The sequence below is a fragment of the Pinus tabuliformis genome, chromosome 2_1 (assembly GCF_031772625.1).
Source record: "Pinus tabuliformis cultivar Carrire ecotype Pingquan chromosome 2_1, CPIR1, whole genome shotgun sequence".
Classification (NCBI taxonomy): domain Eukaryota; kingdom Viridiplantae; phylum Streptophyta; class Pinopsida; order Pinales; family Pinaceae; genus Pinus; species Pinus tabuliformis.
Window position 1 is genome coordinate 805,762,527 of NC_142299.1, and position 72,089 is coordinate 805,834,615.

General features: G+C 35.4%; 1 long non-coding RNA gene and 4 pseudogenes across 2 annotated transcripts; 2 read left to right on the forward strand and 3 right to left on the reverse strand.

The window, feature by feature from the left end:
* Window positions 1-2,435: 2,435 nt before the first annotated feature.
* On the reverse strand, window positions 2,436-17,217 carry LOC149203041 (putative protein phosphatase 2C 53 pseudogene; annotated as a pseudogene).
* LOC149203042 (uncharacterized) lies at window positions 17,018-17,707 on the reverse strand. Its single transcript, XR_016253596.1, has 2 exons — window positions 17,526-17,707; window positions 17,018-17,395 (listed from the first exon to the last, which is right to left on the reverse strand). It is a non-coding gene; the product is annotated as an uncharacterized LOC149203042 (long non-coding RNA).
* Window positions 17,708-29,143: 11,436 nt separating this feature from the next.
* On the forward strand, window positions 29,144-39,030 carry LOC149203043 (UDP-glucuronic acid decarboxylase 2 pseudogene; annotated as a pseudogene).
* A 2,500-nt stretch (window positions 39,031-41,530) lies between these two features.
* Window positions 41,531-44,390, reverse strand: LOC149203044 (mechanosensitive ion channel protein 5-like; annotated as a pseudogene). The gene is made up of 3 exons (XR_016253597.1): window positions 42,444-44,390; window positions 42,203-42,326; window positions 41,531-41,962 (listed from the first exon to the last, which is right to left on the reverse strand). The product of XR_016253597.1 is annotated as a mechanosensitive ion channel protein 5-like (transcript).
* Window positions 44,391-49,685: 5,295 nt separating this feature from the next.
* On the forward strand, window positions 49,686-51,284 carry LOC149203045 (putative protein phosphatase 2C 53 pseudogene; annotated as a pseudogene).
* The last annotated feature ends 20,805 nt before the right edge of the window (window positions 51,285-72,089 follow it).

The window sequence follows — 72,089 nt, forward strand, 5'->3', positions numbered from 1 at the left end:
AAGATGAAGGCAAACATCATGGACGTCGGGGTGCTTCCACTACCTGGATAACTACTACATTCTCTAGAAATATACATTCTCAGAAGTTATTTATGTTGACAAAGACTTCTTTTTTTTAAATCTTTCTCCCATATTACTAAAAATTTGGACTAATAATATATTAGATCATTTTATTATGTATACATTGTATTATATGTACAGACCACTTGAGACATATTTATGATAATAATGGCATTCTCCATGTTTTGTCGAGAAAAAATGGACTCGAATCTGAAACGTAGTATATCTGCTAGAAATATATTGGTATTTGTATATGATATTCTACATATATTTTGGAATATGAATATACCATACTTGGGAAAAAAAAATATTGTGTGTAACATGTGCCAAAGTCTATAATCTTGTGAACGCCGATGGCATGTAGCTTGGTCATATAACTAAATATGAGGTTAAACACAGCGGCTACACGAAAATGATAATTGGATTTGAATGAAAGAAGAATTGTGAAAAAGAATCATTGGACCAGCTAAGATGTACAACCGATGGCATGTAGCTTGGTCATATAACTACAACATGAGGTAAAACGCAGCGGCTACACAAATATGATAATTGGAATCGAATGAAGGAAGAATTGTGAAAAAGAATCATTGGACCAGCTAAGATGTACAAAAATGAATGTAAGTGTTTATATATAAAAAAATGGAGAATTTATGCTTCCCACTCCTTGATTAAAATATAGGTAGGAGTCATTTTAAAATCCAACTCTCAAGTAACTTGCGTCAGATGGTTGTTATACTTAAAATATAAACTTCACAAAACTTTATTGATTATTTGATTGATTACATCTTCATTTATATAGGAAACTCATAACCGTTTCTGGTAACCAATTCCTAACTACTCACAACTACATCTTCATAACTAATTCAGTTTCTACATTATTCTCACATCCTCCCTTAATGGAGAAATGGATTTTCTACAATACCTAACTGATTTCTAAAAACTTCAAATTTGATTTTACCAAGGGGCTTAGTAAATATATCAGCGACATTATCCTTGGTGTTACAAAATATCAACCCAATTTCTTTGGACTCAATTTTCTCACGTACAAAGTGGTACTGTAACTCAACATGTTTTGTTCTAGCATGGTAAACTGGATTATGTGCTAATTTGATAGCACTCTGATTATCACAATTAATACATGTTGCACCACTTTGCGCTTCTTCAAGATCAGCAAGAACTCTCCGCAACCAAATAGCTTCACAGGTGGCATTGGTTACAGCTTTGTACTCTGATTCTGTTGATGATAAAGAAACAGTTGACTGTTTCTTACTGCTCCAAGATACGACCCCTGATCCAATATGGAATGCATAGCCAGAGGTAGATCGTCTGTCATCTGGATTTCCTGCCCAATCTGAATCAGAAAAACCTGTCAGTACAACATCAGATACATCAGTATACATAATACCAAGATTCATTGTTCCCTTTAAGTATCGGAGAACTTTCTTTGCAGCAATCCAGTGATTTCCTGAAGGCTTAGCCATGAATTGACTAAGGATACTGACTGAGTATGCAATGTCTGGCCTGGTAGTGGTGAGATAGTTCAAACTTCCCACTAACTGACGATACAGATGGTATAAAACCACGGACGGCTACAAAACTTGCACACGACGGTTTTGGCACCAGCAGCTTCACGGTTTTGGCATCAGCAGCTTCACGGTTTTCGGATGGCACCAGAATCTACACACGAACAGGCTTCACGGCTCTGCAAACAGTTTTGGACAAGGTCTCCTTCGCTTCTCCCCGCACCAGTCCGTCCACACGCAGCAACGCAGGGGGCTCTCACACGCCAATCACACAGCAACACGGTTCCACAACCAGTCCGTCCACACGCAGCAACGCAGGGGGCTCTCACACGCCAATACACAGCAAGCAACAGCCTGCAACAGCCTCACGGTCCTCACGCTGCACACCTCACACACAGCAAGCAACAGCCTGCAACAGCCTCACGGTCCTCACGCTGCACACCTCACACACAGCAAGCAACAGCCTGCAACAGCCTCACGGTCCTCACGCTGCACACCGCACACACAGCAAGCAACAGCCTGCAACAGCCTCACGGTCCTCACGCTGCACACCTCACACACAGCAAGCAACAGCCTCACGGCTCTCACGCTGCACCACGAACTGGCCTCGCAAAAAAAATGCACGCAGAAGGCTCAACAACTTGGACTCACGCCTTCGCTTCAGGCCAGACTCATTGCCCTTTGGCTCCGATACCAACTTAAAATATAAACTTCACAAAACTTTATTGATTATTTGATTGATTACATCTTCATTTATATAGGAAACTCATAACCGTTTCTGGTAACTAATTCCTAACTACTCACAACTACATCTTCATAACTAATTCAGTTTCTACATTATTCTCACAGTTATCAAGGTTTCTTTTGATTGCAATCATCCGTCACCTCATCCACACTAATTTTTGTCTTACAAAAATGTCTGAGTTGTACTATCACCACACTAATATCATCTCTTGATTTTCTGTTTACTGCTTCTTCTACAAGCTTTTTACAAGCAGCTATAGGGCCGCCTCCTAATGGTGTCAAATTAGGCTGTTTCCCAAGGCAAAAAGACCTGGCAATATCCACTGCTTCTTGGTTACTGACCATATTCCACAACCCATCTGATGCCAAAATTAAAAACTCGCAATCAGAAGTTATATCAATCTTTCTAGCCTCTGGTTCAGCTGTTATCCATTGTTTCATGTGTGAGTCGCCTATGGCCCTAGATACAGCTAGAGACCCCTCAACTCGCCAAACCCCATGGCGGAGGTCCACAATTCCACCCAAAATCTCTATCCGTTGTCGCTCGTCCTCCCTTCCAGCTTGATGATCACATGTAAGGGCTTCAGAAGATCCGTTTCTGCTAATAACTTCTCGACAATCCCCTGCATTGGAAACCACTAAGTTACCATCTATAATCAGAGCAGTTGCACAAGCAGTACCGCCGCTGACATTCTGCTTCAAAAACTCTGCATCTGTTTTCTGGTACCCAGCTCTAACAGCTTCGTCGAGAAGGTTCTCTGTTTCATCTTTCATGGCCAGCATAGCATCCACAATATTGTGCCCAATATTTTCGGCAGCGAAATCTGAAGCTTTCCGACCGCTATGACCATCGAAGACGCCGAAGAAGGCCTGTTTGGGATGGCAACCCTTATCCCGATTGCAGGTTCTTGGCATTCGGTTAGGTGGCCCACCTCTCGCCCTCCGTTTACATAGACAGACGTTGGAAATTGTTTGTGGTCGGAAACTTTCACCGCCGGAAACCCTGCCCGTAACTTTCACGTGGTACGAGAACGAGAAGGTAGCAGGCACGACGCTATCCACTGTAGAGTCATTAAGACTCTGTCAGTCGGATAGTTGATTGAAATCAAGGACATCCATGACAAATGGTCATCCAGAAACATAAGATATGGTCATCTACCAACGTTTCATTTTCAAATTCAAAAGTTTTATGTGGACCACAATGTAGTTGCCTCCTACCCCTTTTAAAAAAAATGAAATGCTCTGAATCTAGCATAAGCATGAGCCAACCTTTGCACCTCCACGAAGCGACTCGGTGTAGGGAAAGTGTAGAGTTTCATTTTTCCAATTTAATTACTATCCATTGACTTACATATATTGGAATGATTGATTTATTCGAGGGTAATTAAAATTTTATTGCGAAGAGTAGGCGATTATCTTAGTATAAAATTGTATCTAAATGTTGAGAATGGAGCGTAATTCTTGAACACGTTAGTAACTAAGCTATTTCAAGGGTTTTGGAATAGGATCTCATCAAGAAAGGTTATTGTTCATTATCTTGGTTCTTATGGTTCTACCTTTTCTCATATTACTTTAACAATTTTACCAATCTCGATAAACATTGCCTATAGAGTAATTATATAGATTTTAATTTGTGGGTTGAATCTCTAAACTTCTTGATTGTATCATATAGCTATTTCAAGGGTTTTGGAATAGGATCTCATCAAGAAAGGTTATTGTTCATTATCTTGGTTCTTATGGTTCCACATTTTCTCATATTACTTTAACAATTTTACCAATCTCGATAAACATTGCCCATAGAGTAATTGTATAGATTTTAATTTGTGGGTTGAATCTCTAAACTTCTTGATTGTATCATATAGTCTCAGTTATCAACCAAATTTAGCAGGAAAGAAATGGCCAACGAATGTGGTAACACCAAAATTTTTACCATTTCACTAAACCAAATTTTCCATGGAAGAAATGGCCAACAAATGTGGAAACATCAATTTTCTTGACCATTTCACTAAACCAAATATTCCATAGAAGCAACTGCCAACAAATGTGGAAACATCAATTTTCTTGACCATTTCAAGAAGGTGCATTTAAATGTCCCAAAGTTGAGATAATGTTGGTGTGATTTGAGATAAGGTTGGTGTGGTTATGTTGTGTTGTAGTAGGTACTCTTTTGAATAGTCACATTTAGTCTATCTACATATTTTCAATGTATTCAATAACATTTTCTTTTGAAGTAGCTAGTGGATTTCAAAAGATCTCTTGGAAAAGCAATTTTAATTATAATAGAAAACATGAGTACCAATGAAAATTATTAAAAAAACTTATCTTCAAATAAATAATAAAAATAATAGTCTTTTATAAATGTCTCTTTTAAAATTATTTGAGTAATGAAGGGATATTATTAGATACCTTTAAAGTTTTTTTAAAGGTTAAACCAATATTTTTTATACTTTGAAGTTTTTTATGATTTATGGCCAGAGTTTGATAACCATTATTTATTGCTAATCATTATCATGGTCATTTGAGCTTCTATATTGTGCATGCAATGCAATATTTAATATGTATTCTAAGTCTTTTATGTGAAGTTTTTAAATTAACCTTTTATCCTATGTGTATGGGGCCAGTATAATTGTGAATTTTTTCATATAAATTTTGTTACTTTCTAATGTTTTTTATTAACTTTGAATTATATTAATGTTTTGAAAATGATGCTAAAAAATTTTGGGTGTTTTTATTTCACTTTTTTTAGAAATTTTAAAAATATATATAGTTTTTATTTTTATTTTTTTATGGAAAAATGTTAATTGTCACCCACGATGGGTTGTCTCTTTAGAAGTTTAATTCGCCCAAAGTAACTTTCATCCTCATTCTTCCCATGAGGTTTGAACCTAAACTAGCCAAGACTACATCACATACTAACCAATGAAACTACACCTCAAAAGTATATCATATATCACTATTAATTGTATTAGAATATTCCATAAACTAATGAAATATGTTTTGTTCAATGCATAATACATAAATATTTCATATTTTGTATATTTATTATATTATAAATATTCTATTTTTAAGGCATTTTTTTTATTAATTTCAAAATTATTTAAACATTTAATATTATATTTCAATTTAAATGAAAATTATTTTTGAAATATTATTTAAATTTTAAAAATTTATATAAATTTTAATATATTTAAAATTTTAATTTGCATTTTTATTAATAATGTTGAGAATTTTGGTTGATTTATAATGCTATATAAATATTATGGTTTATCTTTTAGATATTTTTATTCTAAAATCCAGGGAAGATAACAATATATATATATATAAACTAAAAGTTTAATATAATAATTATATTATTAGGTTAAAAATATTTTTTTAATTTAAATTAGCTTTATTGTTTCTAATAAATTGAATGTGCATTTGCCATTTTAAAATTTATACTTATAATAATTTTAATTTTAGAACATTAAAATTTTAATGTTGATTCAATATAAATAAATATTAACTATTATTATATCATTATATAGGGTATTTTTTATGTAACTATTATTTATATTAAATATGATTTTGTATTCTATAAATTATTGATGTTTAAAATTTATTATTATGGTATTTATTCATTTTGAAAATTTATTATTATTTTAATTTACATTATTATTAAAATATTTGTTTACAGTTAAAAAATTGAATAAATAGTGGATATGTGTGTTTATTTTGGAATTGAGTTTCTTGCATTTGAATTTAATTATCAATAATTATTAAGTGGATGGTAGAATATTTAACCTTTGCTAAATATTTTAGAATATTTATAGTAGTATACACAAATTAAAGATTGAGATTCATCTTGAAAGTAGTTGTGTCATTTTCCTATTTTAACTAAATTGATTATTGTTTTTTTAAATGGAATATGAATAGGTTTTTTGGGTATGGAGCATTGATAAGCCATGATATTGGCCCATGGTATTGTAAAAAGGCCTATTTACAGAGTAGGAATACCCATGTATTTTAAATGTATATATGTTTAGCTTATATATTACTTGTTGAATTGAGGCTTTTGTGATCCATAGCAAGTTTATGAGAAAAAGTTTTTGGCGTAAATCACATGATAATACATTTGTCGACGCGTTTCGAACCAACAAGTGTGGTTCATCGTCAGGACAAGTTGAAGAATCAGATCCTGGCTGCAAATTAAATAGGGAGAGCACATCGTCCAATGGCTAGGTTTGACTAAAAAACGGCTATATTGGGTTAGACTGGACAAACGGCTATAATTGACCAAGAAACGACTAGATTTGACCAATTAAATTGTTTAACTATAATAATATTATTATTATGTTAAAACAAATATTATTTTAATATTTATCAAGAGAATTTAAGTAAAAAGGATTCTGGGTTAACACTATTTCATTTAGGGAATATTTACCCTAATTTATATAATAACTATTAGTGAATGAAAGGTTTTAATCTAAACTAATAATGATAGATTAATAGTATTAATCTTCTTCTTAATGGCTTGTATAACTGATTAATATAAATTCAACAGTAAAATAATTAATTATTGTTTAAGCTAGATTGTTCAAATTAGACGTGTATAATTAGTAATAGTATGGATATAAATATTAGTTATTATTATATTATTGTAGTTATAATAAAGTATTATTCTTATCATTAATGGTTAGTTTATCTAATGGGAATAGATCTAGGGATGATATTACTAGTAAGGATTAATATAATAGTGTTATAATAATAGTATTATTATTAAAGGTTTGTGTAACTAATTAATAAAAAGATGTCTGATGGGAACATCAACTTGCGATTAAGAGTCTTTGACCAAGGACTCTGCATCCTTTGTTGAAGAACTCAAGGACATAAAGCTTGACACTGAGGACATTCTTGTTAGTTTTGATGTAGTCTCCCTTTACACTTGTATCCCTATTAATGAGGCCTTGGAAGTGATCAACCGCCTAACGGATCCCGATACCGCTCAGTTAGTTGAGATCTGTCTCACTTCTACTTTTTTCAATTTTGAGGGTGAGTTCTTCAAACAGACCTGTGGTGTTGCCATGGGCTCGCCCCTATCCCCTGTTGTTGCTAATCTTTTTATGGAGGATTTTGAATCCAAGGCTTTGGCCTCAGCCCGTCTCCTACCAAAGCTCTGGAAAAGATATGTAGATGACACTAATGTCATTTGGTCCCATGGCCAAGAGGAGTTAGATCTCTTCTTCGATCATCTCAATCATCAATCATCCTCCATTAAGTTCACAATGGAGCAGGAAGTCGATGGTTGCCTCCCTTTCCTTGATATTCTTATTTCAAAGAATATTGACGGTTCCCTCTCCCACCAAGTGTTTCGGAAGAAAACACATACGGAGCAGTATCTTCATGCTAGTTCCCATCATTTCCTAGCTCAAAAGTTGGGCGTTCTCAACACCCTCACTACTCGTGCCCTAAGGATCTCTGATGAAAAGAGCTTTGATAAAGAAAAATCCCATCTCCTTAATGTCTTTGTTGAGAACGGTTATAGTAGACACCTTGGTCAGAAGGCTTTCCTTAAAGCTTCCAGAAATTCGGTTGTTAAAAAAGAGCCTAAAGAACGAGTCCCAGGGGTCCATCTACCTTTTGTCCAAGGGACCACTGATAAGATTGCTCGGGTTCTTAAGAAGCATAATGTTCCCACGACCTTTAGACCCCTCAACACCATTCGTAAATCCCTCCGGTCAGTAAAGGATCCTATCGACCCTAAGGACATGAAGGGTGTTTATATTATTCCTTGTTCCTATGGGACCCCCTATATTGGTGAGACGGGACACTCTATTAATCAAAGGATTAATGAGCACGCTGCTGACCTAAAGCACAGGAGAACAAAGTCTTCCGCACTAGCGGAGCATGCAGAGAAGACCAAGCATCATGTGTGTATTGAGGAGGCCAAGGTTATTGCAAGGGTGGCGCAATTCCATCACCAAAAATTTAGGGAGGCAATTGAGATTGAAAGAAGACCAAGCAATCTCAACAGAGATGACAGCTGGAAGATTAGTAGTTGCTGGATCCTGGCTCTCTCTTCCTAGTCATTACTTTCCCTTCCTCCCCTTCCTCTATTAATATCTTTTTCTTGATTGTTTAACCGTATTTCCTTACTCCTCTTTGTAATTCTCCCTTGGTTTAAGAGACTGTCTAATATTTTAATCGCAAGTTGATGTTCCCATCAGACATCTTTTTATTAATTAGTTACACAAACCTTTAATAATAATACTATTATTATAACACTATTATATTAATCCTTACTAGTAATATCATCCCTAGATCTATTCCCATTAGATAAACTAACCATTAATGATAAGAATAATACTTTATTATAACTACAATAATATAATAATAACTAATATTTATATCCATACTATTACTAATTATACACGTCTAATTTGAACAATCTAGCTTAAACAATAATTAATTCCTTTACTGTTGAATTTATATTAATCAGTTATACAAGCCATTAAGAAGAAGATTAATACTATTAATCTATCATTATTAGTTTAGATTAAAACCTTTCATTCACTAATAGTTATTATATAAATTAGGGTAAATATTCCCTAAATGAAATAGTGTTAACCCAGAATCCTTTTTACTTAAAATAACTCTTGATAAATATTAAAATAATATTTGTTTTAACATAATAATAATATTATTATAGTTAAACAATTTAATTGGTCAAATCTAGTCATTTCTTGGTCAATTATAGTTGTTTCTCCAGTCTAACCCAATATAGATGTTTTTTAGTCAAACCTAGTCGTTGGACAATCTGCTCTCCCTATTTAATTTGCAGCCAGGATCTGATTCTTCAACTTGTCCTGACAATGAACCACACTTGTTGGTTCGAAACGTGTCGACAAATGTATTATCATGTGATTTACGCCAAAAAACTTTTTCTCATAAACTTATATATTACTTTTTTTTACTATTTATGAGGGAGACAATATAAATGAAATAGTTGGTCAAGTAAGCATCAATTCATAATAAGCATCAAAACTAACTAAACTATAACTTTATTTTAACTTAAATCCTTATAAGTATATATCCATAATAAGTATCAAAATAATTACTACATCATATATCTTGAGTTGCTAAAATTTAAAAAATTATAAAAACTAACTCAATTATAACTTTATTTTAAATAATTATTATTAATAATTATTCAATAGATGTGTTTATTCTGGAATAGGGCTTCCATAATTTTAATGTCATTATTAATAGTTATGCCAATATGCATAGCTATTTTGGAATATATATTCCAAATTTTTTATTTAATTATCAACAATTATTAACGAGGGGAGAGAGAGGAAGCAAGAGAGAGACGAGGGGAGAGAGAGAAGGAGAGAGGGAGAGACATATTTATGGAGTTGGAGGGGGAGAGAGTGGGAGGAAAGAACAAAGACATAGAGAAATAGAGGTCGAGAGAGAGTGAGGGAGAGAGGAGAGGAGGGAAGAGAGAGAAGAGGAGAGGAGAGAGATAGGGAGAGAAGGAGAAGAGAGAGATAGGGAGACACATAGATGGAGGGGGGAGAGTTAGGGGCAGAGATAGTGACAAATTTAGAAGCAAGAGAGAGGGAGAGAGTGATGGGGGGGGAAGACAGATGGAGGTGGGAGAGAAAGGGAGAGAGATAGGACTCAATAGAGAGAAGGAGAGGGGGAGAGGGAGAGAGGGAGAGAGAGGGAGTTGGAGGGGGAGAGAGGGAGGAAAGAAGAAAGGCATAGAGGGAGAAAGGTGGAGAGAGAGAGAGGGAGTGACAAGGGAGAGATGGAGAGAGAGTGAGGGAGAGAGGAGAGTGGGAGGGAAGAGAGGGAGGAGAGAGAGGGGGAGAGAAGGGGAAGAGAGAGAGGGAAAGGAAGAGGGAGTGAGAGAGAGATAGATAGATATGGAGAGAGAGTGTTTATATTTTAGGGGTGAGATAGAGAGAGAGAATACGAAAGAGACACATAGATACAAATTTAGATATTATATAACTAGCCTAGATCCATCTTAACCTTGGATCTATAAAGGGCCAAGAGGGATCAAATATCTCGAGGTGAGAACCTTTCCTCAAGTTTTGCACTCAAAAAAAAGGTTTGCACCTCGAGAGATTTGATCCCTCTCGATGCTTGATAGATCGGGATTAAGATGGATTTAGGATGGTTTATCTAAAAAAATGTTCGTAATTTTATTAATAAAAACAAACTTACTATATAAAAAAATTGAATTTAGAAAATATTTATGTCTAACATCTAACATCTAACTCCTACATATCTAGTGATTAAATAAAATATTGAAACAAAATTACTTATAACTAATATATTTTTATATGAGATTTATTTTATTTCTATTTTTATTTAATTTGTAATGTCTTTATATGATATTTGTTAAAGATATAATTTAGTGCAATGGTTTAAAAACAACATTTTAAAGTTAGAGAATTGCACATTCCACAATTTTGAAGAATGATTAAAATGAATTCAAATATTCTATAACAAGTTCAAAAAAGTAAAACATGTAACAAATTAATATATAAGAAGTTAATATTTTCATATGAAATTTTTGGGAAATACTTTTACATTTATCTTTATTGTGATTTATATTTTTGTATAAATAATAATTTTACTATTGTGGACTAAGTTATGATGAGGATAATTTGGTTATTGATAAATGTGTATAACCATTCAAAAAACAAAAGTAAATTGAAATTATATAACTTCATGAATATGAGTAACTTTACGTGAATATAAAGGTTTATTATTACATTTTAGATATAATGAGGTTTATATAGTCAATTAAGGGAGGATAAAGGAATTTGGAACCTTATTTAGTGTTACAAGGGCAAGGGAATATAGATACGACCAATAAATAGTTGTAATGTGTGGGAAAATAAATTTTAATAATTATTTTATGTATTGATTGTCTTTTATACTCCTCGTAATAAAATATTTTTATACTATTAATGAAAGTAACAACCTAGCGATCATGGCATAGTTTGAAAATGCAATTCCAGTTGATATGAATGATGGGTTCAAATACAAAATGAATTCAAGATAATTGTTGAGCCTGACTCCTAATTAATGGTTATTGGATTGTCTTGCTTTGAGGATGTTGCATTTTGAAGATGGGAATAATGGAAATAAAAGCCTAACCATGGACATTAAGAAAATAACATCAAATATAAAGTAACATACAATCACATAATATGTTAAACTAGTCATCGTAACATGTGGTAGTAAAGAAGACACTAGTGGTTCATGCAAGATGTGGAGATGATCAGTAAATTGTCATGGTTATTCCATTGGAACAATTCATCATAATAGATCTGATAAAATATTGAAATTTTTAATGTGAATGTTAATTCGTTTTAGATCTCATATTATTTATTGTTTGTTTGTATGTGTAAATATAAATTAGTTGAAATGCAAGCAATATAAATTGAAAATACATATAGACACTAACCAAAATAGGCACAATTTTTTCCTTGGGAAACCCTTATGGGAGAAACCTAGCTAGAAGGTGAGGTTTCTTTGATCTCTATTCTCTAGTATGGAAAAATGTGTAGATACAAAGAAAGAGGTACTCTCTATAGAGTTTCCTAAGACCTATGCCTTGTAAAGTTGCTACAAAATCTTAATCCCCTTTCTTTTCTCTCTGACATCCCACTCCTAATTGCTTTGCTCAAATATGGAAGAAAATATAATAGCATGAAATGGAACCCCTACTCCTCCTAGTGGCCTAGTATTTAACATAAACTAATATCTAACTATATGAAAGGTTTGACTCCCTCAACCCTCAATTAGAGTTACAATTTTGGACCTTCTAAAGTCTTTTTGAAATTCCATACATGGCTAGCCCAATATGCATGAGTAACAGGGATTAATGTGACATCGACTTGTACCGTGGCAGTCAGTATGGTAGATCAACTTGTAAGAGGCATAAATTTTGCATACAAACTTCTAGTACCGGATGGTCTCGCACAAGCGATAATTTTTTTACCCCAAAAAAATTTGTTTAATGCCTCAAAATGGCTCTAGAAGATTTCATACCCGAATTTTCCAAATTGGGACCCATTGATAAAAAAGACCCTACAAGCTCATTCATGTAATTCTTCCACTCTCAAAGCATTGAGATAGATAACGAACAATATAATAATTCATTATGAATCAAGAGAAATTATAGATGAGAAATAGTATCACAATTCCCTAAATTACATATGAATGAAGTCAAAATTGGAAGAAACTTACCCCTCAAAGAATACAAAACCTATGAGAAGATAGAAAAATAAGTATAAAGAAATGGGGGTTTTAAGAAATGAACGATGACAACCTATTGCAGCGCTCAAAACCATGATCAATCTAGAATGATGATATGAACATAAAAGAGTAATAAATGGATACATAAAGTTAAATATGTGAAAGTTTCTCAAACAAGTGTAAGAAATCAACCAGAACATGATGGAGGCTTTTGTAATTAGGGAATAGACATGATGAAATAACTTAGCACTCTACTTGTATATTCTAAATAAGCATGTGGCAAGTGGTTGTGGAATCAAATATGTGTGGCAATGACTTCATATGTGGAAAAAGAAATAAACTATGTAGACTAATGAGAAAACACCTAGCATAATTGAAAAAACTAGTGAGAATCAACTAAGGGAACTTGCACAAGAATGATGACCCCAGAAGTGCAAATGGGGCTATCATGAGGAAAACATGCCCACAAGAACATGTGCATGTCCTTAGGAATGCACACGTGGTCCTAGTTGTCTAGGTTCTGTAAGGCCCAAACTAGGCTACCTTCTTAGCATGGCTCAAAAGTGTATGTGCGTTATTAGGAAATATCATTAGGCAATTTGAAAACCTTAACTTTATGCATTATGAAAACCCTATCAATGTGGAATGTGGAAACTCCAATGTAGTGAGTTCAAATTTGAGCGCATAATTAGGCAATGTAAGTAAACAAACCATATTTACCTTTCTTAACAGATTAGCGATGTTTGTCAATGTATATTGAAGTGAAATTTGAAGACCTTAATTTTGTGCAATTTGAAAACCCTACTTTTATGGAATTTGAAAACCCTAGTATTGTAGAATTTGATGGAATGGAATTGTATGGATGTAATTGTCATTTATACCATTATGACTAATTTATTCCCAACACTCTCTCTCTCTCTCTCTCTCTCTCTCTCTCTCTCTCTCTCTCTCTCTATTTCATTTCCCTCTCTCTCTCATTTTCCAACAAGAACTTCATCGACTCCCATTGAATAAATTTTATGAGCTTTCTTATCATTGGAATCTCTAACCAATAGAAAATACGACCCATGATAAATATGACCATAGTAACTATGACATACAAGAACTATGAACTTGAGAACTTTAACCCTTACGAACTATGGCGCATAATAACTATGACCTCAAGAAATTTGACCCTCATGAACTATGACCTTAGGAATCATTCCTTTGTTGTTCATAGTTCCCTTGTAAATTAGGAACTTTTAATTCATTTTACAAGAATCATGACCACAAGAATTATGATGTGGGAGCTTTGACTATGAATTTAAACTAGGACCTTTTTTTTCAATCATAGTTCTAGGGAATAATTCCTTTGTTAGTTAGGAACATTGACTCACAATAACTATAATCAATGTTTATTAGTCATAGTTATAGGAAATTTCTTGATTAGAGAACTATTATGACCAACGACCTATAATCATCGTATTCATTCATTGATCAGATTTCTTGTCATCTAGAGTAACTGTGGTAATAGTTCTCATTGGTTATAGTTACTATGGGTTACAGTTCCTATTGGATAGAGTTATTGAGGTCATAGTTTTTCTTGAATTGATTCCAAAATCTATCTTTTCAATGTATCCATTATTTAACGATGAGCAGTGGGAGAACGATGAGAATTATCCACCAGGATGAAGAGTCCTTAAAATTATGTTATCCAGATGTATGCATGTATGATATTGATAATCTTGGCACTTTTCCAGTATCCTCTTCCTCCCATATTTTGGTCATCCATTTTCTGTCAACCCCTTATTCTGAAGTAATATTCGTTAGGATCACCGCTACAGTTTCCAAATGGTTGAGTAAGTGATATGGTGAGTTGACAAGGTAGTTTAATTATTAAATGTGATGGGGCAGTTTTTTTGAGTTTTAAATTTAAATTCAAAATCTTAAAGTTGCAGTATACCACCTCTCATTTGTCTCAGAGACTATTTTAAAAACTCTTTGTTTAGTTCGAATCGATGCAAGGATATGGAAGAAAGTAGAGCCAAGACATAAGAAAGAGGCTCCATAATGGACATTTCATTGTAGTATATGTTTTGTCTTTTTCACTGTTGGAAGCAGTCTTAAAATAATATCTTGAACATTCTATGGTCTCTGCATTTTCTATTCATGATCTTCTCTAACAACAATTTTACATGGGGTATTTCAAACAATGAGTCTTTCATTGGCAGTTTGGACTAATCTTTGAGTACTCTCCAGTTATCAATCTCAGATATCAAGCGACCTCAAGTTTGGATAACTAATTATGGCATCTAATTACCTATTTTCTCATTCTTTTCCAAGTTCCAGCAAATAAGTGTATTCAAATGTTCTACATTACAATTAGTAGGTCGATTGTTGAGTTACTACTTCCAGAAAGCATCCATTTGAAGTAAATTTAGCCAACTTGCAGAACTATAATGACGACATTTTCTAACAAAGAAAGACAAATGTTTGCAGAACTATAATGACGACATTTTCTAACAAAGAAAGCCAAATGTTTGCAGCACAATTGCACATGAAGCAAGTGAAATCTTTGTGTACACAACTAGAATCTTCATTGTCGCCACGCCACTATTTATACATATAAATGCTTCATGAATTCCTTTAAGACACCATCCTTTGATAAGGGAAAGGATGTGCATACCTAAGAGACCCTCAATGAGAAACCAACATGGCAATCAAAAGTAGACGAAATCTACATCCTATCATATGGGTCATTAGTATAATATAATCTATGGAATCCATCTCCATGATCAAGCCCCACACATAGAGACATACAAAATAGTAGGTAAAAACCAAAAAGAAAATCTTATATCCTTAATAAATACTTAATTGATAAGTTATCTTTATTTTGTAAGACATTTATTAAATTATTTAAATTTATATGTTTTTTTTCTTTCTTAATTATTTTACTTCTAACCCTATGTTTTCAACAAGGTGTGTTGGTATCTAAGGTTTTTTACTAATTTGAATTACTATAAAGTTCTTTACAAATTTTAAACCCATCAATTAAAACAATTATAGTTCACATTTTTTTTAAACAATATGAAAGACATGATTTAAATACTTCACTATTTTAAATATCAATCAAGGTGAAAAGTTTGTAATTACAAGGCAAGAGCTTTGCATTCCATCACCACATAAAATCTTGCCATAAAACAATGTATTAACAATTTTTTTGATGTTTCCTTGAATTTATGCCTTCTTACTGACGTCAAACTCACAAAAATAAATTGAGTACTATAGACTGACTTAGCATATTACAATTAAAAATCCATAAATATTTTACCCTCTTTTAATAGTTGAACTATTTTTCCATTTATCTTATTTATTGAAAAAAAATGTCTAATATATTCTCATGAATAAGCATATTGTGAGACTAAACAAATAGCTTAAAATGTAATATGACCCTTCTAAAAAAAAAAAATTCAAATGACAATTTCAAAATAATACATTTGACAGTGTATTCTTTATCGATTAATATATAGAAAAACTATCCCGATACAAATTAACAGTGACTTCAAATAAACAATAAATAAATTATTTGATATAAAAAATATTCTCTATTATTTTTGTATATTTCTAATAAATAAAATCTCTTGTTTTATTTACGCACCCAAAAGTCTTACAATTTTCAAAAATGAGAATTTTTGCATTTGAGATTCCTCTAACTTCAAGCCTGTACTGCTATTATTAGCCATTAAATTAGTTTTAATAGTAAATGAATATTTTTTTTATTACAATTAAATTAGTTTTGATAGTAAATAAATAATTATTACAGTTAAGTTAGTTAAATTAGTTTCGATAGTAAATAAATAATTTTTTTATTGCGCATTTTATTTGTCAAAATTTTTTACTTTCAAGTTCTCGAATCAATGAGGCTATGACATCCAACATATTATACACCACATGTGAGTCGATGTTTTTATTATCAAAATTTTGTTTTCAACAACCTAATCGAGAAAGCCCTAAAACCAACAACCGAATCGAAAAATCCCTACAACAACAGAAGAATACGATGTAAATCTCTATATTCATCATCTAATCGAATCTTAGTGTTACGCTGATCTTGATCTTGAGATTGATTTAGTAAATTTTTCATGGATTGTAAATAACTTACAGGTGTACTGGGCTGGAAAATTCACCAATGCCCTGTTTGTATTCAGGATTAGCTCTGGTTTTTAGGATTATAGTAGTTAACCATTTAGAAACCAACTTGGACTGATTCTTCTGAGAATTAAGACCAATTTTATGGATTAAGTATATTCATAAAAAAAAAAAGTTTATCTCAAACAACAACTTCAAACTCAAAAGTTCGAAGGCGCTTCCTTCATTGATAGTTAATAAAATGATACGAATGATATGTAAATGCATCAAAGTACATCTCTTCCTACCAAACGCGTTTGCTGGACTTGCACATCATTAAAGCTTTATATTTGAAATTGAATCGAGCAGCCTTAATTTGGTACTCGGTTGGAATTAGTTGAATCGACCCTCAGAATAGATATCTCGGGATATAGTAACCCGTTAAAGGATTCGACATCCAAAACCTCTTTTAATAACCTGCAGTAAGATATCCCGGGATATAGTAACCCGTTAAAGGATTCGACATCCAAAACCTCTTTTAATAACCTACAGTAAGATATCCCGAGATATAGTAACCCGTTAAAGGATTCGACATCCAAAACCTCTTTTAATAACCTGCAGCAGGCGTATCAACAGCTTGTTTTGGTTCTGCTCGAATTAATCCTCTACTTTCTGCCTTCAACGCTACTGAATTGTATCATCACCTGCATGGGAACATCAATTAAAAGAGAACGGAATCAAGTAAAATAGTTTTTTATTCCCCATATAAACTTTGATTTTAAAAGATCATAATATGGTGTTGGAGATTTTAGCTGCGTTGTGAAGGGAGCTTACCTAGCCTGAATGCCTAGATTTGATCCCAAATCATATCCATGCCCCTCAGCTCGAGAAATTGCACCCGCAGCCGCAGATGGAAAAGAGATATGGCCATGAGGAGCCTCTTTCTGATGTCCATTATGGAGTTGCCTTGGATGTTGTTGTAGTGGGGGATGGTGCCCGGCGCCCGGTAGGTTCATACTGAAGCAGAGAACTATCTCCTCCCTAGTCAGTGATCTGTTGCAGACGGTGCCCTGTGCGCGAGAGGTTAAGGCTGAAGCAAAGAACCATCTCTTCCCTAATCAATAATCTGTTGTAGAAACTCCACGCGCAATATTTCAATTTGAAATGCCAGGCAAGAATGCATTCGAATTTTGAAATCCTTTGGCATGGAGTAGCATTGAATGCATTTAAGTGAGTAGATAAGAGTTAGAGTTGTCTAGTTATCGGAAATCATGAAAGCTGAAGAGTTGTTGGAATATTGAAAGTATTAACGGAAGGCGCCACTGAGACGGATGGTGTAAGGCCTTCGAGTTGCGGGTGCGACGGGCGCCGGCGAGTCGTCGTGCACGAGGGCGCGGGCGCGCACGAAATGACGATGCGACGGGCTGCGGACATAATGCGACGTTTGGTGTGACAAAAGGGCGAGACACTTATGCGACTAACTGTTGAAGCAACATAATATATACATGCGATGGATGAGACTTGAGGCTGACTTGAGTACAAGTCTTATGGGCGCATGGTTAGTGGTTTTGGGGGTCAGCCAGGGGGCTGCACACCCCATGTAAACCCACGCTAGGTTGTGTATATATGTCGGAGCCTTGAGGCTCATTTCAACAACACTTCCTCTCATCTCTTCTACGCATAAGATCAATAGGAAAGTAAAAGTGCGCAGAAATAAGGGGAGCTGCGCATATCTCATGTGCTCCTCTTGAAGGTGCACTTGAAGGTGATCTTGAGTCGGTCGAAGAGTGGGCAAGGCGTGCCCGAGGTGCGGTGGATGTGCAGATTTGTGCAGGACTTGGTGAAGAGGATTTAAGTGGCTCAAGTGAGCACTTCTCTTTGTGCAAAGGTGCACATGTATTGTAAAAGGCAGGGTTGCCTCTTCATTGTAATATTTGGCTAAGTGTAGACTTGGTTCGGCAAGGCACACTTGTACATTGTAAAACTGATATTCTTAATATATTGTCGGGCAGACTCACATTACGGGGAGTTGCCCCTCCCCTTTATACTTGTTGCAATTGTTGTTGTTCTTGGTATAATTGCATGATGATAATGAATGAGTATGGGCTTCATTAAGTATAAAGGATAATTGCATTTTACTTGGTTGCGAAACACAAGCTAAGTAATGTTAATGTGAAAGTAGGCGTAGTCCACAAATGTTAGTATTGGTGAAAAGAAGGCGTTCGGTGGTGCCACACCTTGCTACAAGCGGTTGGAAGACTACCGCAGGTGTAGGGGCGTGACAGGTGGTATCAGAGCTTCGGTTTGAAGCCGTTGAGTAGAGTTGCTCGTGACAGGTACTTGCAAGTGAAGGAAGCCGTTTCACATGAAGTGGAACAATGGTTGGTTCAGGTTGTAGGTGACTTGGTAAAGATGTCTATCTTGCAGAAATTGGGTTTTGCAACCTTTGAAGAGTTTGAAGGAAGTCTACTTGAAGAGTCAAAGAAAGTAAGACAAGGATTTGCGGAATATGGCAAAAGGTTGTTTGAAACAAGGGGTGCTCTTCATGCCTTGGCTAAGGAAGGGGTTTCTGACCGGAATAAGGAGGAAGCCTATCAACTTGCAAAGGAAATGGACTTGCTTGAAGCAGAATTCAAGGAACTAGAGATAAGACATAAATTGAATCAAAAGAAGTGGGATTGCCTAGCTCTTGAGGTAAGGCATCTCAAGGCCTTGAAGAATAAGGTTGAGTCTGATGGAAAGAATGAAGATTCTTCTGTGGGGATGATGCAGATACTTGGTGCTTCTGCTACTACGGAAGTAGCCTCTAGAAGAGATCCTGAAAGGAACAAGTTGGAGTATGTTCGAATGAAGGTTGGAGGTGCTGATGTGCTCACTATGGTGGATAGTGGAGCTTCTCACAACTTCATGGGCGAAGATACTGCGAGAAGAATTGGGCTGAAATTTGTACCGGCAAAGGCACAAATGAAGACAGTGAATTCTCCTCCTATTGAGATTCTTGGTATAGCTGAAAGGGTGGACACTACACTTGGTGAATGGACCGGGAAGGTGGACTTCACTATAGTGCGGATTGATGACTATGAAGCTGTATTGGGGATGGAATTCATGAAACAATTTGCTGCTATGATCGTTCCACATTTGAAGAAGCTCTACATTTATGATGGAAGGGAAGATGTACCCATTGGTGTTTCAACCATTGGTGTGACAAGGCTTGATTGTAAATTAGGAGTGATGCAAATGGAGGAGAAGGAGAAGGTGAACAAGCGGTTGTCTAATGTTGAGGCAAAGCTTGTGGAGCAGTCATTGGTCATCAAGACACTTTCAGATAGCATATTGGATTTGACAAGAAGGCTAGAGTTGGTGGAGGGTGATGATGATGATGATGAGGTATATGTGAGGCCGGATGTCCAGAGGGAAGACCGGGTTGCTTATCTACAAAGGATGGAGATTGAGGATCCTGATAGATGGATCGAACTGATTAGTGAGGGAGAGCCTTCAGGCTCTACTCCCTCTACATCTTCTTAGATGGATGAAGAAGGTGGGGCTCATTGTTAGCTGCTCATGGCAGTGAGTCCTTAAACATGTTTGAGCAGGTATGATTGATGGTGCAGGGATGGCTTGGCATCAAGCATCATGACATGTTGCAGATGAGATGGATGGAGTTTCCATGGACCTAAGCATGGATTATGGAGGTAGATTCTTGAGGAGTCAAGGATGTGGCAGATATTTGAGGAACAGCGGATGATGGCATGAGGATGTTCACTCTCATGGATTGAGCGTGATGGTTGGATTAGCTACCCAACTAGTTTAGACATGAGGTCCGGAAGTGTGCAGAGATATGTTGGCATCGTGCTGGAGTATCATTGCAGAGGTTCACATGGGGACACATGATGAGGTCGACACGAGATGTTGCAGTGGAGATTGTGACAGAGGGGTCGATGATCATGGATCGAGATGATATCTGATGAAGTGCATACTGTTGAGGTGCATACCTTGGTATGGTGAGCTTGGTGGAAGTTGGTCACTAAGTCGAGATATGGTGGAGATGAGACTCTACATATGTTGCAGGGATGTTTTATGTGGAGAAGTTGACATCATGAATGATGATGATCTTGGTGGATGGCTACCGGGATGGTATGTTGTCGAGGACGACAACGATTTCAGGTGGAGGAGGATGTAAGGCCTTCGAGTTGCGGGTGCAACGGGCGCCGGCGATTCATCGTGCACGAGGGCGCGGGCGGGCGCGCACGAAACAACGATGCGACGGGCTGCGGACATAATGCGACGTTTGGTGCGACAAAAGGGAGAGACACTTATGCAACTAAGTGTTGAAGCAACATAATATATACATGCGATGGATGAGACTTGAGGCCGACTTGAGTACAAGTCTTATGGGCGCATGGTTAGTGGTTTTGGGGGTCGGCCAGGGGGCTGCACACCCCATGTAAACCCACGCTAGGTTGTGTATATATGTGGGAGCCTTGAGGCTCATTTCAACAACACTTCCTCTCATCTCTTCTACGCATAAGATCAAGAGGAAAGTAAAAGTGCGCAGAAATAAGGGGAGTTGTGCATATCTCATGCACTCCTCTTGAAGGTGCACTTGAAGGTGATCTTGAGTCGGTCGAAGAGTGGGCAAGGCGTGCCCGAGGTGCGGTGGATGTGCAGATTTGTGCAGGACTTGGTGAAGAGGATTTAAGTGGTTCGGGTGAGCACTTCTCTTTGTGCAAGGGTGCACATGTATTGTAAAAGGCAGGGTTGCCTCTTCGTTGTAATATTTGGCTAAGTGTAGACTTGGTTCGACAAGGCACACTTGTACATTGTAAAACTGATATTCTTAATATATTGTCGAGCAGACTCACATTATGGGGAGTTGCCCCTCCCCTTTATACTTGTTGCAATTGTTGTTGTTCTTGGTATAATTGCATGATGATAATGAATGAGTATGGGCTTCATTAAGTATAAAGGATAATTGCATTTTACTTGGTTGCGAAACACAAGCTAAGTAATATTAATGTGAAAGTAGGCGTAGTCCACGAATGTTAGTATTGGTGAAAAGAAGGCGTTCGGTGGTGCCGCACCTTGCTACAAGCGGTTGGAAGACTACCGCAGGTGTAGGGGCGTGACAGATGGGGCCTGCTAGCCACCTCAACAAGTTTGAGCAACCTGCAATCGAGATTTTTTTTTCGTTTGTTGGGGAAATTAAGTTTGTAATTTTGGATTTGGATTTTAGGTATTTGAAGTTTTTTTTATGTTGTTAATTTATTTTCACTATTAAAAATAAAAAATTATCCAATATAATCTTGTTTTAAAAAAAAAAAAATACCAAATTACTAAAAAAAAATTAACCATTCCATAAAACATTATTTCATGGGAATTAAGGTCGTGCGTATAACTTGACCAATCAATATTTACATAAATTAAAATTGAAATTATATTATATTATTTCATTGTATAGTTACATTTACTTTAATTTAAATAAAATAAATAAATAAATAAATAAATTATGGTGGAGTTGCGTTTGCTTTAATTTATACGTTAATTAGAAATCAAAAATTCAATTTTCAAAGATAGTATGACTAGATAGTACAATACTGACCTTCCTAGCCTTTTACAATGTCAAAATTATAGTGAGCTCGGGAGGCTTCTTTCCAAGCTTTTTGAGCATAGGAATAAAATCTTAAATCAAAACAAATAATTTGTTTCTTTAGGTCCGATAGACCATTGTTTGGTCTCAGCGGACAACCACCATCATCATTATCATCACATTATTTAATATTAATTAATAAATAAGAATCTAAATTGAATTAAAAATATAAATTATTTAAAATTAAATACATTCCTATAAAATATTTAAATTGGTTTTATATTTTTAAATTAAAAACTAATTAAATTATTCATATTTTTTTTAATTTAAAAGAAATTAATTTATTTGAATAAAAAAATTGTGAGTAAAATGATTTAAATATTGTTTTTTTAAATCCATCAGAAAATAATTTTGACCATCACGTAAAAAAAAGATTGGAAGCTAGTTTGCCAACGAGATGGCCCATTCCATCCTATATTATCTGTCGCATACGTTATAAGCTGCGGATTTTATCGAACTCTATTTGCCAGCAGCTCAATGTCAAACATTGTTAAACATTTGATAGAATTAATTTTTTATTTTGGGTTGATGAAATTTTTTGGTTTGTTGTTTTTATAATTTTTGGTTGTTGTATGTTAATAAAATTCTATTTCTGAGCATTTAGAATGAGTTTCTCAACTCAATCAAACTTACTTATAACATTATGAAATAGTTTTGTTGCATTAATGGATTCGAGAGCTTTATATATCTTCTTTAGTGAGAAGGAAAAAGGTGTTCAATATTTTTAAATAATTATAATATTCAACCGTTCGATCAGAGGAAAGTAGTTACTAATTCGTTGCAGGCTGAAAGTAGTTACTAATTCGTTCACTTTCTGCGAGCTTCTACTACTTGCGAAATGGGGCAACCATCACCGCATCTCGACGCCATCGCACTTGTGTTCTCTGCTGTGTATATGTTCACAGAAATATTGGGCATATACAGAGAATGCTGGCCATCGCACTTGTGTTCTCTGTTGTGTATATGTTCACAGAAATATTGGGCATATACAGAGAATGCTGAGCATCAGTTCGAAGCAGTATGCAGCTGATGTAATTCAGCGTGATAAGATTCTGAAACAGATTTACAAGGATTTTCAAAAGAAACCACTCCTCATAGCACCTGATGGATTTTTTGAAGCCGACTGGTTTAAGGAGATTATTCGGCAAACAGGACCAAACATTTTGGATGTTGTTAAACATCATATCTACAATCTTGGGGCAGGTGCAGACAATAAATTCTATAGTTTTCATTAAAATCTTTGATAGTATGATGTTCTTATAGGACATTAACCTTTATCTCCTGATCAGGTGTGGATGAGCACCTTGTGGAAAAGATATTGGATCCATCTTATCTGAGTCAAGAAGCATCCACATTCAAGAGTGTGAAAGCCATTTTGCAGGAATATGGGCCTTGGTCAAGTGTATGGGTGGGTGAAGCTAGTGGGACTTATAATAGTGGGCATCCACATTCAAGAGTGTGAAAGCCATTTTGCAGGAATATGGGCCTTGGTCAAGTGTATGGGTGGGTGAAGCTGGTGGGACTTATAACAGTGGGCACCATCTCATCACTAATGCTTTTATATTTAGTTTTTGGTAAGCTCAGTTTTCTTAACATTCAATGTTTATTATACTCTTTGGAATTGAAATATCAATAATTATTCATTGCATTGCGATCAGGTATTTAGATCAGCTTGGCATGGCATCTACGTATAATACCAAGTCTTACTGCAGACAAAGCTTGATTGGTGGTAACTATGGCCTTTTAAACCCAACGACTTATGTGCCAAATCTTGATTATTACAGGTAAAAATTTATGACCTAAATGATGGAAACGACTTATATCTCTAACAATGATTTCTCGCCCAACAATTTTAGATATAAATTTGGTGGCATCATGGCAATCACCACATATGTGAAGATTTTTTATTATCTTCTACCACGGGTTGTATTGATAAACCCAAAAGCAATGACCAACTTGTCATTGTGTTCACAGAGAATGTATTCTTTCTCTTCCTCCTCAACATTTTGCAACACAGAGTTTGTCTTAGGCACATATCTTCCCTCTTTCATCTACCTAGCCAAGTCCTTCAATGTGGCGTGAATTTTTACTTCTTTCTTCTATGCTATTATTTCTTATGACATTGCGTTACGGCGTTTCCTTTGCAACATGTGATGCAAATGCTAGTATATATATGTATATATATATAAAGCCAGTGTGTATTGAAAAATTTTCAATTTGTGTTTGTCCAATTTTTTAAACGAGAAAATGTTATATTAATATATATATATATAATTTAATTATAAAATATTTAATTAATATTATGAATTTAAAAAATGAATATTATTAAAATTAAAAATAATGTTGAGGATTTTATAAAAAAATTAATTAATAATCTCATTCAAAAATACTTTTAGATTTTGATATATAAACTTAGTTTTTATAATGGAGTATGATGATAACCTATATTGTTTGAATTATAAAATGCAAATGGTAAATTTTGTGTTTATTTGCTTGATAATTTATTCTTTATAAAGAAGTGTTATCTTAATATGTATAATTGTATTTTCAAATATTTAATTGATATTATGAATTAAAAAAGTGAATATCCTTAAAATTAAAAGTAAGGCTCAGACGTTTATAAGAAAATTAATTGATGAATTAATTCAAAATTATCTTTAGGTATTGATATATTAATTCAGTTTTTATGATTGATGATGATATGTATAGTTAAATTATAAAATATTTAAATGATGTTTTGAATTTAAAAATTAAAATGAATATTATTAAAAATATAATTAATCAGAATATATGATTTTGTGATTTATGATTTATATCAAATATTTTTGAACAAAATCATATTTAGATTATAAAGTCTAGGCGTTTTGAACCACTTATTGTAATTCAACATCAAGACATAATAATGGACCACAATAAGCGGTCCTCAAATTTATAATCTAAATGTGATTTTGTCAATCTAAATATGATTTTGTCAAAAAAATATTTAGTATAATTAATGTTTAAAGATTTTATGTAAAATTCATTAGTGGATAATTTAAAAGTATTTAATTATAAAAAATAATTTAAATAAATTGAAAATAAATAGTATTTTTTTCCCGTATAGAAAATTTTAAGCTTAGGAAATTTTGAATATATCACACTAGTTTTTATGTGGAGTTACATTACTATATATAAAGAAAATCTTGATGTGCAATTACAATTAATTGCATTATCATGCACTTAACTAAAATTTAGTTATTCCAATTTCATTATCATGTAAATAAAATGTAGTTAATCCAAATAATTTGTTGGTAAATTTCTAGTCTGGTTGACATATTGTTAATATATTTCTTTATTGAGTAGAAAGGCTCATTTTGTAGCAGAGGGAATGTGTAAGTTTGTTCGTCTATCCATTCCCTTTAAAAAAAAAGTTAAAAAAAAGATTCATAGAAAAATAATTTTGACTATAATAAAAAAAAATGAATATTTTGTAAAGTAATTAAATGTAAAAAAAAATAAAAAAAATGCCCTCCATTATGAGGGGATGTGTAAAATAAAAGTTAAAAATTATGTACTAAATAGAAAAATAATGTCGACTTTAATAAAAAATAAATGAATATGTTGTAAAGTAATTAGAAGTAAAAAAAATATCTGAGTAAGATGTTTAAATCTTATAATTTGGTTATTGATAAAATATTTTAATAGGAATTAATATTTACATATACTTAAAAATATGTTAATAATAAAAAACTATTTTAATTTGCGTCATAAAATGTTTGAATGTACATGTAAAATATTTTAATTTCAATTGCGTATATATTATATATCATTTTAAAACAATTATGTATATATCAGGAAAAAATTAAGTTTTGTGGTTAAAATTTTTATTTGGTCCTATATATACTCTATTTGGCATTCAAAGATACAATTTAAATAATGAAAAATAACACATTGTATTTTACACTCTAAAGAAGTTTGCACGCTAATCCCTCTAAGCTCATGATCTATACTTAAATGGATCTATGCTGGTATTTAAGAAATAATAATGCTTTATCGATTAAGAAGGTATTTTAAGCCATACTCTAAGACTTTAAAAAAATATCATTTTCATTAACATATTTCTTATTAAAATATTAATTTATTTGGTTTTTTAATTTATTTAAAAGTTTTATAATTATTATTCTTAATAACAAATGATAATATTTGTTTCTCAAATATTAACAAATCAGAAAAAAACAAAAATTCAGGCCACAATTTAGTGCTTTATCTATATTACTATCACTCAAGATCCATCTTTAAGAAGGTATTTCAAGCCATACTCTAAGACTTTAAAAAAATATCATTTTCATTAACATATTTCTTATTAAAATATTAATTTATTTGGTTTTTTAATATATTTAAAAGTTTTATAATTATTATTCTTAATAACAAATGATAATATTTGTTTTTCAAATATTAAAAAATCAGAAAAAACAAAAATTCAGGCCACAATTTAGTGCTTTGTCTATATTACTATCACTCAAGATCCATCTTTAACTTCGGATCTACCAAATCTCTTGATATGCAAAGCTTTTTTAGAGTCAAAAGAGATTTGATTGATATGCAAAGCTTTTTTAGAATCAAAAGAGATTCTTTTTTAGAGTCAAAAGAGATTTGATCTCTCTCCACTTTTGGTAGATCTGGAGTTAAGATAAATCTAGATTGATTTAATTCCCTCCTTAAATAGGCTACATTCCACATGAATACCATGAGCCATTTTTGTTTTTATAAAATAATTTTTATTTCATTTTTTATTTTTATTTATTTTATTTTGACAAAATTAAAATGTTTACATTAAATTAATCTTTTTATTTAATTTTATTTTTAAAATTTAATTTAATTTAATTTTTATTTTTATGTAATTTAACTTAATAAAAAATTAAATATTACAATACATGAAATAAAGCCTCTCAACTCAATATAATTATTTATCTTAAAATAAAATCAAAATCTTCCGCATAACAATTAAATTGTATTCATACAAAAAATTCCTATAATAATTTAGTGCTTTGTTGATATTACTATTATTTGTCTAAAAATAAAATCAAAATCTTCGACATATACATAGCAATTGTCTCCAGATCGAGTATATAATCATATTCAATGTAGAATGATAATGCACCCTCCGGCATTAAGGTGCTTCATGTACTAGAGCCCTCAGCATGCAAGTTGGTTAATGGAGCCATTAATTCTGTACTCCCTTTGGCAAAGATTTCTCCACGTAGTTAGTACTTTTCTAGGCGGCATAACTGGTTTCAAACATTGTTGTTTCCTAATTTTGGGCTTTTGTTTTTTCTTTGTATCTTCAGTTTTTCTCTTGATTCAGGGAAGCCATACAATGTTATTCCACCTCACCGCATAACTGGTTTGCCCAATTAATTTCACTGTAACGATGCAATTGCCTTGTACATAGAACTTAGAAAACAATGCAATTGCCTTCTACATAGAACTTAGAAAACTAGAGCAAACGTAGCTACAAAACAATTTTCAAAACAATGCAAGAGTGTTCTTGGTGTTGAGAAGAGGAAGAGAAACTGTTTGATTATCCCATTTTATAGTTTGTTTTAAACCACCACTCTCTCAAAAATTTCTTAAGTATTTAATTCATGTTGTTTCCTTTATTTTAATTCTTTATATGCATTAATTAGGACAATATAAAAGTACAAAAAAATTATAAATAAAAAAGTAGAAAATAATTAATATTATTTTGTATTAATGGAGAAATGTTACACAAGTTGTAATGTATCTCTTTAGTTTAGGATTTGTTCCTAGAGTGTAGGAGTTTGGTTGCAATTTCCTGATCTCTAGTAATGTACTTAATGATGTAATTGCTCATTTGATGAAGTAGAGTGTACGGAGAGAGTTCTCTTTGTTTGAGTGCAGTCTCCAGGTGTAGTACTCACCTGTGAGCTGCAACGCCTTTTTCAATTCAAGTCTGATTTTTTATCTTGGTATCAGAGCACAGAGTAGGGATAGCCTTAATTGTTTTTTTAGGATGCATCATTGATTACAGAACTATAGTGGCGGTGGAGTGTACAGAAGCATTCGTAAAATCAGGTGGACCGCAGTAACACCTGAAGACAAGTCTTAGATGACTGATCATCTCTGAGCGGAAAATAGGGTTGGCGCGGTTTCGTCGCGAACAGTGGCGCCATTTTTGAGCGGAAGAAAGGGTTGGCGTTGTTTATTAAGGAACAGTCGCGCCATTTGGCACGGTTTTGAGAGAGATAGTAGCGCCAAAAAGTGCTATTGGCGCGGAAAATCAAGCCTGAATTGCGCCAATTTCGTAAGACGCATCGATTTTGTTTTCGGCGCGGGTATTTTGCTGTCGAGAAGCGCCAGCCTCTTTCTCTTTGGAAAATCTGCAATTTTTTGCAGATCGGCCTTGCCCGGTGGTGGCACTTTGAAATTTCTGATCTGTTCGGTGGCAGCAGATCGGATTTGCCCGGTGGTGGCGCATTGAAAGTTCCTGATCTGTTCGGTGGCAGCAGATCAGATTTGCCCAGTGGTGGCGCATTGAAAGTTCCTGATCTGTTCGGTGGCAGCAGATCAGATTTGCCCGGTGGTGGCACATTGAAAGTTCCTGATCTGTTCGGTGGCAGCAGATCAGATTTGCCCAGTGGTGGCGCATTAGAGTTCCTAATCTGTTCAGTGGCAGCAAATCGGATTTCCCCGGTGGTGGCGCATTGGAGTTCCTGATCTGTTTGGTGGCAGCAGATCGGACTTGCCCGGTGGTGGCTCATTGAAGACTTATTCATCAGAGGATCAGAAATTTTATCAGTCCAATATGAATAACAGTGATGAGTACTCTCTTAAGCCAGAAAAGGCGTGGTCTATTATCAGGCCAGTGGATTATTTGCTCAGGGAGCAGCGGCTGCTGTTTATTTTGATAGGAATCGCCATCGCATCGACTTTCTTTATCCTTCAGCGTGGTTTTTTGACTTCTAATATTAATGAAAATGGAAGGTTTGTGCCCGACAAACCTCATTGGGTTGTTTATGAGACTCCTGTTTCTCGGTTTGCTCAGTATCATTCAGGTTCGATGGTGAATTTGGGGGCTAAAGTGCCCCTAGGTTTGAAGAGAAAGTCCCTGCGAGTTGTCGTGACGGGTGGGGCTGGCTTTGTTGGCAGTCATCTACTCGACAGGCTCATGGCAAGAGGCGACAGTGTTATTGTTGTCGATAATTTCTTCACAGGAAGGAAGGAGAATGTTTTGCATCATTTTGGCAATCCGAGGTTTGAACAGATAAGGCATGATGTTGTGGAACCCTTACTGTTGGAGGTTGATCAGATCTACCATTTGGCTTGCCCCGCTTCCCCTGTGCATTACAAACACAATCCTGTGAAGACTATCAAAACTAATGATGTGGGAATCTTGAACATATCCAGACTTGCCAAGTGTGTTGGGGCAAATGTTGAGGTTCGGATTGCTCGAATTTTCAATACATACGGTCCGCGAATGTATCTTGATGATGGTCAGGTTATAAGTAATTTTGTTGCTCAGGCTTTGCGCAAGGAGCCTTTGACAGTCTATGGAAATGGGAAACAGATACGAAATTTCCAGTTTATTTCTGATCTGGTTGAAGGCCTTATGCGACTTATGGAGGGCGAACATGCTGGTCCTTTCAATCTTGGGAATCCTGGGGAATTTACAATGTTAGAATTAGAACATGTTGAAGAAGGAAAGGATGACTCTAACAGTGATTGGGACATTCCATTGCTAATGGAAGAAAACAGTGAGGAAGATGAAGAGCAGGAGCAGAAACAAGAAGAAGTAACAGGAAATGTAATCAATAATGCAAGCCCAAAAAAGGCTGAAATAGACAGATTTGAGGTAAGTCCCCTACCAAGGAGATCAAGTAGGAATACTTGATTACCTTCTAAATTGAAAGACTATGCATTAATGTCAAAGTTTTTAAACATTGTAGAACCTGAAAATTATGAGGAAGCAAGTAAATCTAATGCATGGAGAGCTGCAATGTATGAGGAAATAGAATCAATAAACAGAAACCATACTTGGGATTTGGTTGAATTGCCTGAAGGTAAAACCCCCATAGGATGCAAATGGCTATATAAACAAAAAATAAATGCAGATGGGAGTATAGAGAAACTTAAAGCTAGACTGGTAGCAAAGGGTTACTCACAGAAAGAGGGAATAGATTTCGATGACACCTTTGCTCCTGTAGCCAAATTAAACACCATTAGAATGTTAATTTCCTTAGCAACAAAACACAAATGGCAGCTACACCAGCTAGATGTTAAGTCTGCATTTCTGAATGGTGACTTGAAGGAAGAAATTTATTTAGTACAGCCTGAAGGTTTTGTGAAAAAGGGGCAGGAACATCTTGTGTGTAAATTGAAAAAGGTACTTTATGGTTTAAAACAGGCACCCAGGTCGTGGTATGAGAAAATTGACACATTTTTTGTATAGCATAGCTTTCATAGGAGCTTGAATGATCCAAATCTATATACCAAGTTTAATAAACAGAGGCAAATTATTTTGATTTCTTTGTATGTAGATGATATGATCATAATAGGGAATGCTAACAATCTGATCAAAGAAATCAGATGTCACAAGTGTATGAGATGGAAAGACCTCGGAAACCTTCATTATTGCTTGGGATTGGAGGTATGGAAAGACTCTGGACAAACCTTTCTTACTCAAGGGAAGTATGCCAGAAGCTTGCTGGAAAGGTTCAAAATGGAGCAGTGCAGATCAGCAGCAACACCATTACAGCAGAACTTAAAGTTGAGCAATAACGACGGTACTAAAGAGGTGGATGCAACCATGTACAAACAGCTAGTTGGCAGTTTGATATATCTGACTACAACTAGACCAGATTTGGCATATTTTGTTAGTGTGTTAAGCTAGTTTATGTCAAAACCACTCGAAAGTCACTGGGTCGCAGCAAAAAGTGTGTTGAGGTATCTTAGTGGTACTAGTAATTATGGCATTTTGTACACTGACACTTCTGATGTTATTCTAGCAGGTTTTTCAGATTCCGATTGGGCAGGTAACTTGGATGATCAAAGATCTATCACAGGTTACGCATTTAGCATTGGATCCGGGGTCATAGCATGGAGCAGCAAAAAGCAGAGCACTGTAGCTCTGCTTCATCGAGAGAAACTACAGTCAAAAGAGATATGTGTTGAATATTGTAAAACTTGTGATAACATGGCTGATATTTTTACTAAGCCTCTTGGGCGTGTAAAGTTTGAATTGTTTAGAGGGATGCTAGGAGTTCAGGATAATCCTTTCTCCATTAAGGGGGGAGTTGAAAATAATTAATATTATTTTTTATTAATGGAGAAATGGTTACACAAGTTGTAACGTATCTCCTTAGTTTAGGATTTGTTCCTAGAGTGTAGGAGTTTGGTTGCAACTTTCTGATCTCTAGTAATGTACTTAATGATGTAATTGCTCATTTGATGAAGCAGAGTGTATGGAGAGAGTTCTCTTTGTTTGAGTGTAGTCTCCAGGTGCAGTACTCACCTGTGAGCTGCAACTCCTTCTTTTTCAATTCAAGTCTGATTGTTTATCTAAAAATATCTTCACAAATATTTTCTTAGGTAATATATTTATGTTCCAGTAAAAATATATTTATTTTCCAGTTGTCGAAGCCATATTGATTATTGTATTATTGTGAGTAATTATTGTGTTTTAATGATTGTTGTATGTTTCAAATCTCTTTAAACCATCTTTAAAGTTGTTGGATCAACCAAAATTGGGATTAAATAGTTATTTTTTGCAATTCGAATAAAATCATAAAGTGTGATATTGAATATGTTTGACAACATTTTCTTCATAGTCACTTCAAGGCTTTTAAGAGGTTTGGTCCTTGCCATTTTCTATATAACACTTTTTCTTTCTAGGTTGCTTGTTTTGAATGAGACTGAAATAAGTTTTATAGTTAAAACCTATATGATTTTATTGTGACCACTTACATATCATTGATCCTATCTTAAATTGATAAATGAATAAATAACCATAAATCTTATTTGCATCAAATTAATCTTATGTTAAATCGATCATTGTTCTTGTCATTAATTGACAAATGGAATAATACAACTCTATTTATAGATTATGAGATTTGGGTTGTTCAAAGATAAATAAACACAAATAGATTGAATAAATTTAGTAAAATTAATATGAAACTATAACAAACCTAATTGATGGACACACACCTTGCCTTACAAAAGAATTGATGGGAAGTAGTTCGGTGTACATTTGCCTCACCGTAATGCTTATGTCATTTAGAGATTATAGGGTCCCTAAGCTCAAAGAAAGATCACATAGTCATCGCTAGATGGAAGCAACCTTTTAAACCAAGCACTTGCTTCAAATTATTGGTCTCATGTACAATTTCTAATGATTGGAAAATTATCAAGGTGATAGATGTCAAAATTATGTAGAAAATATATTAAAAAATGTATCAAAATTGTAAGGAGAAACAATTCTTCAAGATTGTGTATAGAATGAGTCAAAATAGTTTAGCATATACCCTTTGTATCAGCATGCAACTTCTCTATCTTAGATGAGCCACTTGTTTATTTCAAAAGTAGAGGGAAACTCTTAGGTGGGTCATAGTTTACACAACAACTGGGCTAAGTTCAATAGTTTGCCATGTTGCATTAGGTGAACTTTGAGGATAAAATGGACCTTTTGAGGAAAATAATAAAATAATTAACCATATGTCAACCATACCAACCATAATTAACTAGGGTCAATTATAATCTCTCCTCTTTATCCTTAATCAACCATAAAGATCATAGCCAACCATAATTGACCAAGGTTAACCTCAATCAACCATGGGTTAATGAGGTGAACCATTATACCTCCATCAACCATGGTTTGCCTCAATCAAGGATGGTCAACCCTCTTCAATCAAGATGAACTTCATTAACCCTCCTCAGTTGGTAATGAAGCAATTTTTGTAACATTAACATAAAAATTAATGTAACATCAATCATGGTCAACATTAATGTAACAATATTACAATTGGCAATTTTATGGTAAATTGCTAGATTAATGTAACATAAATACATTTTTACATTTTTGGTTGACCATGGTCAAACTTATTCAACCATGTTAATTCGCAATCAACACTCTTCATCATCAATTAAACTTGTCAACCATGCTAAACTAAGGTCAACCATAATCTTCCCCCTAATACCTGGTCAACCAAGTTAATCATTGTTAATCATTGTCAACTTAGGTTAGTCATGGTAGTAATTGTCAATCATGGTCTATTAAGGTCAACCATGGTAATCATTGTCAACCATGTTCAATGAGGTCAATCATGGTAATCAATGTCAATCATGTTCAACTAAGGTCAATCGTCGTCTAGCTTGACCAACGATGGTCAACACTCTTTAACCTCGGTCTAACTCATCAACCATATTCAACCCCATCAAACCACTTCAACCGTTAATGTAACCATATTTGTAACATTACATTGATGCGAGATCAACCATGGTCAACATTTATGTAACATTATTAGATCGATGTAACAACAATACATTGTGACATTAATGGTTGACCTTGGTCAACCACAGTCATTCAACCTTAGTCAACCCTCTTCAATGTCAGTCAACCTTGTCAACCATGATCAAACTCATAAGCTCTCCTCAACCATGGTGAACAAATCTACCCCACTTACATCAACTATCAACTAGCACAACCACATTAGTAAATGTAGTTGATATACATTGATTGGAGAAATTTTTCACTTTTTATATGTCAATCGACTTACAAAAATAATGTCGATCAACATATATCAAACACATGTACTAATGTGATTATGTTAATATCATCCATATGAGATAACAAATTTACTCATAAAAAAACCCTTTTTAATTGAAATGATACAAATAAGACTAGTTTTATACTTGGATTATACACATATAAACCTAATGTGTTATAGACTATTAAAACAAATAAGGTCCGAAAAGCATATGACAATTCCAAAGTTTCAAGACTTTAAACTTACAATTTTGTAAAAAGTTGAGTCAACTGTGAGGAAGCTTTACATTATTGAAATTTGAATTTTTTTTTTAAATTTAAATGGTATTTAAAATTAATTTTTTAGATTTTATGAATATATTAAATTTGAATTTTATAAAAAAAATTATTAACGTATATTAATTTTTTATTATATTTTAATTTTATTGAAATAAATTTAATAATATTATGTATCAAGTTAGAATTTTGTTTAAGAAGATAATTTGCCATTTTTATTATTTTAGTGATCTATGTTTCAAATTTAATAATATGGTGTACTTTTAATTGGTAAGGTAAAAGTATAAATAATGGTAATACTAAATCTCTCCATATATTCAACTTTTTGAATATATAACATAGAGTTATTCAATAAAAATAAGGAGTTTAACTATATCATAACTAACAATTGTATTATATGTTGCAAAGGAAACATCGTAAGGCAGTAGCTTAGAAAAAAGATAGCATAAAAGAAAGAAATAAAATTTTAAATCATTTTTATGCAATGGAGCAATAAATATTGGTCCATTGCATTGTTCTTAGTGGTCATTGTTACTTAACTTATGAGAATAACATATTGGAAATGATTTATTGACTCTTGCCACATGTTTGTCCTTTGCTAGTTTAAAAGACATAATAAAATGTGAAGCATCACAATGGTTAGTAGATGTGTGATAACATTTTTTAAGGTTAGAGCAGCATACGACACTCATATGTCTTCATCAACTCTGTAACCAACTGATCTTAGAAGAAATAATGAAAAATCTAGTATATAAGATTATCTCCAAGATACCAAATCATAAGCTCGGGTTCTAACTACTATTGGATTACTCAAAGAAATCCACTTACCTTACTTCTTGTTTTATAGATTTTTTTCAAGAGAGACATGGCCAATAGAAAGTGCAGCAACCTAGTCTTCTTCCTTTGAAATATTCCTTACTCTGGACCAGTGTTGCGGGGGAGCGCCCCCCCCCCCCTCGCTCCCGCTCCCAATCCGCGCTCCGGGCGGGAGCGACTCGGGAGCGGGTCGGGAGCGCGCTCCCGAAATCGCTCCCTTTTAGGGAGCGATTTCAGGAGCGCGCTCCCTAAAAAAAATTTCGCTCCTTGCCTTTTCGGGAGCGTTTTCGGGAGCGTTTTGCCTTTTTTGCATTTTTTTTTTGTAGTAATGTTCGAAATGCAATTTTTTTTGAAAGAAACAAATAGTTTTTGAGTGGGGCAGCTTAATGATCAAGTGTAGGCCCTAGTATTGATATGCTATTCATGGTAATGTTAAATTCTTAAAGTAAAAGTGACATTTTCTTTAATTTTCATTTTCATCCTTTTACTTAAATTTTTAACATTACCATGAAATGACTCAGGATGTTTGAGAGTGGTTTCGTCCTCATTGGATTTCATATGGAGAAAGTAGAATTTTAGATTTCATTCAAAATCCAGCAGACTTAACAGTTTTTCAGGATTTCAGGATTGGGGGATTGCAATGTTTCCATTGAATTTTGTCATGTATTAGGGTATGGAATTCGTATTTAATCAAGAGTACCAATCCCTTTATGTACCTTGATGTTAGTGACATTGGTTGTCGAACTCCTCTATCATGACCCTTCTAAAAATGTACACATCACTCAAACAAAATCTTGACTTGACATGCTATGCTTTTTCTGTCTTATGTTAATGCTTAGAGGGTGATATTAATGACAAAGATCACTATACAAATACAAAGGTAATGACAAAGATACCTTTGGATATTAATGCTTGGAGGGTGATATTAATGACAAAGATCCTGATTTTGCAACAAGACTAAAAAATTAGACATTTCTCGTGGTGGCAAGAGGCCCAAGCATAAGAAATAGATAATAGATTTACTTCTCTTTTCTAGTTTCTAGTAGCTTTTATAACTATTGACTCTTTCATATTTACTATGATATTTTTTTAAACAATATATCTCAATTATAACTCATTAGTAATGAATTATGAATATGATGCTTCATGAAAGTTGAAAGTTGTTTCATTTCATTTCATTTTATAACATTTCATTTCATGTTAGATATTATTTGTTGTAATGGTTACACTTAGCTTACAAGTACAACTTTGGTGATCAATGATGATAAATGTTATATATTGAATTTTGAAAGCTTGAAACTTTAAGATTGATGAATCATGAAACTCAATATGTTGTATGTTACCATGTTACTAACTTGCGGACGTGGTTGATGAAGATTATAACTTCTAGATGATTGTTGTTATATGGTTCAATCTATGCTTTTTTATGTTTTTTATATCTAATTCATCATTCTACATGTTTTTGTTGACATATATGTATCAAAAATTAAAAAATATAAAATATATATATATATTTTTAAAAAATCGCTCCGGGATTCGCTCCCAAACCGGGAGCTTCTGAAAATGGTCGCTCCCGCTCCCGCTCCCGCTCCCCGCTCTCGCTCCCGCTCCCGCTCCCAAGTAACATGGCTCTGGACAAACATATCTTGAAAACAAAACCCCACACATAATATTGAACCTCATAAATATTTTAGTACACATAAAACACTACCCTAAATATTCTATACTATTAACCATAAAAACATAATTATGACAACACGCTGGAATTTATATAAAAAATGAATCAAAATTCAGATACATTTTCTTGAATCCTTTCTTATGAGAGAAAAAAAAATCACATAGAACTTGTTTAACAATCCCATTTTACATACATCAAATCTCATCTCAAAAAATGATTAAACATGACAGAACTGAGGCATACTTGGACTTCACATACACTATGAAAAACATTACTAATCAATCTGCCAAAGGAAGAGAACTCTAATATAGTTCCAAGTGGATCAGCAAGCAAGGCACATGTTGAAATTGATTGGGTATTGGAATCTAGAGAAACTGTTTTCTACTTAAATTTTCATTTTCACACACAGGTAGCATTATTACTCTCATATTTTTAGATATTGTTGGGAACTGCCATTAACTAACTGGATACAATAAATGATACGACCTATAATTGCAATACAACTAACTTTCCAAATTTCCAGATGTCAGCGTTGCAATAGAATTTGATTTGTGGCTGAGCCAACTAACTTGATATGGATTTCCCAGGGCAACAAATGGCAATGAATGTCAAGTTCCTCAAAATATTTTCCTGAATGTAGCTAAGACCATCTAATCCATGATCAGTTATATAGAACCCTAGGGTGAGTGCCTGGCTCTTATGATTCTAGATCAATACAGTGTTTGACATTACAGAGAGTCCTCTAGAATTTAAAAAACTTCATCCCACATTTCAGCATCCAACACTGAGAAGAATTGGGTCTAACGGTCTAGCAGACTTGCCGGTTGTACGAGACATAAATATAAATTGATAGGTAATTACTTATGATTGTACGATTCCTTTGATCCTGAATTATAGATATCCAACAGGCAGGAGATGAGTGCCCTCCAAAATCTATGAAACATGTGCAATCACTTTGTTGTTTTGTTGCAGTCGAGTCAGGAACACTAAAGTTGTGTACTCTATAGAATATCACTATGTCACAGGCAAAATCTCGCACACCTGCTGTCAAATTTACATTACGGTCATTCAAGTATGTGCCGTTATCTTCTTTTTTATTGAACGCAGATGCATAGATATGTAGCTTTCAGTGCTCAGTTGTCGAGATGGAAAATATTCAAACTTTACTTCACTGTACGAGGACTGTGCTAGTGAATAGTTTGATTCTACCGTCTCTGAGTCATTCTAATTAAGTGGGACATTATATTTCCAATGTTATGAAGCAAATATTTAAATCATTGATATAATAACTCATCGCTAATGATATTGGACGATATATCATCATTAATTATTTGATAAATGTGACAGAGCAGTTATGTGATTATTCTAAAACGTGACATCAGAAAAAAGCAGTGAAATCACAAACCATAATGATTTGATATTTGGGATATATTATGGTTTGATATTTGGGATATAGAATTTTTTTATTTTCTAGGTACTGAGGTGATTGACATGAGTAAGTGTGGTTTGAGTAGATCGAACTGGTGACCTTTCCACCAAGAGTGCCTTCACAGAACACCCTGTCACCATTTTCTCTACCATAGACTATCTGAAATACAATTTAATTCTTTTATGTTTTGGAGTTTTTTCTAGTATATTTTATTATCAATTTTATTAGACAAACAAAATTAAAATATTCCAAAAAAATTTCAAGTCACTAGATTAATTTACTTATATAATTAAAAATATATTTGAAATAACCAAATATCACAATTTAACCTATAATTATATCACCAAATTTCAACCCAAAAAACAAAACTTAAAATATAAAACTGCAACATCACTTAGATATAAACATATTTTTGAGCTTTTCTCTGCACGTTTTTAAAAATGCTCATTTAGATATAAACATGTTTTGGGATTGTGTCTACACATTTTAAAAAATGGTGACATAAAAATGTTTTGAGCGGTTCTCTACAAGTTTTTAAAAATGGTTACAACATTATGATCAGTGGTGGTTCACAAAGCTCAGCTAGTGGCAAAGGGCTTATCAGAGGTACCTATCATTGACTACAATGAGACGTTTGCACCAGTTGCAAAGATGGACTCGATCCGGCTTGTGCTAGCCATTGCTGCAGCTCAACGCTGGGAAGTTCCTATTATGATCAGTGGTGGTTCATAATAGTGTTATTTTGAGTGAGATACAACTAAAATACATGTGCATATCAATGGAAAACGTTTTAATTTTGTATACTCAGTTGATCATCATCATATGGTGAAACAAAGTGTTATTTTGATGTGAACAAAGGGAAGCGTGAGAGAGCCATAAATTTTGTTAAGAAATTTTACTTTAAAAATTAAAGCAAGTTTGGTCTATAATTAGAAAGCTAAAGGAAATCCGTTTTATGTAGATTTAGAAAAAGAATTATATATATGATATTTTATGATAGACACATTTCCCTAGGTTATAGTGCACCCATTTAACTGTGAGGACAAACAATGAAATTAAAGGAGTTAGTTTGCAATACATTTCATCATTATAGCATTCCAATTAATTACCCATTTAACTGCAAAGACCAACAATGAAATTAAATGAGTTAGTTTGCAATACATTTCATCATTATAACATTCCTCTGATCAATTAATTACAACATGTACAGACAACTTTCATTACAATATAAATGATAATAGTATGAATGCTTTTTACTTCTTTGAGATCTTATACAACAGAGGCTAAACAAATAATATTGGTAACTAGCTACCAAGACATTTGTTATTGAAAATTCACCCATGACATTTTTTACTCTAAGTTACTCTAACTGCTCAGAGATATGCTACTCAAAATTCACCCACGACACTTGCTACTGTGACCACTCACAGATATGAGCGCCCAGGATCTAGGAATGTTCACTGCTTAGAGATGACCATCACAGCTTTAGAACTTGATACTGTCTTGTTATAAATGGCCTTGAGTTCAAAGAATTGAGAATTAATTAGCTCATTGCATAAAAATTTGTTCTGAGGCTGAAACTTGTTGTATTTGCACTTACATTTCTTGGTTGTTACAGTAATTATGATATCCATCCAGCAACGGAGACATCATTAAATCATTTTACATAAAAAATGTTTAAGGCTGAAATGTTTTGTTTCTACACTTACATTTCCGTAGTTACATTTCCACGCTAAGTTATAGTAATTATGTTGTCCATACAGCAACTGAGACATCGTTTTCTTCTTGCTGCTATATTAATCTCCATCATGACTCAGAGGATCTCGAGGATGTGGATGAATTGTTAGGGAAGTTGTAAAAGATGTGCATCCCATGCATTTATTCATGCAATTGGGGGTTTGGATCCCATCAGGTTGCTTTCTAGTTTTAGATTTGCATCTTGCTTCTAATCATACCAATGCCAAAACAGTGAGCTAAGGAGCAATTATCTAATAACATCAAATAAAAAAAAAACATTTTTATATCTACTTTTCCCAAATGCTTCAACAAAACAATTACAATGAAATTTGTAAAAAGAAATCCAAAGTTATTCATGAGAGGGGAGCCATATTAGTGAAATTTTACTGTTGTTATATCTCCATCATGTTCAATTTCTAAAAAAAGTGTCATTAAACGTGGCTAGTGAGTTGTAGGAATAGAGGATGGACTGTCCATTACATGGTTATATGGTGTAAACAACATCTCACTTTTGGATAAGTGATAGATGCTCATGGCCGAGCTATTATAAATCATTTAAAAAAAAATCCAAAATCTTAGATGCATCACTGAGATATCAAGAAGCATTTTAAAAAATCAAAATTTATAATCTTGAATGCTTAAATGCACATACCATGTCCCTTCGATCAACTCAGTCATACACTTAGGCAATTTTATTAAGAGGTTCCTCTATCATGGATCTTGGTAAATAATAAAATTGTTTCGAAACAACCTTGGATAGTTCTCAGTGTGACTCTGTCCTTCTAGTTATGCCAATTCTATTGCATGACCAATACAGATTCCCGATTGATAGTGTAAATCTTAAATTATTTTTTAAATGGGGGTGGCTAATCCCCTGAAGAAGCATTTATTAGGCCATATGTATAATATTTTGCATGTATCCAGGCAGTTAAGCATCACATCAATCAAACATCATAGACCATATATCAATATGCACTGACGATCAAACAATGGGCTGCAGAGCAGCATCACCATAGAGAATCGAAACCGGGCGGGGCGCGAATAAGCCGGCAGCCCCGCCGTTCAACCATGCACTCGGCCTAGTGTAAATCTTAAATTAATATTTGCAGTCAAATGGTAGCAACAATTTACCCAAGCAATTTAAAAATTAATCAAAGAATTTTGAATGTTATACCCATTAGCTGCCTAGGTCTCCATTATCGCCCTAATCAATTGTAACCACCCAACAAAGTCTCAATCGCTCCATCCACCCCCGACAAGCTATGCAGAGGTTGTCGATGCGTCCATCACCCTCAACCTATGATGTGTATCACATATGAAATAGATCATGTTGGAATACCCATGCATCTACCTTTGTTGCTGAGACTACCTTGGTTTCTTTGGGCACAGGATCTGGCTGGATCCCAAACTCACTATGGCTCTTTAACCATAATTGACGAATTTGAAAGGACTGCAGGAAAACTGTTGTGAGAATGTTTATTTCTTCTACAATCATCTGCAACAAAACAGAGGACTTAGTAGCAGAAACCAAATTGGGCAAGATGAGTTCCTCTGCAGCATGGCCATAAAAAAGAAATGATTGTGAAAAACTAAACAATGACAATGTTGGCTATTCTCAACCTTCTACCCTTACCTAAACACCATCAACAATGCATTGGTCACCAACATCAAAGGGATGCATAACGAACACAAACACAATTTCTTAAAAAAATGTTTTGTAGGTATTCCTAAATATGAAGCCTACTAATACCAGTTGAGATGATACCAGCAAAATGACATGGGATGTGGAAATCCCCAGAACAAGTAAAATGACAATTATCATGACTACAGTGACAATCACATTGGCAATTTGGTGCAGTTATTTTACAACAGTTTTGGTGTCATTCAAAGAATGGGCCAACGATTTCTTTTCTAGATAAACATTCACCTGAAATATAAGCCCAATTGTGAGAGGTCTAAAACATATTGATATGGTAGCAATCCTAGAATTGTAAATGTAAAACAACAAACTAATTTATATCTTTAATCTAGTTTTTTTAGTTCAAGAAACTCTAGAGAAGGATAATGCTAGAGTCATTTGGCAATGTTGAGAGCATCAAATTCATGGAAGCATACATTACAATGAAGAAAAGTATAGGAACTAAGGATCAGAGTTAAAAATGCATACCACCCAATTCTTTAGAGCATATTTTTTTATCTTGTCAGTCTCAATTGTTCCTTCAAATTGGGGAAATATTGGTTCCACCTCACTCTTTTTCAAGAACCTCAGAAGGTCTCCTTCCTCTATATACCTGTAAAATATTAGAAAATAAACCAATATTTTTAGTACTCAACAAAAAAACACAGAGATCATGCAAGATGAATAAAAACTATGATGAGAGTTCGAGGTTGGAAGAATAATGCCATACATGACAGCTGGAATAAACCTGCATAAAAAGTATAAATTATAAGTTAGGGTTTGCACGACAGAGCGAGGGTTAACATAAAAGCCCTCAATTTTTCTCAAAGACTCTGAAAATACGAATATCAAGGAAACCAATAGCCTGGTCACATAGGCCAGCACCTTATGGCTCTTGGTGGAATGCTCAACCTGGGGATCAAACAGTAGACTCCGTGCCAAAATAAGAAAAACAAACCAAATACAATCATGCATGCTCTTTCTGAGTCCATAGACAAAGTAAATAACCCTCTCCCTAAGAAAACATTTCATTATTATAGCATTCCTCTGATCAATTAATTACAACATGTACAAACAACTTTTATTATAATATAAATAATAGTAGTATGAATGTTTTTTCCTACACGCTCTTTCTAAGTCCATAGACAAAGTAAATAACCTTCTTCCCAAGAATACATTTCATCATTATAGCATTCCTCTGATCAATTAATTACAATATGTACAAATAACTTTCATTACAATATAAATGATAGTAGTATGAATTTTCTTTTCCTTCTTTGAGATCTGGTACAATAGAAGCTAAACAAATAATATTGGCAACTAGCTACCAAGACATATGTTGCTGAAAATTCACCCATGACACTTCCTACTGTGACCTCTCACATATATGAGTGCCCAAGCTCTATGAATGTTCATTGCTTAGAGATGACCATCACAGGGTCATAACTTGATACTAGCTTGTTATAAATGGCATTGAGTTCAAGGAATTGAGAATTAATTAGCTCATTACATACTTGTAAAATATGGAATCCCATTAGAAAGAAACCAATAATTTTAGAATTCAACAATAAAACACCAAAGAGATCTACAAGATGAAGAAAAACTATGATGTATATAGTAACGAGTGTTCTGAATTGGAAGAATAGTGCCATACCCAACAACCGAAATAACCCTGCATAAAAAGTGTAAATTATAAGTTAGGGTTTTCACAACAAAGCGAGGGCTAACATAAAATACCTCAATTTTGCTTAAAAGACTCTGAAAATACGATTATCAAGGTAGCTAATAGCCTGGTCACATAGGTCAGCAACTTATGGCTCTAGGTGGAGCACTCAACCTGGGGAATCAAATACAATCCTGTATTCTCTTTCTAAGTCCATAGACAAAGTAAAGAACCCTCTTCATGAGAATAAAGTTTCTTTTGATAAACACCATAAAACACCATTTCCAAATCTCCAACCCTAGGACCATATGATGCTCCAGGTAGCCCACTGTGAAGCTCAAAATCAACATTCCCACCAGCACAATTAAGTGGAAGAAGCGTGGGGGAAGAAGCTCTGCCAGGCAATCGTTTCAACAAAGGATTGGTGCTCCCTTTAACAACATTCAACGGACTCTGTCGAGCTTCAACAAATCTTGATTTTGGTTTTGAGTACATCAATCTAGACAATGTAGGAAATATGCCCTCCTTATTTTTTCTTCTTCTACTGCTAATCTTTTTTTTCCCGGGCTCCCCGAATTTCCAAACATCATCAAATACCATCAAACACCATTTACAAATCTCCAACCCCAAGACCATGTGATGCTCTAGGCAACCCACTATCAAGCTCGAAATCAACATTCCCACCAACACAATGAAGGGGAAGAAGCTTTGTCAGGTGATCTTTTCAACAAAGGATTGGTGCTCACTTCAACAACATTCAACGGAATTTGTCAAGCTTCAACAAATCTTGATTTTGGTTTTGAGTAATCAATCTAGACAACATACAAACTGTGCTCCTCCTTATCTCTATCTTTGCTTTTTCTTTTGATAATCTATGTTTTTCCATGCTCCAGGAAGTCTTACTTCACAATTCAATTTCATCTCCACTTATTTTTGTGCGCCATCATCATCTCCGCCTATTTTCCAGACGCAATAATTAGGGTTTAATAACCTTCATTCCAACTACATTCTCTTCCTTTGATGATCATCCAAGGGCTGAGCATTTTTCAATCGTCTAACATATAATCCAATGACCCAAAGTAATGACAAGTGGTTAGAAGGAAAGTTTTTCTCAAAGGGAACGTCTTACGATGTAAATAAAAAACATATATATTAATGGTAAATGTAACATAGTAAATTTAAATTTTGAATATTATAATCATTTAAAAGATGGAGTTTGCAAATGGTTTTTTTTAATGTAAATATTGTGTTGAAATGGCTATGTAATATTTTTAAATTGGGTTAAATATTCTCTTCTTATTATCTTTATATATCTCAAGTATTTTTATAAAATAAGAGATACTTTCATAAAAACTTTTAAGTTCTATATGTGACCTCTAATAAAGTACTAAACATTTTCTTTTTGGAGATGCAACTTTATGTACTAATAATTTTATCATTTCCATTCACAAGAGTTTGCATCTTGGAAATCCATTCCTTTAGTAGAAATTGCACTCTTTGTAGAGAGACAATGGGTTGCACAATTAAGTATATAGACAGTGAATAACATTTATTAATGGAGATAAAGTGTTAATGGGTCCATCGGTAGTTATTAGCTTATGTTCTTTTTATGGAGAAAATTCTATAAATTCAACTTTACCAAGTCACCTTACTCATATAGAACATGCTTAACTTCTATGGTCCATAGTCCCATTAATAGAGTAGGTGAACACAAAGTGCATATTGGCTACATAATGCATTGATCTGGATAGGATCATTATATTTTTTTCATCCATCTCGATGCTTTCAGAGTGGAAAAAGTGGAGGAATCAACTCAAGGGACCGTTTTCATTAACAGGACCTTGTTTGGCAAAGCAAGGATTGAAACCTTCTAGGAGTATTTTGAGGCATCAAACGACATTTTTCAGGGGTAAATTATTTCCGCTTTAACACGACACTTTTTCATGCTCTTTTATACACAAAGACCTTTCCAATGACACAAGAATCACATCAATCAGAATCCATAGGTGAAATCTATGCCACTCAGAAGTTAACCTTCCTGTTTTCACCACCATAATTCAAGAGGATACCACATCAGCCCCCAATATTCATGGAAAATGGGCTAGTCACGTGAATATGTTGTAGAAGACTCTATAAGAGTCTATATTGTAACTTTTTTTAAGAGCTGAGGTTGCCAAACCTAACTGCTAGTGGGCGATTAGGTTGTGTTATAACCGGGTCACTAAGAGGAAAAGGGATTTCATTCTTTCAAGTTCATTTTTTCCATAGCTTAGCAAAAATAGCCAAGAGAGATAGGAGATAGAGAACACAGAGAGGATTTGTGTATTGAAGCAGCGGACAGGCCACAGACCATACTCCTTTGTACTTGCAGCTATATTTCCTTCCAGAGAAAAAAACGAAGCGACCTCACCTTCCAGTTAGATTTTTCTCCCATCAAATATGTGTGTGAGATTTTATTTTGTCATTCTCTATTTTGCGGATCATGCATACAATTCTAAATGCCAAGCTGTTTTCAAGTTCTTTATATTCCCATATGATTTAGGATTTTGGATCTAATGCACTTTAAGAAAAATAACTCTAAATAGTCAACAAAATGAATGTAAATAAAAAAATAAACAAAAAAATTCAAGCAACCTTATTAGTTAGTAAATATATCAATTTTTGAAAAGAAAAAAACTTAATAATCACATAATTAAAACTTCACATAGCTATAGATATGTATACACAAAAATGTCTAATATACTAATGATGCACACACAATTAGATATGCATACATGCTCCTTAAATTGTAGTTGTTATTTCTACTGTCAATTAAATTCTTCAATAACATATTATGATTACTTTTAATATGATTACTTTCACAATGTTTCAATTATACATGTGATCTAACTCATAAATTAACCATTAAAACATTATTATTAAACAACATATTTGCAATTCTCTCTCAATTTAAAATATTTCCTTTTATCTTTTCATGTCTAACCCCAACTAGCTATTCCTTAACTTTTATCTTTTGCACCCACTAGCTCTTCCTTAACTTTTCCATAGAAAAAAATACAACAATCTTTATATTAAATAAGCTGGTACATTTTCACAATACATAGAATTACATATTAAATAAGCTGTTACATTTTCCAGAACACATAGAATTACAATGTCTCTGAAACAAGGACCACCAAAACAAAATAAGGCAAAATAAACCGCTGAAGCAAAAGAAACAAAATAAGGAGCAGCCCTTAGCCATTCCTTGACTTATCCTTGTTAGTATATTATCATTGAGGCTTTGCTTTTAGTATTGTCATTTTGAACTTATTTTATGTTTAATTCTTTTAAATGAACGTCTTATTGATGGGTGTGATGGGTTTTGAAACGTACAAAACTTATATGTGACGTTTTACTTTTCCATGAAAACCTTATTATTACCTTATTTTAAACCACTGAAGGCACCAACATCTCAATGGAGCATGGTAAGGAGCGTTCAGTGCAGCCAATGGCCATGGTAAGGAAGCGTAACAGAGGTTGTTGTCGGTGGCGTTGTCTTTTTACTACTCGGGGCGTCTTCTTGCTCAGTATATGTGTTTATATTTTTTACTTTGTTTGTTTGGGTGAAAAATAAATGAGATTGTTGATGGTTATTTTATTATGTATTTATTTACCTAATTTAGTTTTTGTTTTCATAGTTTAATAATATATATTTTTATGTTGTGTTGTGTTGTGTTGTTTATTTGAAATGTTAATGAGATTTTTAAGTATGTTTAAATAGGTTTCGAAACATAAAAGTTATATAGTTACATTAAGAAAAACTATATCAATTTGGCAGTTGAGCAAGCAAGTGTTTTTTGGTAATTTATACAACTTTTTTCACTGTCAGGACACCACTCAATGCATGGCTAACAACAATGCGCTTGTGACTTTGGAGGCACAGAGTCCATTGCAATACAATAGGGTGGAGTGTACTTTAATTGTGATAATGTGTTGTTTGGTACTTATGTTGGATCTCTCTTTAAGTTAACAACTCATTTTCATCTTACCCAAACAACTGTAACTTATTTTTATATGTTTTTTTTCCTTCTTTTTTCTCAAAAAGCCTTTGCTTCAAATTTCTCATCACTATTAATCAATATAACTTGCTTCAGGCTCAACCCACGAATATTTTTAATAAACATTTATAATAAATTATAATTTGAGAAGTAGAAGGAACAATCATCTAGTTAAAACTCAACCAAGGACAACTTTTTTAATTAATATCTATAATAATTTATAATTTGAGGAATAGTAGGAACAATCATCTAGTTGAAATTCACTTAATCTCACTACTAATAAGTCAAGTTTAGAGAGTTATTAAGCTTCAATTTAGAGGGTTATTAAGCATGAAGCTTTGTGAGGCAATTCTAAAATTAGTGCAAAGGAAATAGAGAGCTACCATTAGTTTAACATTTTATATGAAGAGCGAAATTATCAAATGTCAGAATTTCATATATCTTTTCAATTTTATAAATTCAACATTATTTTTCACATAATCTAGACTACTACATGTGGTTTTTGCACTTCCCCATTGAACCTCTATTCGTGTATCATAATGCACAAATACACAACTACACCTTCATAATGGTTCACTTGGAAACAAAGCCAAAATTCATACCATTGAAAATACCTCCAAAATTCTTCTGAACTTACCACCACCACTAAAGTAAATATATCCAAAGACCTAATGTCTATCAAACATATTTTTAAAATTTTGATAATAGTTATGGACAGAAAGCAGAAAAAACAAGCTTAAAAATGGTATTTGATTATTTGTGACTGACCACTTGCAACCACTCTAAAAATTAAAAATTGCCATGTGAAAGATGTACACTAGCCATAGCCATATACTTTATGGTTGTTTCTAACTAATGAGAAGGAAAATAAATAGGGTGGTTGTTTCTAACTAATGAGAAGGAAAATAAATAGGGTGGATTATAGCTTAGCTAGTTATGCATGTTGGATGTAGTAATTGTTTTTACATCATTGATTCTTTGAATGACTAATGAGAAGAAAAATAAATAGGGTGGATAATAGCTTAGCTCGTTATGCATGTTGGATGTAGTAATTGTTTTTACATCATTGACTTTGTTGTCTGACCTAAAGATTTTGTCTCTTGAGGATATGTTACAATGCAACACTCACCTATGAAAACTTTATGAAATATTAAAACACTTTTAATATATTGTGTTGGTTTAACTACAAACCAAGACCTTACATCAATTTCATGTGATTATGATGGTGGAGAGGATAGGGAGCCTTGAGGATAGCCTCTAGTCAACTCTAGAGTCATTTATATGGAAATTTATTCTGGTTTGTGTTCATATTAGTGAAAAAAATTTATTTGATTTCATTGAAATTACAACATTTAAATGGTCTAATAAAAACCAAAATTGCTAATATTGAAATAGGAGCAGATTGTCATAGGTTGAGTGTGACTAGAATAGATTTTTAGATTTGTCCATCATTCTGCATTTTATGTTTTAGAAAAGAAATGATAAATAAAATCTTTGAAAAAAATAAGATAACTATATTACTGAAAAATAATTTTTTAATCAAAATTTTATTGGTGAAAATTTAATTTATTATTAAAACATCGCAGTGAATTTCGAGATAAAAAACTAAAACGTTAAAAAAAAATTGCTTTTAAAAATATCCAAATTCCAGGCGTCGTAGTGATCACAGCCTTGTCTACGCGACATCATCATCTGTTAACAAAAATTTACTAAATTTAATGTTCACCATTTTCTAAGATTTGTAATGATCGCTTATATACATCTATTAAAATATTAATGTATGATTTCTCTTAATACATTGAGACCAAACAATATACTTACAAGGGGGAAAACCTTTTCATGTAGGAAACCACACTTCTGAAAGCGTACCTTTAGTGAGATGACGTGACGCGTCAAGCGAGCAAGGGTAAGGGTTCTCGTTGGGCAGACGCATCTATCGATGGTACCACTACGGGGAAGGTTCGACGCGGAAAGACAGTTGCCATCGATGAAGGAAGCATCCCTATTATTAACGGCCACAAGGCGAGCGCTTGCAACGTTCCATCCATAGATGCATGGGACCCAACTGAAACCCTTCCTCTTGCTCGCCTTTTCTTTGACTAAAGAAACGTAACAAGGATTACATCCTGTTTCACCGCGGAGACAGTGGTGTTTCCTGGTAGTACAGATTGTAATTCACATCTGCGTGGCGGACTCGCATACAGGGGCTGTTGACCGACGAGACAACTGGAATTCGGATTTGATTTCGGCGTTTGAGTGCAATATAAATGCTCACATTAGAGCACTATGTTCCAGAGCATCCAAGTTCTAACCAGATCCAAGTGAGACATTCAATTAAATTGTAACCACCGAGAGGGCAAACCACTCAAGGGGGGAATTTTTGACTGCTGCTTGCGGTTTTCCAAGGCAACAAGAAGATTCACCACCAACATCAACAGTAGCAGCAGCATCCGTAATTTGTGAGCATGGCCTGCCTTGTAGCACAGAATTCTCCCTCGCTCTTGGGCTCCTGCAGGTCCCCTTCTATACGCGACTCTGATATTGAAATCTGGACAGGCTCCCGTTGGAATCATGCTTTCCAAACGCCCAGGACTAGCGACGTCCAGGCCAGTTTTGTGGGTTCTGGGCTGACTAACAGAAATGAGAATCTGCTGTGGAGCGAGAGCGGGAAGATCCCGGTCATGAGAGCGGTCTCTCTCTGTGTCAATGTACCGGAGGAGAATGGTTCGATTGCCCACAAGTGCCCTTCGCCTCCACTAAAGAGGAAACGCCCACAGAGGCTGGATATTCCGCCCCAATTGCCCGGCATAAATGCGCTGTTCTCAGCAGTAGAGCAGGCGATGGAGGTCAATGTGGAGGGCCTTCATTATGCGGTTTCGAGCAAAAAGGGTCGGCGAGAATTGATGGAGGACACCCACAAGGCCATTCTCAATGTTCATGGTGATCCCAAACAGGCCTTCTTCGGCGTCTTTGATGGCCATAGCGGTCCGAAAGCTTCAGATTTCGCTGCCAACAATATTGGGCCCAATATAGTGGATGCTATGCTGTCCATAGGAGATGAAACAGAGAACATTCTCGAAGAGGGTGTTAGAGCTGGGTACCTAAAAACAGATGCAGAGTTTTTGAAGCAGGATGTCGGCGGCGGTACTGCTTGTGTAACTGCTCTGATTATAGATGGTAACTTAGTGGTTTCCAATGCTGGGGATTGTCGAGCAGTTATTAGCAGAAACGGTGCTTCTGAAGCCCTTACATGTGATCATCGAGCTGGAAGGGAGGACGAGCGACAACGGATAGAGAATTTGGGTGGAATTGTGGACCTCCGCCATGGAGTTTGGCGAGTTCAGGGATCTCTAGCTGTATCTAGGGCAATAGGGGATTCGCACATGAAAGAATGGATAACCGCTGAACCAGAGACTAGAAAGATTGAAATAACATCTGATTGCGAGTTTTTAATTTTGGCATCAGATGGGTTGTGGAATATGGTCAGTAATCAAGAAGCAGTGGATATTGCCAGGCCTTACTGCCTTGAGAAGCAGCCTTATTTGACACCATTGGGAGGCGACCCTATAGCTGCTTGCAAAAAGCTTGTAGAAGTCGCGGTAACCAGAAAATCAGGAGATGATATTAGTGTGATGATAGTACAACTCAGACATTTTTGCAAGACATAGAATTGGAGTGGACGATGTGAGGGATGATTGCCATCAAAAGAAGTCTGGATAACAACCCAGAGTTGGATTCTAAAATGAGTCCACCCAATATTTTGATTACCAAGTAGTGGGAAGCACGAATTCTCCAATTTTATTTTTATTTTTAAACGTATAAACACTTTCGTTTTTTACAACTTAACAGGGCCAATGATTCTTTTTCACTATTCTTCTTTCATTCAATTTCAATTATCACATTCGTGTTGCCGCTGCATTTGCTATATATGTTTAACCTCATATTTACTCATATGACCAAGCTATATGCCATCGGTCTTCACAAGATTATGAACTTTCCCACAGATTATAGACTTTGATGGTTTAAAGGAAGAGACAGTGGAACCTTCGGTTCGTCCTTAAAATGGAGGAACAGACAGGATTGTTATATATATAGATCTGATACACAATTTAGCAGGGCTAGTTGAACATATTTCGTATAAAGGAATGCCATGAAACATCCTTAATCAATCAATCAATGGCAGTATACACACATGCAGGAGCTACTGGTCCTCCCTACTCTTCCGTTTTTGAAGTCTTTATCTCTACATCAATATTACACAGAGAGGTAAAATACTTCAAAACAGAGCATACCCAACCATTATGAAAAAAATAATCGACAGAAGGAAGCTACTTCCAAAGGCAAAGAAACTTTAAAAGAGTACCTGTGCTTGCATGAGAAGTCCATGTGGGGGCAATTGAAACTACTGCTAAAGCTCATTTTGATCTTCCAAAAGAAGAATACTAAGCTGCAGCACTTTGTAACAGGATGAGAAACTATTTAGATAAATTGTTAAGCTAAGTGGAAATGTTCACAACCATCTAACGAGAATAATAATACCATTTTTCTCTTGTGGATACCGATTTATTTGATGGTAATTATTGACATTATGTGCTGTAAGTTAAACAGCACATAATATAAATGATGTGCTGTAAGTTAAACATTGCACAAATATTATAAATGACTAACTTATTTCAAAGCTTTGATCATTCAAGTAGTTATGAATATAATGCTAGCTGTAAGTAGATTATGCCACACACACCTTGAAATGAATTGCTGTATGGAGTCACTTCCATTACCAGCTAAATACATTAGAATGTGAATTATATGTTTAAACAGAGCATTGAGGATGTTTGGCTGTAGAATTCTATTGCACGGTGCACCAATCTCTCTTTCTAAGAGCTTCTAATGGAGGGAGGCCGATCAAACAGTACATCAGCTAATACATAAGCTGGAAGCTTCAAATAGGGCTCTCAAGTAATGTCTTGTCATTACTGGTAAGGATTGGAGAGTCCAATATGTATTGTTCTCTTAAAACAGTGTTTGGGCAAGAGGCCCATGCACAAACTAGTGGGCAAAAGGTGGCTTTTAAGCCAGTGGTAGTTATTACAAGTTAAAAGCACAAAATTTCTTTCAAAAGAATAGATAACACCAAGCAATGATTATATGTTGAAAGGTGTCCCCTATGTTAATAAGTCAGAGAGTTTGGACAAGAAATTAATATAGCATTTTCATGTATCTCTTTTACTATTCAGCGCAATAACATAATTGTTAAAAAAGTTTCCATGTATGTATTATTTATAATTCAGAGATTAGAAATGAAATTAATAAAAATTGTTTTATGCCTTTGTTGTTTTACAAAATAAATAACTAAAATATCATTATACTTGATTTGAAGAAAACAAATTGAAATACCATTAAAAGTATATTGTTCTACAAAATAAATAACTAAAATATCATTATAGAGAAGAGAAATAATTCACCTTTCAGGACAACCAAGTTAAAGCCTTTTGGGAACAACTCTAAGAAGCGTTGAACTTTCAGTAGAGACTCTAATTATGCAATTTTATTTTATTTAAAATTGGTAACAAAAAGAAAAGTTTCATTTAGAAAGAGTCTAATTATGCAATTTTATTTTATTTAAAATTGGTAACAAAAAGAAAAGTTTCATTTAGAATACTTGATATAAGGGTTGAGAAACAATGGACCGTAATTTTACTTTAATCTTAGGGAAGACAATGTTTACACACAGCCAATAATTTCAATGATTTTGCAACAAGCTTTTCCAAGATTTAATTTGATAACATGAATAATTGTTTATCATCATCACTTGGGCCATTGACATATCAACTGAGAAACCGTCACCCCCAACAATCTCTTAGGTGAGAGAACCATTGCTCACAGATCAGAATCAAATGTGCAAAGTCTTGCCCACACAGATAAATAAGCGAAACTAGATGAACAGAAGTGTAAATTCTTATATGGGACAATAGGAATTTTTTTTGGAATGGACCAGGATGGTATGTTTTATATAAAGGAAGAAAGTGAAATAGTGAATCACTCGTTTGTCCTTTCTTAATGCTGGTCTCGTTAGTGAGTTGTTTTGAGCATTGGCATCTTGATAAACGTATTTCCATTCATAGATCTTTGCCCTGCTTTGTTTTGTGGGTTTAGAGTTAATTATTAATAATCATTTAGTTTAGAATTTAATTAAAAAAGACACATAGCATTGCTAAATGCTTTCACTAGTCTAATTTTATAATGGACACAGGGGCACTGAATAGACTTATTATTCTACAAAATATGCTTGCAGGATTTCGATAAGTATTGTTGTTGTTTACATAGCACAAAGGTAAGAGAGGAGGGATAAAGGGATAAGAGAAGAGGATATGCCCTGCAGCTTACATTTGTTGTTGGTATCTCCCTTCAGCTGCTGTCGTTCGCTCGTGTTGCTGGGTCTCATGTTATTTTCATCCTTTCTCCTCTATCTCTTCAACCCTCGCTTCTTCGTGTATGTGAATAATACCTATACCAACTATTCTTTCAAGGATAGGGATCCAGCTAAATGGGGACAACCCAACCAAAGGCCATATAGAGAGGGAGGGCATGTAGCGTCCATCTGCAGGAGGGTAGAACATCTAGGTAGTAGGTATCTATAGAGAATATAGAGAAATTTGAGTACAAATGTGTAGCCTTATATTATAACCTTATCCTCACAAATACATACAACCAAAGAAACCACAATTAACAGAGCATGCAACCAAGAAATTCAACATTAGTCAAATTCATTGATGGATATCAAGGATTCTCAATATTTTTAGTAAAATTATTCAGAAATACTGGCCTAATCGCTTACACTGATATTGGCTAACTAGTAGTTGTGTGCTCCTTGGTTCATTGGATTTCTAAATTTCCCAAGGCCTCGTTCAACAATGATCTTATACATAATGCTCAAATTTAACATACCTTGGGCTGAAGTTCGGTTGCATAATTGAGCAGTATACCATATGCAGACTCAACTGGTAACCAGTTAGACTTGTCCCCAATAGTAAGCAAGTACGATATGCACTTCATCCCGAACTTCACATTCTTGACAAATTCAGAATTCCTCTTAAGAATTTTAAGAAGATTGTCCAGTGTGGTCTCCCATTTGGATCTCAAAACAACCTGCAAAACCTTGGGCAAAACCATTTATAGGAAGGTACAAAGGACTTGAGTGCCTCTATCCTTGTCGCCTGTAACAACCCTCCTTGAACCAGGAAGGTTGTAGGATGAAATGTGGTATAAGGGAGAAACCAATTATTTTGCTACTCTAATCTCAAGCAGTGGCATAGCTTCATTACTAATCCATTAAATGTCTGATTAGATTGTAGCAACTTTGCAAAATATTATTCCTCCAAATCTTGAAAAAGGTTAATAAACGTATGTTAAGAAATTAGATTAAGAAATTAGAAACTTATGAAGTCACTTATAAAATAAGAAGACACATGGTGAAAAAAAAGGGACACATGGAAAATCATACCATCCCCGTGACCACTTGTCCAGGTAGGGATGCTCTTTTTTCATGTCTCCCATACTTTTCGCTATCATTTGCAGGCTCAACACATGTAGAATAAGTTGTCCCACCCGCTGGAAGAAGTGGAAATCATGGAAGAAACTCTAGCAGAATAAGAAAATACCTATGAAATGGGTCTATAACAAAATCCAAATAAAATAGATAATAAAAAGTGAACACTTGAAGAAGATTGGCTCCCAACACATCATAATATGGACTCATAATATTAACTCATACTAGAAATAGATACAAGAAAACCTTTACCAGACAAGGTAATCTTGGAGGTAGCAGACAAAATAGAAGGATGCAGTTGTTAGATTTCTAAAATCAGAAATTCAAGTACCAAGTTTTCCAGGAAGTAGGCCATGTATCTTCTTGTTTCAAGTTGGTAAATAGGTTCAAGATAAGAATGCCAAGCAACACTCCAGTTGTTTCAACTTGCTAAACAAGTTCAAGATAAGAATGTCAAGCAACACTCCAGTTGTTTCAACTTGCTAAACATGTTTAAGATAAGAATGCCAAGAAGCACTCCAGTTTCAGCCAAGGATGAATTTCAGAAAAGAAAAAGAGAAGGAATAAATCTAGTTGACCCTTGGAAGAGGGAAAATGAGACAAAGAAGAGCACTGCTGATAAGGTGTAACCTAAAATCCCGAACTGGAGAGCCAATGGAATTCTTGTAGAAACAAACAAAGACTTTCCATAAAAAGGGAAACCAGACAATAAGATCCCAAATTTCTAGAGATCATGAGGCAAGCAAGTCAATTTTTAAAAATAAAAGTTTATGTGGCTTCATTCCTAGCCTCAAATTAAATCTTGCAGACAAATATTGCTTCAAATCTAGAACAAATTCTACAATTTGCAGCAATACAACATCTAGAACTCTCTGATCCTCCGTAATAGATTCTTTTACAAGGTAAATTCCCTCCTTGCTACTTATTCTAGGCCAATAGCTCGTGATTATGGATCAAATGTACCTTATGGGAACACAAATTGTGCAGTGCATGCCCTTACTGCCCCTATTGCTAGGGAACAAGATTCAAGCGTGTCACAACGATATGACAATAATCCCTATAGGCATACTTGCAGATACTTCACCCCTGGGTATATATCGAGATAAAGACCTTGGCGCGTAAGGTAAGAACAAAATTTTTCTTGGTTCCTAGATTAGTATCCTCCTATAGCTGGAGCATAGCCAACATACACAACAAAAATTTGATGGCGCAGCGATTCTAGCAGAAGTGACTGTTATGTTGAAATTCCATTTAAGGTATGCACAAGTATGTTGAAATTCCATTTGAAGCTTTTTCTGCATAGCGTAGGGTGCAGATATCTAGGACAACTAGGGTGCTTACCACCATGATGAGCATAGTCATCAAAATCTGAGGTGGGGAGAGGTTGGTTGGTGCTAATTAGTTTTCTGGTTCAAGAATAGAAATCTTATCTCCACCGTCTTCTATGACCCAAATGGTTCGAGTGGCAGTTGGCTCCTGTGTCTACATGAAAGACGATGAATGGAGGACGCGTATTCTCCCCAAATGGTTTGGGTGGTAGCTGGCTCCTCCATCTACCTGAAAGTCAAAGGATGGAGGACACATAGTTCAAGTTGGTAGTAGAACTTTCTTATAGACTAGAACAAAATCACAGAGGATTCAAGGAAAACAGTAGTAACTTCCTATTCTAGTCACCTATACATAAAAATTATGCTTTCGATGGAACAGAAACCTAGCTATTCACACCATGTTTTAGAAAAATAAGAAGCTCCTCGATGAAACAATAGCCTGATATTGTGCTTTCAGAGTTACAATACGATGAAAAAATAGCCTGATATTGTGCTTTCAGGGTTATATGAAGGTAGCTATCTACACCTTTAAATTAGATGACCTGTTAAAGCTAATGATGAAAGGGTCCATGTGGGCCCACATGGATACACTTGCCTCACCGCTCTATTTTCCACAACATATGATGACTCCACTTGCCTCGCCACTCTATTTTCCATAACATGCCATGAAATGCGTGGATGAAGCCATATGAAGTTGTGGCATGCTAATATTCTTTTATATGAGGGAGGTAGTTATCTGTAAACAAAGTTCACAGGGAAAATAAAAAGTTGTATTCTGGAGCTTTTTGGCTTCAATGACTGCTCCATAAACTTTTGCATCAACTACTCCTGCTACCTTGGCTTCTACCCATGCAGCTGGGAAGAGCATGACACTGGAAGTGATCAACACCGCAAATGAAGCTCCACACAGTGGGAGTCTCCATGGTAGATGATTAATCTATCGTTGGAGCACTGGAAAATGACATAGAATGCTTTTTTATTAACAAATATGCGGAAGAGGAAAGGACAGGAAGGCTGGGTAGATATTCCTGGGGAGAGGAAGAGATGAAACATGAAAGACAGCTAGTTGGGCCACATGCTGAATACCAAGAATGCAGGTCTTACAGTTTGACAGCTATTGGGAAAGTTGCATCTTTCATCACCGTCTAAGCACTTTATTTGGTATAACATGACTTACCCCAGGTGAGGAATAGGTTCAACTGTTGTTGGTGGTGCTTGCTTTTTTACTAATGCTTGCTCTGCACTCACGTCCATTTCCTTTTGATTTATTGCTTCCTCTGCTACTTGTGCTAGTGGTGCTTACTCAGGTGCATGTGTTGGTTACCCAGGCGGTGGTGGTTACTTAGGTGATGGACAATGACTCTGGTAAACTTCCAATGACTATGGTAAGCTTCCAAAAACATAGATTGCACATCAATGTTTAAATTCAACAACTTAGTTCATGATTACCTTATTCAGACGAACTGATGTTGCCATAGTTGCCATATTACCTGTCTCGCAGCTATGTAAGCAACATAGTTGCCATATTACATGTATCACAGCTCTGTAAGCAACTATGCAGCTATTAAGAGCTCTCCTCGGCTCGAACTTGGTTTGCTGGTTAAGAGAAATTATCACAGTTTATTGTGCTGGTTAAGAGCTTTCCTCAGCCTGAACCTAGTTTGTGCTAGTTAAGAGCTTTCATTAGCCTAAAACTGGTTTTCTAGTTTGCTATTTAAGAGGTTAAGAGCTCTCCTTGGGCTAGTTTAGTGTGCTAGTTAATATCTCTCCTCTGCCAGAACCGACTCCATAGCGACTCTACATGAGCACAACAATGACAGTGCGTTTGCCAGGTGAGCCATGTGTAAACCATACATGAGGTTGCATGAGGTTGAGTTTACTTTGACCTTATCTAAATATAGATCTAGCTTTGGTTGCCTTTTAGCCTCTTACATTTGCATGGGATATCTAATGTCTTGAATTAATGTTAGCATTAGTTCAACAATTCTAAACATTGATGGGAAAAATGAAAATGGGAAGGAAATAAAAAAAATAAACATATGGTTCTGACCTCTCACGAAGAGGCCAAATAAAATGGCGAAAAAAATTTCATTGTAAAAAATATATCACAAACCTAAAAACTTCAACCATTTTAATTACTATAGTCCCATGCCATTGTGAGATGACATGGACTAAAAAGGATGGAAGCAATTGGCCCACGAGATGGCCCATTGCATCTGATGCTATCCCTCACGTATGTTACAAGCCGCGGATTTTAGCAAACTTTATTTGCGAGCACGTAAAACGTTTGATAGAATTATTTTTTATTTTGGGTTGCTTTATATTTTTTATGTTTGTAGGTTCATAAAAGCCCACTCCAAGTTCCCCAAGGTCATTGTTGACCGGATTGAACCATGATTCTGTCAACAATGAGGTCGGTCTGCCTGTATATTATGTTACCTAATTTTGTTGTATTGGTAACTTAGATACAACCACAAATACATACAGTGTATATACATTCATACTAATAAATATATTTGACATCAAATGTATGCAAATTATGATGAATGGGTCGACAACTCTTTGCATGAGTGAGAGACCGGAAGATTGTACAGGTTGATGCACGCAAGCAACTCCATGTCAAGGGAATGTCCTCCATCTACCTGCTAGGGAGCTCTTAACCTCAAGGAAACAATCTTTACCATCCAGAGATTTAGGTTTACTGAACTTAATTAAATTTGAATTTTTATATTTTTTAATTTTACTAATTCCAATATTGAAGTTAAATCAGACCTATGATAAATTTGAACACCTTGTGCCTTTCCACCATGTCTGGAATTTCCAAAACCGCACTTGAGAACTCTCGATGATATGCCTGCAGACTTCCCGTTTGCTTTATGTACTTTATATTCATCCTTGCATCCCATGTTTTGTCTTTTGGACTGAAATGGGTCTGCAAAGCCTTCTTCATGTCATCCCACGAAGTTATGTCTTCAGCATTGCCATTGGCAATCTGATCCATCCTCCTTCACCACCACATCTTAGCATCCTTCGTCAAGAATTGAGCAGCTACCTTCACTTTGGTTTCCTCATCGGATAATCCCAAACGCTCCAAGTACTGTTCCATATCCCATAGAAAGTTGCCAAGAGTTTTCGCACTCCTCATTCCATCATAAGAATCCGGCTCTTTGACTTTGACATGAGTCACACCTCCACCTGAGTTGTGTCTCACAGCCTTCTTCAAAACCGCGATCTCATCCAGAGCATCGTCAAGAGCTTGCCGCAATTTCAAGATTTCAGCCAAACCTTGATCTCTTGCTTCACCAATCTTCTTGACTTCTTCCTTCGTTTGCATATACTCCCATTCCATATACTCGTATCGAACCTTGAGGTCTTCAAGTTCCTCCTTCACCTTCGCATAGCCTTCATGAACCTGCATGTTCTTGGCCTTCATCGAAGCCATATCAGAACCCAATTCTTCCATACGATCCAATACCCTGTCAAGGAAAGCCTCTCTAGCATCTTGGCTAGATTCACCTATCATCACCTGAGGTTCTTCCGCCATCTCTGCCATCTGCTTTCTTTGCGATCTTGTGTAGACCATAAATTGCAAGTCTGAATCACCCTTCAGATTTCTTCGTCACGTATCAGCCTCTGAATCAACTGTCAGTTGTACTTCAACTCGTTCTCTAAATCAGGGCTCTGATACCAACTGTCATGTTCGTGTATTTTGTATCTGCTTCTCTTCGGTAAGCTTGGTTCGACTGAACCAAGCTTTGATACCAACTGGCATGCCCCTACGCTGGCGGTGAACTTTCAACCGCACTATAGGAGGTGCGGCACCACCGACCCTTTTCTTTTTAACAATACTAACAATCGTGGACTATGCCTTACTTCTATACTTAGAATATTTTTCAACAACTAAGTACAATCTTTCATTAAACACACACCGAAAACTTTCACATCATTAACATATTATCACCATTAACATTCAAATGCACAACAGAATATCATGGGAGGGGCAACTCTCTGTAAATATAAGTATGCCCATATCAATAATGATAATATTTAGTTTTTCATATAAAATTTACAATGGAGGGAAACCCCAAGTTTCTCCTCTTACTTGCAAAATCTAACTTTCCTGCATCGTTGTGCAGCCTCGCGCAACCACCGGGAAAAGTCACACGAGTTGCTGCCCAACTTGTGCCGTCATCACACTTATCGCACAATCTGGGAGCTTGTTCAACTGTCGTGTTGAACATGCACACCAACCCGTCGTTTACCCCGGGCGCACTTCACCGCACCCGCAACTTAGTGGTTTCCAATGCTGGGGATTGTCGGGCAGTTATTAGCAGAAACGGTGCTTCTGAAGCCCTCACATGTGATCATCTAGCTGGAAGGGAGGATGAGCGACAACAAGTAGAGAATTTGGGGGGAATTTTGGACCTCTGCCACGGCGTTTGGCGAGTTCAGGGGTCTCTAGATGTATCTAGGGCCATAGGTGATTTGCACATGAAATAATGGATAACTATTGAACCAGCGACTAGAAAGATTGAAATAACATCTGATTGCGAGTTTTTAATTTTGGCATCATATAGGTTGTGGAATATGGTCAGTAATCAAGAAGAAGTGGATATTGCCGAGCCTTACTGCCTTGAGAAAGAGCGTAATTTGACACCATTGGGTGGTGACCCTATAGCTGCTTGCAAAAAGCTTGTAGAAGTCACGGTAACCAGAAAATCAAGAGATGATATTAGTGCGATGATAGTACAAGACAGACATTTTCGCAAGACATAGAATTGGAGTGGACGATGTGAGGGATGATTGCCATCAAAAGAAGTCTGGATAACAACCCACAGTTGGATTCTAAAATGAGTCCACCCAATATTTTGATTACCAAGTAGTGGGAAGCACAAATTATCCAATTTTATTTTTATTTTTAAATGTATAAACACTTTCGTTTTTTACAACTTAACAGGGCCAATGATTCTTTTTCACTATTCATCTTTCATTCAATTTCAATTATCACATTCGTGTTGCCACTGCATTTGCTATATATGTTTAACCTCATATTTACTCATATGACCAAGCTATATGCCATTGTTCTTCACAAGATTATGGAATTTCCCACAGATTATAGACTTTGATGGTTTAAAGGAAGAGACAGTGGAACCTTCGGTTCGTCCTTAAAATGGAGGAACAGACAAGATTGTTATATATGTAGATCTCATACACAATTTAGCAGGGCTAGCTAAACATATTTCGTATAAAAGAATGCCATGAAACATCCTTAATCAATCAATCAATGGCAGTATACACACATGCAGGAGCTAATGGTCCTACCTACTGTTCCGCTTTTCAAGTCTTTATCTCTACATCAATATTACACAGAGAGGTAAATACTTCAAAATAGAGTATACCCAACCATTATGAAAAAAATAATCGACAGAAGGAAGCTACTTCCAAAGGCAAAGAAACTTTAAAAGAGTACCTGTGCTTGCATGAGAAGTCCATGTGGGGGCAATTGAAACTACTGCTAAAGCTCATTTTGATCTTCCACAAGAAGAATACTAAGCTGCAACACTTTGTAGCAGGATGAGCAACTATTTAGATAAATTGTTAAGCTAAGTGGAAATGTTCACAACCATCTAACGAGAATAATAATACCATTTTTCTCTTGTGGATATCGATTTATCTTTGATGGTAGCTATTGATATTATGTGTTGTAAGTTAAACATTGCACAAATATTATAAATGACTAACTTATTACAAAGCCTTGATCATTCAAGTAGTTATGCATATAATGCTAGCTGTAGGTAGATAATGCCACACACACCTTGAAATGAATTGTTGTAAGGAGTCACTTCCATTACCAACTAAATAATGAATGTGCAAACTCAGCACATAATTAATGACCATTCCTCTGGCCACATACGATGGTTGTGGCTAATTAGTCAAGCATGCAGAATTTAAACAGAGCACCAAGTAAGGCAATGATTTGATGACATTAGAATGTGAATTATATGTTTATATAATGGACCTTTGTTGTATGTAAAGCATACATCATCAAGCATTGAGGATGCTTGGCTGTAGAATTCTATTGCACGGTGCACCAATCTCTCTTTCTAAGAGCTTCTAATGGAGGGAGGCTGATCAAACAGTACATCAGCTAATACATAAGCTGGAAGCTTCAAACCTTTGGCAATGTCATGTAATATTGGCAGTGTCATGTGATAGGGCTCTCAAGTAATGTCTTGTCATGTAATATTGGCAGTGTCATGTGATAGGGCTCTCAAGTAATGTCTTGTCATTACTGCTAAGGATTGGAGAGTCCAATATGTATTGTTTTCTTAAAATAGTGTTTGTGCAAGAGTCCCATGCACAAACTAGTGGGGAAAAGGTGGCTTTTAAGCAAGTGGTAGTTATTACAAGTTAAAAGCACAAAATTTCTTTCAAAAGAATAGATAACACCAAACAATGATTATATGTTGAAAGGTGTCCCTTATGTTAATAAGTCAGAGAGTGTGAACAAGAAATTAATATAGCATTTTCATGTATCTCTTTTACTATTCAGGGAAATAACATAATTGTTAAAAAAATTCAATGTATGTATTATTTATAATTTAGAGATTAGAAATGAAATTAATAAAAATTGTTTCATTCCTTTGTTGTTCTACAAAATAACTAACTAAAATATCATTATACTTGATTTGAAGAAAACAAATTGAAATACCATTAAAAGTATATCAAGACAAGAATTACCTAAAGAATATTAGGCTAGAGAATATTAAGCATTTCAATCAAAGGCAAAAAAAAAACATATGGAATGAAAAACATGAAGTGTGCTTCATTTCAACGAAGCAACTCTTTGAAAGCAGAGAAACAATTCACCTTTCAGGACCAACCAAGTTAAAGCCTTTTGGGAACAACTCTAGGAAGCGTTGAACTTTCAGTAGAGATTGCAACTATGCAATTTAATTTTATTTAAAATTGGTAACAAAAAGAAAAGTTTCATTTAGAATATTTGATATAAGGGTTGAGAAACAATGGACTGTAATTTTACTTTAATTTTAGGGAAGACAATGTTTACACATAGGCCAATAATTTCAATGATTTTGCAACAAGCTTTTCCAAGATTTAATTTGATAACATAAATAATTGTTTATCATCATCACTTGGGTCGTCGAAAGATCAACTAAGAAACCGTCACCCCCAACAATCTCTTAGGTGAGAGAACCATTGCTCACAAATCAGAATCAAATGTGCAAAGTCCTGCCCACACAGATAAATAAACGAAACTAGATGAATAGAAGTGAAAATTCTTATATGGGACAATCGGATTTTTTTTTGGAATGGACCAGGATGGCATGTTTTATATAAAGGAAGAAAGTGAATTAGTGAATCACTCGTTTGTCCTTTCTCAAAGTTGGTCTCATTAGTGAGCTGTTTTGAGCATTGGCATCTTGATAATTGTATTTCCATTCATAGATCTTTGCCCTGCTTTGTTTTGTGGGTTTAGAGTTAATTATTAATAATCATTTAGTTTAGAATTTAATTAAAAAAGACACATGGCATTGCTAAACACTTTCGCTAGTCTAATTTTATAAAGGACACAGGGGCACTAAACAAACTCATTATTCTACAAAATATGCTTGCGGGATTTCGATAAGTATTGTTTTTGTTTACATAGCACAAAGGTAAGAGAGGAGGGATAAAGGGATAAGAGAAGAGGATATGGCTTGCAGCTTACATTTGTTGTTGGTAGCTCTCTTCAGCTGTTGTTGTTCGCTCGTGTTGTTGGCTCTCATGTTGCTTTCATCCTTTCTCCTCTATCTCTCCAGCCCTCCGCTTCTTCGTGTATGTGAATAATACCTATACCAACTATTCTTTCAAGGATAGGGATCTAGCTAAGTGGGGACAACCCAACCAAAGGCCATATAGAGAGGGAGGGCATGTAGCGTTTGTCTGTGGGAGGGTAGAGCATGTAGGCAGTAAGTATCTATAGAGAATATACAGAAATTTGAGTACAAATGTGTAGCCTTATATTATGACCTTATCCTCACAAATACATATAGCTAAAGAAACTGCAATTAACAGAGCATGCAACCAAGAAATTCAACATTAGTCAAATTCATTGATGGATATCAAGGATTCTCAATATTTTTAGTAAAATTATTCAGAAATAGGTCAGCGACTCAACACTGATCATGACTGGCCTAATCGCCTACATTAATATTGGCTAACTAGTAGTTGTGTGCTCCTTGGTTCATTGGATTTCTGAATTTCCAAGGCCTCGTTCAACAATGATCTTATACATAATGCTCAAATTTAACATACCTTAGGCCGAAGCTCGATTGCATAATTGAGCAGTATACAATATGCAGACTCAACTGGCAACCAGTTAAACTTGTCCCCACTAGTAAGCAAGTATGATATGCACTTCATCCCGAACTTCGTGTTCTTGACAGATTCAGAATTCCTCTTAAGAATTTTAAGAAGATTGTCCAGTGTGGCCTCCCATTTGGATCTCAGAACAACCTGCAAAACCTTGGGCAAAACCATTTATAGGAAGGTACAAAGGGCTTGAGTGCCTCTATCCTTGCCGCCTATAACAACCCTCCTTGAACCAGGAAGGCTGCAGGATATATTGTGGTATAAGGGAGAAACCAATTATTTTGCTACTCTAATCTCAAAAGGTGGCATAGCTTCATTACTAATCCATTAAATGTTTAATTAGATTGTAGCGACTTCGCAAAATATTATTCCTGCAAAACTTGAAAAATGCAAAATATTATTCCTCCAAATCTTGAAAAAGGTTAATAAACGTATGTTAAGAAATTAGATTAAGAAATTAGAAACTTATGAAGCCACTTATAAAACAAGGCGAGCTGCGAAGCAATAAGTCCCTGCCAGTGTCAAATAGCCTGTATTGTGGTTTTTCATGATGTCAAATAGACAATCAAGGGTAAAGGACTCAAAATCAAACAACAATGTTTTCTGGCACTAGTCATTAAGACATGACAAGGAGGTTGTTGCATCACTAAAGATCAACAAACAATTCAGCTAGCTCCTGGAACCGATAAAGAAGCGGTAGGAGTCATATCAAATTTGAACATTAGAATGTAAGTCTATTAAAAATGATAATATGCATGTTAAAAAACTCAGAACTAGTAGAACTGTTGAGGCTTGCTTGTCTCGTAACCCAACATTTGGAGGTTGCATGGTAGTTGTAAGTTCATGTTAACTGAGAATAATATATGAGCCACAAAAATGTATCTCTGGGAATATGGTATGTGTGGTATGCTGGATTGAGGTTAGCTCAAACCTCGAACCTCATTATTGAGTAGGAAAAAGGGAAAATTTATTCTTAAAAATCTTGGCTTGCTCAAGGCTAGTTCAAGATACTAGTTGCTTCTACCAAAGATTTTCTTCCAGGAGTACTGAACTTCCATTGATGTCAAGAACGTTGCTAAAATTAAGAAGTTGTTCACAATGCTAGCAACTGTAGCTTTTAAACTTGGTGGACTGATATTTATTGTTAAAAACCTCGGTCTGGTCAAGGCTAGTTCAAGATACTAGTTGCTTCTACCAAAGATTTTCTTGCAAAAGAATCAAACACGAACGAGAGATATGCGAAGTACGAGGTAGCCCAAGAATAATCCAAAAGAGGAAGCTCTCCTGTTGTATTCCTTCAAGCAAGGGAGACTGCTAGAAGAAGGTAAATACCCAGTCTCATTCCCAGGAGTGGAGAAGGTGACTAATGAATCCATCCTGGCTGCTTTCATCACAGAGCAACATGCACTAGAGAGAACCTTGTGTCATTGGAGCAGACAAAGCTGCACACTCTGTCACACCCTTTGTTGTTTGTGTGATGTGGCATCATCAGAACGTCTACTGAATACATTGGTAAGGGAAAAGGCATGCTAACCACTTCCTTTGTTGTTGATATTGTTGAAAATAGCAACAAGAAATGCTAAAAATAACATTGATTAAGATAGCATTTCAAGATATTCCAATTTTAATTTGTCCTTGAATTAAAATTCGAATTTAGTCTCACCAGCTGTTTGAAAAATAATTAATTAATTCATCTTGAGTTAATTAGTTGGAGAAATTCAAACATGAAGTCTTTGTGAAGTCATGCAACAGTTATCCCTTTGATTGAGGAAGTTATCCCTTAATTAAGGAGATAAGGATGAGTTGTATTTGAGTTGTAATTAGTTAGCTCAGTTAATTGAGTTAAGTCCAATTAAATTAGTTCCAAACAGTTTGAGTAACTAATTGTGAGTTCAGTCAATTAATGCATGCATGCATGAAACTAATGTACTCCAGATAACTGAATATTCTCTCATAAATAACTCATGCATGTCAGTTCAGAGAAAGACCCAGTTGAGATTAAAGGCAGGGACAGTGTACTATCAGTTGCAAGAACTTTCCTAAGAGAAAATCTCTTACATGCAGAAGGAATTCATTCCGAGGATTGTGTAGTTTTACAGTGTGCAAGAGCAGTGTTCCACTTGGTTGAAGGTGAATCATCCTAGAGGAACAGCGCAAGGAAAGAGGAGGCTTGGAGGACAGAGGAGAAGGCATATGTGTTGTCTATTATGTCTATAAGCAGTAGTGAGGGATTGTACTGGGAGCTGGATAATTGTGAGAGCTAAAGCTTTGTGTAATCCTGAGATATTTCCACTTGTATGATAATACAGATAGCGAGGTTTTTAGCTTAGGATTTCCCTAGAGTATTCTTCTGTGTTTCATGTGTGATTGATTCTTCTTCTCTGTTATATGTGTTCTGTTTGATCTTGCTCAAATCGATTAAGCTTCCGCAAGTTTGATTGTGGAAGTAGATTAAGTATTTTGCTTTAGTACATTGCATAATCAGATTAATCTACAATGAGAATTTCTACATGGTATCAGAGCAAAGGTGATCAACGCTATGAACAACATACTAAGAAGGGAAAAGTTCGAAGTTTGAAGTTCTTGATTGCAAGTAAAAAATCGATTTCTTATCAAATCTCAAAGTTCACCAATGGCGTTCAATGGCTTGAGACTCGAGTATACCCTGGATGGTAGCTCGAATTACATAGCATGGAAGGATCGCATGGAAGCGGTATTAGAGGACAATGGTTTGAAGGATTTCATTGATCAAGAAATCCCCATGCCAACAACAGCTAATGCCCAAGAATTGGCAGAATGGAAGAAGTGTGTGGTGAAGGCGAGGAGGATTCTTCTAAAGGGAGTTCGAGACCATATTGTCTCGAGTCTCCATGGGAAGGAGACTCCGTTTTCAATGTGGAAGACATTGAAGGACATATATCAGAACAACAGCGACCAGAGGAAGATGGCGCTCAAGGACAAGCTTCGGAAAATCAAGTGTGAAAAAGGCGACACTATTTCTACATATCTGAACAAACTCACCACCTACAGAGATGAGCTTGGTAGTGTGGGAATAACAACAACCGATGATGATATGGTGAGTCTTGCTCTCCTCGGTCTTTCTAAGAGTTAGCATAGCTACCAAGACTCAATGAATGGAAGAGAGAAACTACCGGATTGGGAACAACTGTGGTCGGATCTGATGCAGGAGGAGATCAGGAGAAGCACCAGAGATGGTTCTTCATCTAAGCATGATGATGAAGAAAATCTAGCCTTAGCAAGTAAGGCAAGGAAAGGGAAAGGGAAGGCTTCCCATTCCAAATTGAGTTCTTCTCATGGAGGGAAGAAGATTGACAAATCTAAAGTGAGACGCTTTAATTGTTATGAGGTGGGCCATTATGCAACTAATTATCCATTGAAGAAATCCAAGAAGGGATCCTCGAAAGGATCAGAAGGTGAGGCATTAGCCTCTCAGTTCGAATTGGATTTTAACCTCATCGCATGCATGGTTTCATCGATGGTGGGTTGTGTTTGGTATCTGGATAGTGGAGCCTCATTCCACATGACCGGGGATAAGAGTTTATTCAGTACCTTGGCGGAGAAAGACCTAAAGATGCGCATAGAGATGGGCGATGATGGAAAGTACCTTGTTTCACGTGAAGGTACGATTGTTTCTCAAAGGGAGCATGGAGCTCCTCTCACCCTAACTGATGTAAAGTATGTGCCTGGACCGAAGAAGAACTTAGTATCGGTCGCAATGTTGGAAGACAAAGGCTATGATGTAGTCTTCAGTAAAGGAAAGGCGTTCCTGAGACACATAGCCACGGGTCAGACCAAGAGGATTGGGATTCAAGTGAAGAATCTCTACAAGTTGGAGGTAGATGATTGTGTTGCATTGAGTTCCAAAGTAGAATTGGTCCAAAGCCAAGATATTGGCAAGTTATGGCATAGGCGGTTGGGCCACTTGCATCATGAGGCCTTGAAGATAATCCAACATATTTCTACTGGGCTTCCCAAAGGTAAACTTGAGAAAGTGGACACATGCAAAGGTTGTACCTTGGGAAAGTACGCCAAGTCCTCCTTTCATGATCGAGATAGTCGAGCTGAAGCAATCTTGGAGCGAGTTCATACAGATGTGTGTGGACCATTCTTGATAGCCTCCACTGCGAAACAAAGGTATTATGTGATTTTCATTGATGATTTTTCTCGTAAATGCTGGATCTATTTCATGCAGAAGAAGGATCAAACCTTCTCAAAGTTTTGTGAATTAAAAGCTTTGGTTGAGAAAGAATTAGGGAAGAAGATCAGGGGCTTGAGAAGCAACAATGGTGGAGAGTATGTCTCTCAACAGTTTAAGGACTTCTGTGTAGTGGAAGGAATTAAACGAGAGTTGACGGCACCTCATAACCCACAGCAGAATGGGGTGGACGAGTGGAATAACAGAATGATTGTGGGGGCAGCTCAGGCGATGCTGCATGACCAAGGGCTACCACTTCATATGTGGGCCGAGGCATGCTACAAAGTGGTCTATTTGCATAATAGAAGCCCATGTCGCATTCTTGGGATGAAGACACCAGAGGAAGCTTTCTCTGGGAAGAGACCAGATGTGGGTCACTTCAAGATCTTTGGCTCATCGGTATATTTCCATGTGACCAAGGATGCCCGGAAGAAACTTGAGCCGACAACATCGTTGGGGATACTTATGGGGTACATTGATACACCCCACAACTATCGGGTGTATTTGCCTACCAGTCGGAGGACAGTGGTTCGCAGAGATCTCAAGTTTGATGAGCAGAAGGCCATGCGAGTTTGCCTTGAGAGGGAGCTCCAACTACATGCTGTGGAGGAACTTTTGGTTCCTCAGGAGGAGGAGCCTCAGACTGATGCGGAGTAGCAGCATGCAGAGGTTCCAAGAGTGGAGACATCCAATCAAGCAGAGTATTCCAGATATGGGCGGAAGCACACGAAAGAAGCTAACATATTGTTGTCAGATGCAAGAGAGAATGTGGGAGAACCATCTTCTCATCACAGATAGAGGAGGTCACTTGATAGGTACACTGGATACATGGACCTTTTTTGGGAATGTGTTGAGACCGAGCCATTTTTCTTTGAAGAAGCAATGCAGCAGCCGATTTGGGTTGATGCTATGGTGGAGGAATATGACTCCATAGTTCAGAATAGTGTTTGGGATGTGGTTCCAAGACCGGAGAACAAGTTAGTTGTGAGTTCCGGTTGGATGTACAAGGTAAAGCAAGTTGCTGATGGTAGTGTGGAGAAACATAAGGCAAGATTTGTTGCTCGTGGTTTCTCATAGGTCGAGGGGATCAACTATGATGATACTTTTACTCCTGTGGCAAGGTACTCATCTATTAGATCGATGTTGGAACTATCAGCACAGATGGGTTGGAAGATCCATCAAATGGATGTGAAGACTACATTCCTCAATGACAAGATTGAGGAAGAGGTGTACATAGAGCAGCCGGAAGGTTTTGAGACCTTTGATCGTGAGTCACATGTGTGTCGACTCAAGATAGCTTTGTACGGGCTGAAACAAGCACCTTGTGCTTGGTACACCAGGATCTACAACTACCTCACCGGGTTGGGCTTCACAAAGAGTGAAGTGGATGCGAACTTGTACCACATCATGGTGGAAGGTAAGCAGTTGATCGTTGTTCTTTATGTTGATGATCTGATATTGACAGGTGATGATCAGTTGATCATGTCTTGCAAGGAGGACCTTGCAAGAGAGTTCGAGATGAAAGACATGGGTCTCATGCACTACTTTCTAGGCATGGAAGTGTGGCAGAAGGATGGGGAAGTGTTTGTGTCTCAAGGCAAGTATGCCAATGAGATACTCAGGAGATTCCACATGGAGAAGTGCAAGACCATGCAGACTCCTCTAGCAAGTAACTGGAGGAAGGAGGATGCTACTTCGGGAGAAGTAGTAGAAGCTATTGTGTACAGGAAACTTGTGGGTTCACTGATGTACTTAGTGAACACATGACCAAATTTGTGCTATGTCGTGAACCAACTGAGTCAAGCTATGGTTCAGCCTACCAAGCTGTTTTGGAAGGCAGCGAAGCATGTTTTGAGATACCTCAGAGGCACATCTCAGTATGGATTATGGTACAGACGGTCAGAGGGAGTGAAGCTACAGGGCTTCACAGATGCAGATTGGGCAGGGAGTCCATCAGATCAGAAGAGCACATCAGGAGGAATTTTCAACCTTGGTTCAACTGCAGTTTCTTGGTATAGCAAGAAACAGAGGTTAGTTGCACTCAGCTCAGTAGAGGTTGAATGCATGGCTGCAAGTTAGGCAGCATGTGAGGCCATTTGGATGCGGAAAATTCTAGTTGGTTTGCGACCGAGGAGCTAGATGCTAACATTTTGACTAAGGCATTGTCAAAGTGTAAATTCGAGTTTCATAGAGACAGGATCAGGGTGGCAGATAATCCATTTCTTGTTGAGAGGGAGTGTTGAAAATAGCAACAAGAAATGCTAAAAATAGCATTGCTAAAAATAACATTTCAGGATATTCCAATTTTAATTTGTCGTTGAATTAAAATTCGAATTTAGTCTCACCAGTTGTTTGAAAAATAATTAATTAATTCATCTTGAGTTAATTAGTTGGAGAAATTCAAAATGAAGTCTTTGTGAAGTCATGCAACAGTTATCCCTTTGATTGAGGAAGTTATCCCTTAATTAAGGATATAAGGATGAGTTGTATTTGAGTTGTAATTAGTTAGCTCAGTTAACTGAGTTAAGTCCAGTTAAATTAGTTCCAAACTATTTGAGGAACTAATTGTGAGTTCAGTCAGTTAATGTGTTATATACCTAGGAGGGATAATATGGGGTACCAAGGGAGGTACCCAAGGTAATAATGTAATAATGGGATGGGCCATAATAATAAATAAGGCGGTTAACCCATATCATGTAAGGGACCACAAGTAGTTAATAATAATGTAATGGGCCCATGGTATTAGTTGATGGTATGAGGGAACCATGGTAATGACCCATGGTATTGTATGTATGAGGCCTATATAGAGGCTAGAGACTCCATGTCAAGGAAGGGTGTCAAGGATTATTGTATGAACAAGCATATGGCTTGTGGAGTGTTCTCCTTCCTTAAGGAATGAATGTATGGTGTTGCCCTATCTTAAGGGTTTGATCAATAAAGAATCATTTCATATTATTTCTGGGTTTATTTGCATTATCTTATATTTTCATATAAGATCTATAGTATTTATGGGTTAGATCTATAACAAGTGGTATCAGAGCACTTTCTTGGGCAAAAGTGGAGAATTTTTTATTTTTATTTGTATTTTATTTATTTTTTGCAAGATTTCAAAGGTGGCGAGTTTGCAGATCATATCTGTATGTTTTGGTGCAAGATATGTTAAATCTAATTGGATATCTGGATTCTTTATGAAAAAATACTCAATTTCAA